General features: G+C 39.0%; 2 protein-coding genes and 1 non-coding gene across 5 annotated transcripts; all 3 read left to right on the top strand.

Moving 5' to 3' along the window:
* The first annotated feature begins 1395 nt into the window (after window positions 1-1395).
* LOC105048835 (4-coumarate--CoA ligase-like 5) lies at window positions 1396-8633 on the top strand. Of its 2 annotated transcripts, none has more exons than XM_010928298.4 (6): window positions 1396-2518; window positions 2620-2809; window positions 5455-5600; window positions 5687-5754; window positions 7758-7860; window positions 8278-8633. In XM_010928298.4, the coding sequence occupies exons 1-6, from the start codon at window positions 1493-1495 to the stop codon at window positions 8407-8409; spliced, it is 1665 nt and encodes a 554-aa protein (XP_010926600.3). In that variant the 5' UTR covers window positions 1396-1492; the 3' UTR covers window positions 8410-8633. The 2 variants fall into 2 exon arrangements, with proteins under 2 accessions (XP_010926600.3, XP_010926601.1); XM_010928299.4 differs by having other exon boundaries at window positions 8291-8633.
* Window positions 8634-12173: 3540 nt separating this feature from the next.
* On the top strand, window positions 12174-49730 carry LOC105048834 (uncharacterized). 2 transcript variants are annotated; one of them, XM_073261250.1, is made up of 4 exons: window positions 12174-12772; window positions 26395-26826; window positions 26927-27230; window positions 49197-49730. In XM_073261250.1, the coding sequence occupies exons 1-4, from the start codon at window positions 12230-12232 to the stop codon at window positions 49271-49273; spliced, it is 1356 nt and encodes a 451-aa protein (XP_073117351.1). In that variant the 5' UTR covers window positions 12174-12229; the 3' UTR covers window positions 49274-49730. The 2 variants fall into 2 exon arrangements, with proteins under 2 accessions (XP_073117351.1, XP_010926596.2); XM_010928294.4 differs by having other exon boundaries at window positions 12193-12772; window positions 48987-49730.
* LOC114914398 (small nucleolar RNA R71) lies at window positions 37160-37265 on the top strand. Its single transcript, XR_003801447.1, has one exon. It is a non-coding gene; the product is annotated as a small nucleolar RNA R71 (small nucleolar RNA).
* Window positions 49731-72089: the final 22359 nt, after the last annotated feature.

Consider the following 72089-nt stretch of genomic DNA (forward strand, 5'->3'; position numbering starts at 1 on the left):
ACTTTTCAAGATAGATAAGTTACTTTTCATAGATAATATTAATTCATAAAATGAGAAAAAAGTTTATCCACCTAGGGGATGGCTAAATTATTTTTTCATTAACCAGTAAAGTAGGTATTTAATGTTATTTGTATAATGTCCAATCCTTATTTTCAATACCTATATCCACTTTCTCCAAACCTAAAAAGTATAAAGAATATTATAAAAAATATGGATAAAATTTAGCAACTTAGCAAAAAAGTAGTAATATAAAAGAACATGAGTATTAGATTTCAAAACCAATTTTTCATACATAAAAAAATATAAATAAATTATTTTTTATCTAAATATTATCTAAAAAATATTTATCAAAAAAAAATATAGATTTTTAGGTAAATTTTTTACCTACAAAAGAATAGACCTTTAATTCTAAATATGCCATATGATCATCATATGATGATATTTTTTGAGCTCAAATAAATGAAAATAGATATTGAGGCTGTACTTAACTAGCTTCAAAAATTAATTTAAAATTTTTGAAACTTAAAAGTATCAAGAAGAAAATCTTAATGGATATTGCAAAATTTTTTCTGACATAAATGAAAAGTGGTGGTACCTGATTCTTCCTGTTCTCTCTCTCCTTTCTCTTTTAGATAAAAAAGAGCAAAAATTATATTACAAGCAACTCTATAACTATTTATATGATATTTATTTTATATATTTTTTTAGATATTATTATTTTTTGTTCGACCATAAGCCTTTGTTCATCAAAAGACAAAAAAAAAAAAAATCAATCTGCATGATACAGATGTGGACGCATAAAAAGAATTTATGATTCTTCCTCTTATTTAATACTTCCACACTTAGAATTGGTATCAGATTGGACATGATTATATATATATATATATTAAATATAAAAATTTATATTTATATTTATTTTAAATAAATATATATAAAATAAATATTAAAAAATATATATAATTATAGATATAATTTGAATAATTAAATTTTATGATCACATAATTAAAAATATTATCAAATAAATGATGGATCAAATTAATAATATATTAATATAATTATATATTTTTAAAAAATTTATAAATAATATATTAAATTAAATAAGCTCACGGATAAAATTGAATATTCGGTCAGATTCATATCTAAATTCATTTTGCTTTGATGGATATAAATATAAATTAAATATTTAAATTTTTATTTATATGTGTATAGATTTAGATACTTCATCCTTTCCGCTTTACCCCTTCTGTGTCCACAGGAAAATTTCCATTAACAATTACTTCCGTACAAAGACGTCCTGATTTATTACCTAAAAAAAAAAACGTCCTGATCACAATATTCAACCGCGGATCCTAGTTCCCGCATATAAAATTTCAAAACTAAAATGACAACGTTCGTGCTCCTCTTGTCTCTATTCAGACCGCCCGATCCCCCACTTATTCTCTGTCGCCGCAAACTTCTCTCGCGCTACGCTAGCCCTCATCTCCTAATTCCGATGGCGGTGGAAACCTCTCTACCTCCGCCGTCGCCGTCGGTCGACCCGAGGAGTGGCTTCTGCCACGAGACCAAGACCTTCCACAGCCTCCGCTCGGCGGCGCCTCTTCCGGACGAAAACCTCCCCCTCTCCGCCGCCGCCTACGCCCTCTCCCTTATCCCCTCTCCCCTCCCCTCCAACTCCGCCCTTATCGACGCCGCCACCGGCGCCGCCATCTCGTACCCGGAGTTGGTCTCCCGTGTCCACACCCTCGCTGCCTCTCTCCGCTCCCGCGCCGGCCTTTCCAAGGGCGACGTGGCCTTCGTCCTCTCACCCACCCGCCTTGACGTTCCCCTACTCTACTTCGCCCTCCTCTCCCTCGGCGTCGTCGTCTCTCCAGCGAATCCCCTCAGCACCGCCGGCGAGATCTCCCACCAGATCCGCCTCTCCAATCCCTCAGTCGCCTTCGCCACCGCAGCCACCGCCGACAAGCTCCCCCGCGACCTACCGATCATCCTCCTCGACTCGCCTCGCTTCCGATCCTTCCTCTCCCCCGCGGCACCGGCGGCGGCGCCGCCACCGGAGGTCTCGCAGTCGGACACGGCGGCGATCCTCTACTCGTCGGGGACGACGGGGCGGGTGAAGGGGGTGGTTCTGACCCACCGGAACTTCGTCGCCCTGATCGCGGGGTACCATGCCGCCAAGGAGGCGGTGGAGGCGCCGCCAGATGGACCGGCGGTGGCGCTATTCACGATCCCGCTGTTCCACGTGTTCGGTTTCTTCATGGTGCTCAGGACGGCGGCACTGGCGGAGACGACGGTGCTGATGGAGCGGTTCGACTTCGGGGCGATGCTCCGAGCGGTGGAACGGTACCGGGCGACCTACATCCCCATGTCGCCGCCGCTGGTGGTGGCGATGGCCAAGTCTGACGAGGTCGCCCACTACGACCTCTCCTCGCTCCGCCTTGTGGCGTGCGGCGGCGGGCCGCTCGGCCGGGAGGTGGCGGAGCGTTTCACGGCGCGCTTCCCCAACATCGAGATCATCCAGGTGGGGAGAGTAATTAATAATTTAATATTTCACGAATTAGTAACGGGACGTAGTTGAGGTGGATTGAAGTTAATGTACTAACTGACGTTTTTGACTGTTAGGGGTATGGTTTGACGGAGTCGACCGGAGGGGTGTCGGGGACGGCGGGGCCGGACGAGTCACGGAAGTATGGGTCGGCGGGGCGAATAGGCGCGAATTTGGAAGCGAAGATAGTGGACCCCGCCACGGGGGAGGCCTTGCCTCCCGAACGCCAAGGGGAGCTTTGGCTCCGAGGGCCCACCATCATGAAAGGTAATTTAATACTTGAAAACGCCTTGTATGCTCTTGTCATCACTCGTGAATCGTGATTGTTGTTTGTGATCATTATGAAATGAAATATACTAATTTGCAATAGGAAAATAATAGCTGCCCAACAGTTTTTTTAGCAAGTTTAGATTTAAAAATATTTATTTCATAAATACCGTGCAAGTTATCATTTCGATGTCTAATATCTGCTATTCAAAATTTTTGCCATTTATATGATATTTATAATAGTGATTGTAATAATATATTGGCTGCCAGAGCATTGTAAGTCCTATTGTTTTAAAGCATGGTCAGACTTTTCTTTTCTTTGGTTAAAAAAAAACCTGTTCAGACTTTAAACGTCTTCCCATCGCGTTGCCTCAAATATGTCGTGCCGTCACTGGGAGTTCCAATGAATAACGTATCTTGTCGATGGATCTCCGTGACTCTCTTGATCGGGCAATTTCGTCTGTAGATGGGTTAGAACGTTGGAGGCATTCTCCGTTGTGAAAAGAAAACCAAGTAAAACACCTCTATGCATGACTTTTTCTTCTCCGAAAGCGTGAGGCCGCCCCCCTCGGTGGATTGGATATGGGCGCAGGATCCACTTGATGACTATTTGTGGTTCTGTCACGTTAGTCCAACCAAAAATGCTGTCCAGAAGTTGATAGGTGAGCCGTGCCTCTACCACGGTGGTCCTCGATAGGTGAGTGAGATGGACGTGGCAGCGAGAGGAAAACGAATTTTATATGAAATGCATTAAGTTGATGATATATCATATATTTGTGGTCGGTGTTGGTTTTTCTGTTTGTTTTGGTCGCGTGGAACAGCCATGGCCTGATTTGATTGGTAACTTTTGTTTTATAGATGGCCGAAAGTGGGCACCATTTACTGTTTGACTTCTGCCTGCATCATCATCTCTGCCTGCAGGTACCGTAGGGTACTGTGCATGCTTCAGAAACGTCCATCAAAAGATGGATGACTGCATGCATTTACACGCGCATTAAAATACTAAGAAAAAAAGTGAACAATTTAGATAAACATCACATAACTGTCTCTTTTTTGATGGATGTCCCAATATATGCACAGCACCCTACGGTATTTTTTGAATACCACAGAGAATCCCATTCCGGTATATGAGTGGGTCACAGCAATAACACATGGAAGAAACATGCCAAATCAGTTATTAAACTGGCTATCAACAAACTTGCCACGAGGGGATTGGTGTGCCACATGGTGGCATCGTGATTTAATTGGGCCATTCATACGACATCATGCTGAATAGGGTCACCAGTGGTTACTTGGTTGGACCTCATCTTTTTTTTGGTGGATAGCACGTCATTGCATGTGTCACGTAGCACAGTATTATCCAACAAAATTGTCAGCATGGGTAGGCATGGATCATCTGTTTCTAATCTCAGTTGATGGGTTAAAATAGGTTATAATGTCATGGTTGTCAAGGCTTCCGCTGCATTATATATGCGTGAAGTGGGATTTAAAAATTGACTGTTATTTAGCAATTACCCTGTCATAGCGCTCTTTGTATTTTATTGGAAAGTTTGTGACCTTTCAACTTTTCACTGTTTATCCTACTATGTTATATTTTGGAGTTCAAATCTCCATTTGATGAACCACACTAAAATGGAGAGAATCTAATGACATAGACAATTTGCTGTCGAAGTGTTTTTTAAAATAAATAAATAATTAAGTATTGAGGTTCTGTCTCTGATAACAATGGCTGATAATGGCTGTTATAACAGTCATTGCTATATTTCAAGTACATCACATTTTACTAGGCAAATAAGAGCCTTTATTTTTTCTTTTTCTTTTTCTTTTCCTTTTTTGGGTTTTGTTGCCGCCGCGGGGGGGGGGGGTGTTGTTGTATCAATCTGGATGCCGGTATTCAGGGAACCCCTAATTGTTTTGGGTTTTGTTGTGGGGTTAGTCCCTGCGGTGGGGGGGGGGGGGGCGGGGGAGGTGTAGGGTGCGGGGGGTTGTATCAATCTGGATATTGGTATTCAGGGAACCCCTAATTGTCAAAATGATCAGCTGGCCAGGAGTAGATAGCTGCACTGCACAAGTAACGTGTGCTCTATGATAAGGAATTAAAAATAACATTGGAGCAGGGATCATTTGTCTTGTCAGCTTAGTGACCATCACATGAAGGTGAGTTATTTTCCTTCTTAAAAGTCTATCAAACTGCAGCCCACTTTATCTTATCTAAGAATTTGACTGTTCCCTGATTCTCAGTGGATTAGTTGGGATAATAGAAGATTTGGTTTATGTAATTGTGGAAGTGCAGCTTCTCTCCTGACTTGATGCCCTTGAGGAGAGAAAAGCAAGTAGTTGGTGATGGGGCATCCATCTCATTTGAACAAAATGCTGCTAAAGGGATCACACCTAACCCACTTCAAGTATTATAAAATGTGAAGCTTATGTGTCAGTGGACATGCCACGTGTCATGTAAAGATTGATTCTTGTGTTTGGAGCAGCTGAAGAATGCAGATGCGCTAGTAATGCCTAATATGAAGAGACAAATTTTAGTTGGAGTGCAATTTTACATGCATGACAACCTTCTAAAACATCACATTATGCTGTTGTATTTTGTGAATCCTGTAGAGTTCTGCTTGACATCTTTGATGTAATTAGTTCAGGTTACATAGGTGATGCTGAGGCAACTGCATCTACCTTGGACTCAGAAGGTTGGTTAAAGACAGGTGATCTTTGCTACTTTGACCAGGATGGCTTTGTCTTTGTCGTGGATAGATTAAAAGAGTTGATTAAGTACAAGGCATACCAGGTGCTTAAAACTAGTTTCTGCAAATTCTATTATTCTGTAACCTTTTTTTAACTTCATTTTTATGTAATTTTGTATGTATTTTCCAGGTCCCCCCAGCTGAATTGGAGCATGTGCTTCATTCTCATCCGGAAATTGCTGATGCTGCTGTAATTCCGTATGTAACTACTGCGACTATATGATACAGATTTAAAAGAAATTTCTACCTTCTATATAAAACAAGAGAAAAGAGGACAGTTCTTAAACTCGTCATTGCATGACTTTCATAATTTACAAGAGTTGCATTACGTTTTATCTATGACCTTCTATAAGTATAAGCTTGTAATTTCAGATGACAAGTTTACAAAATCAAAAATTGCATACTTTAAAGACATTTTTTTTTAAAAAAAGTTGGAGAACATTTTGGCAGTTGAGATTACTATGGCTAAAAATATCAGCAACGAAATGATGGTTAAATTGAAAGCTTTGTCTAAGTGCTACTGATTGATACAATTTTGCTGGTTAAAGCTGCAGCCTAAAGTCAGGCTTTTAGTTTCCTGATTAACCATCAGGGTAAGTCCATATCTTGTTGATATGCTTGCATAAAATAAAAATGTGACTGGCTGGAAAAAGAACTAGATCCTAGCTTTGGGTATTACAAGAATTAGTGAGTTCGTTATCCGTCTGTAGCCACCAAAAGGTACTCAGGTTGAATACAGATATAGACCAGTAATGCCCAAACACCTACATAGGGCTTGGAACACTGTGTGCTAAAGAACAGCTTACTTTGATTTGGTGTGAGAAGCTCCAACACCTCAAACAAGACTGTAGATCAGTTCAACAATCAAAAGTTTTGCAGCTGATTAGATTCTGAGTATCTAACAAATTTAAAATGATAAAGGAATTCGGTAGTAGGCAACAGTACATAATTAAAGAACAATTAAGATGTCGACCCAACACTAGCACATGGAGGGAACAAAGCATGAGAATGGCAAACCAAATGCAGAAAAGGGAGAGCAAATTTTTGGAAATATTTGTTTAGGTGTCATATAATAGCTATTGACAGAATTTTATGGGAATTGTATTGAATAAATTAAAATCCTTGTGCAGTCAACTTAGACGTGTATACACTCAGGTTAAGAGTTCCAAGACGTAGAAGAGATGAATTCTTATTTTGTACTTCGTGCATAGGTTTCTTATAGAACAGTATGCAGGGTCGGAAATTTGCATTATTAGCTATACAAAAGTTGATAACAGTAATGCTAGATGTCCTGTTTGGATTGCTTGGATAATAGAGTAAGTGAATTATGTTGGAGAGAATCCAAAGAGGAAAACTCAAAATTTTCCTAAAATTCTCCTCCAAGCATTTTAATATTATTTTTTAATTTTATCATTTAAATATTTTAATCTATTTATTATTATGATTTTAATTTCTGACCATTGGGCTCCTAATTACCAACGGTCATGTATATTTAATCTCGTTTTTATTTTATGACCGTTGAACTCTGTATTAAAGATTTTGATCATTGGGCTCCTTATTAAAGACCTTAACAAGTCAATAAAAATCTGAACCGTCATAAACGGTCATATTGGTTGGCTATAAAAGGGTCTCTTTGGGATCTAATCCAGTAAGCCATCCAAGAGGCTTCTTTTCTTCTTCTTTATAAGTTTTCTCTTTTCTACTACGATATTTTTTTTCTTTTTTTGGGTGCTGAAAGAGTCTTTATCAACCTCTTCTATGATCGTGCTCGTTGGTGGAGGATCCCAGTCGTATCTTGGGGTGGTTTTCTCAGATTTTTCTACACGAGGGACGGGAATACGTCTTAGAATAGTATCCAACATGCTTTTGGGTTTGATCAATTTTGTTTCTTGTTGTTCTATAAGTCATTTATAATTTTTCCACCATAAAATTTTATTAGTTTTGTTTAGTTTTTAAATTATATCAGTAATTTTTAAAGCCACGTTCCAACAAATTAGTGATGTTCTAACAAATTAGTGGTGTTTTGTGGCAAAACAATGAAATGTAATCAGAAAATCTTAGTTTTGAGGAAGCATCCATAGAGATGGCTGCTATCACTGGAGTACACCAAGCTATGTGCATGCTTGTGCCCTTTTATCTGCTTGCTAGCTGAATGCTAGTTATTGCCGTGACAGATTTCTGTATGTTTTCCATCGTGACAGGTTCCCAGATGAAGAAGCAGGACAGATACCCATGGCTTTCATTGTTAGACAACCTGGGAGCTCTGTCAGTGAGCAACAAGTAATGGATTTTGTTGCAAAACAGGTATTTGTAATTCCTTCGGTGTTATCTCATTGTGTTAGCCCTGAAAAGTATAATTTCAAATTTACCTTGTTATGAGTTAGGATATCTCTGATCAAATTGAAAAAAACTAAAGATTATGCTTTACTTATATAGAACCAAGTTGATATTTCATCCTTTTTCTAGTGAAAGGTTGCCATCTCTAGAAAATTATATTTTACCTTAAAACAAAATGCCTGCCTCCTGGAATGTATATCCCCGATGTCTTGAGTCTCCATGGGAACTATCTCGGTCCTTTGTGTTAGTTTTTACTTGCAACAGCATCCCCATCCAAGTCTGTCTAATCAGTTCCATCTAATTCTTACTCAGCATTTAGCATTATGTATCAGTAACGCTTGGAAATCTTTTATTAAATTTCTTGAAAATTTTATATCATCTTAGATTCTTGTTGCAGGTTGCACCATACAAGAAAGTTCGCCGGGTTGCTTTTGTCAGCTCAATACCAAAATCAGCTGCTGGAAAGATATTGAGAAGGGAGCTCATAAATCATGTTTCAACTATTCCTGCATCTAAGCTATGAACGTCACATCTTTGCTTTTTCAAGTGAAGTAAACATGCATGCTTTTTTAGATGTTATCAGTGACTTCCCCGGCTGCAGGACCCGGTGATACAGGAGGGCGTGCCTTTGGGGCAACGGGAGTCTAATTTAAGCCATTATTGCCATTTATCATGTGGGTGATGTGAAAAAGATCATGACAATAATTATCTCCAAGTATCGGTTGCTTTTCTCCAATCAATCAGAGGGTTATATTGATGTTAGATAGATGAAATGCCAAGGAAAAGTAGTAATTCCTGATCAGTGTCTGTTTATATAGAAGCTTGGGGCTTAGACCAATAGAGGTGCTATTGAGCACGCAAAATGTCATATCTAATCATGGAAAGTGAAAACCCATGGATCATAAACATTATTGATGGAAGATAGCTAATCCCTTCAGATAATTGGATGAACTGTTGAAGATGTCAACCGTTATCCTAATTGTTAGGTTAGCAACTAGTGGCCTAGACTGGGTCAATAATGGTAGGGTAATGTGTGTTGCTCACGGCCGTCGATGTTGAATTATTGGAGAATCTTGTTACGTGATTTATGATTGAAGGAGAGAAGAGTTGAAACACATGCATTATCATTTATTTATGTCAGCCTTGCAAGCAAAGTTCTTTCCACTCATATTCCTAGTTGTGGTATTCCTGATAAGCTTGCTTGGGGTTTATCTTTATCACTTGAGCAGGAGATCTTTATGAGGTGAGAAATTCTTTGTGCATGGCAGGCGGTGCAGAACCGCATGCACCGCATCACGCACAGCATCAGCATGCGATGTGTGAAAATTTTTTTTCTTCGTCGGCTCCGTACGGAAATCAATCATTGTGGATGGTGCGTATGATTTTACACCGTTTGCGGTGTACAAAAAATTTCATGTATAAGGTATATAGAGTAGGTCTACTAGAACTAAGGGGTTGTTTGGTTGGGAGGAGTGGGGATTTAGAATCAGAATGGGTGACTCTCATTCCAACCATTTAGTTGGGAGTTTCATTCTGATTCCGATTTTGGGGTGGAATGAGAATGGCTCAATCTATATAGAACTCAATCTTTACTTTCCTTTAAGGATTCAATTTTTTATTCCAATTTTGATTTCGATCACGAACCAAATGTTTCAGGAGATTTGATCATTTCGATTTCGATTCTAAGTCATTTCGATTTTCATTCCTATTTTGATTTCGATTGCGAATCAAATACCTCCTAAGAGATGATGAGTTCGTGTGAAATTTGTGGATTCATCCTAGAGTTGTCTTATTTTGTTGGAAGATGACTTGGCATCGGATTTCTTATTGAAGCATTTTAGCAAGGAGTGGGTTGAGTTTACCCCCAATCTGTGGTATCCATTCGGAGATGGAGGAGACAATTCCAACATGCTCTTCCAATGCCCTAAAGCATCAAAAGTATGATGGTTGTCAGATATTCCTTCTACTTTCGTTATATCTCCCTATCTCGTGGATGGCTTTAGGGGGTGTTTGGAATTGGAATCGGAATAACCAAATCTCCCGAAGCGTTTGGTTCGTGATCGGAATTAGAATGAAAATTTGAATTCATAGAGATGGGTAGGGATTGAGTTTTATATAAATTGAGTCATTCTTATTTCACCCCGAAATCGGAATCGGAATAGGACTCTTTCCAACCAAACGGTTGGAAAGGAAATCATCCATTCTGATTCTGATTTCAGACTCTCACTTTCTCCAATCAAATATCCCTTTAAAATTGCTGAAGGGTGGCCTTAATAGGAACTACTCCAAGTGATTGAGCCAGCTTATATTGCTTACCGCAGTTGATTGAATCAGAATAATTATATCTTTGAAGGTAAAATTTGTCATCAAGACTTTGAAGGTAAAAATATGTCATCAAGCTTCAGGGACCATATGCACCGTGGTCAGTGGAGGATCCATGGTTATTAAGGACTAACATTAATTACATAATTATAAAGGATGGGAACGAAATTGACCATACATCAAATACAACGCATGGTGACTAAGTAAGAGAATAAAACATACTTATTAAGCACTCACGAAAATTGAATTGGTTAAAGTTTTGGGTCATTACTTTGACTATATTTATATTAAATACTAAAAATTAAAAAATATATTTTAATAATTTTTAATCAAATGCAGCCATTATGTTTAATTGTAATATAAATAATGATAATCATAAATTATCTATTTTTAGAGAGCTTGTAAGAAAATTTGTATAAATGAGGGAAAACAAAAAAGTTATTAATATTCTTAAATACTTTAATAACAAAGTTCCAAAATATCATAAAGAATAGTATAAACTATTTTCATTTTTCATTTTTTATAAAAGAGAAAGCATTTTATTTTTAAAAAATAAATGGTTGAAATATGACATATTAAGATATCCATCTTTTCATATGAAAATATCACATTACATATCAAATGATGGTTTAATGATGTGAATAGATTATAAATAAGTAAAATAAAATATCTCAATAAAATAGGATTGAATGTTCTAGCTTGGAGGTATCCAAGTGAAATATCATTGGTTCAATTCTGGGTTTAAGAGTTTATTTGAGGAATTCATTTTATTAGAATTTGAATTTCCATAATTCATACATTTATGCGATAAAAGATCATATGCACAATGGTTCTAAATTTTTCTTCTTCACTCATCAATGAATCCATTGCATTTCATTAGTAATGAATTAATTTGTCATTTTCTTTTTCTATATAAATCCTGTTTAATTGTTTTTGTTTTTTTATTTGGAAATGCAGAGTGTTTGTTGATCCTATTTTGCCATTATGCTGGTTATGATTGAGACCATTTTGTGTATGTCATTGTATTGATGATGACTCTTTAACCGGTTTCTCCATTCATCAATCATTCTAGAGTTATAATTTTTATTTTGCTTTGATTTGGATTCGAATATTCCTTATATATATTAGTGGATATTTAGGTTTTGATTCAAATATGATTATGCTAAATCCAACCCAAGTTGAAGTTGAGCTAATATTTCTTAATTTGGAGTTATAAACTAAACCCATGTTGGTAGATTGGGTTTTGAGGTGCCCAGGTGGCACATTTTTGAAAATGAACGTACATGTATTGCTATGTCTTGGCAATGCAATGCAAGCAAGTGTAAAGGTACACCCTTTTGTCGTACCTTCTAACAGAAGGCGAGCAGAAGTGGAGCAATGATTAAGAGGGATGAAGTGGATTTCTACCATAAAAAAACAAAAATGAGGAATGAAGTGGCCAAATAACTTGCCAGCACGTCCTTCACTTTCGCGTTACACCTTCGCATGTGACCTCACGCTGTCTTTGGTGGAATAAAAGCCAATCGGCAATCACTCAACCCAACTACAAAAAGCTAAACCCGTCAAACAAACGTGTCATGCCTAGGTGAACGAAAAATCGTAGCAAGTAGTTTATTCTACCGCCACGTTTGCAGTAGGGCCCACAATAAAGACGTCAAAACGACTGCACGTCCTCCATCCTTTCCTCGACTTGGCTGTCTATGTCATGACCTGGACAGCCGATAAACAAGAGGAACCAACCGTCGCGATCCCCTCCACGTGCCGCACGACCTTTTGCACTTTCGCTGCCTCCTTCGATGCTTCGCTTTTCTTGCAACTCGTCTGACCACCATTCCAATGCCCAACCCGTCGTTTGGATATTGTCAGCCAATGGGAAGCCGCCACAAGGGGCGTTGCAAGGAGGCGATGCAAAGAAAAGATGAAAACTTCCAGCGGAGTCCGCTCTCCAGCTGCCGCCCCTTTTCCGGGCTCCGTCTCAGCTTTAAAAAATTATAAAAAGCATCGGCTTGTCCGAATGTCTGCTTTCCTCTGCTCCCGGATTTCCGATTCCCCTTCTCTCTCCTCCATGGGCGATAATGCCGAAACCCCAACCCTAGCGGAGGACCGATCGCCACCGCCACCGCCACCGCCACCGCTGCCGGCGTCGCGGCCGCGGTCGCGGTCGCCGTCGCCGTCGCGAGTGCCGCTCCTCCAGCCGGAGGAGACGCTCCTCGGCTGCGGTCTCCACCGCCTCCGGTCTTTCCTGGCCGTCGTCGGATTTTACCATCACTCCTCCCTGCTGGCCCTTGTCGTCTCCGGCTTCGCCTTCGCCCTTTTCGGCATTGCCGGCCCCGTCGCCTCGATCTGCCTCTCCCGCTGCTCCGACGGGAGCTGCGAGGAGTACCAGGTCGAGCGGTTCGAGATATGCGTCTTTGTGTCCGACGTGTCTGTGGCCGCCGTCTCCCTCATTTGTATCTCCAGGAATCTGTCCAAGTATGGCATACGGAGGTTTCTCTTCGTGGATCAGCATCACGGCCGGGCCGAGAGGTTCCAGATACAGTACTTCCACAAGATCCAGGTCGGGAGATGTTCATTCTCTTTAGAGTCTTCTTCTTCTTAAAACTCTAATTATGGAGTGGTTTGATTGAGATGAATTGAGAAAGAATTGAGAAAATTATGCTTAGGTGTTTGAATTTGTAGTTACCTGCATAATATGGAAAAAAATTAATCCGTCAAGATCCGATTCTGAGATTTTACTTTGTGGATTTGATTGAAAAGGTTAATAATCTTTGTAGTGGTTGGAAAATTATCTGCACTCGCAATGTTTCTTTGAAAAAGTTGATATTGTTTCTGCTGTATGGAGAAGGACTTGATGTTTGAGATAGGAAGCACAAATATGATTTCCGTTGTTTGCTTTTATGAAGTGATGTCCGTTGGATTAAGAGGAAACTTTGAGAAGTTATTATTGCTGCAGGACTCGAAATTTATAGTAGAGTGGATCGACTTGGGTGAGATTGGACTGGAGTGATCCTTGTGACCTGACGAAAATTCCTCTAATCTACAAAATCAATCAAGAAATCGGATGGGAATCCTTCGATTCTTGACCCTCCGATGCTTAAATCAGTTCGAGCTTGGAGAATAGGGATGAAAAAGAATGGAAGAGCAAGAGAGATTGAGTAGAACTGAAGGAGAACTAGATGGAAGCCAAGAGTCTGACCTAATTTCCTACCGGCAGAATATCTTCTAATTTCAGAGAGCAGAACTTATCGATGAAAGATTCTTAACCCTTTATTTATAGAGGAGTTGAGGAGGTAAATTCAGAGTTTGTTAGATCATTAGAGGAGTGTTAGACGGTTAGAGAGCCACCTGCAAGTGAGTTGACTTACAGCTGTGCATTTGAGCTTGACATGAGATCGTGGCCAACTGTGATCTGGTTGAAGAAACCACCGCGAGCGTTCGTAGAATGATTAAGTTCATCAGTATAATAGTTCATCTCGATAGATGATCGGGGTGAAATAGAGATATTCTAATTCTTTCCGGATAAGAAGGCTTGGGGTTCAGGTCGATAGATATCCAATCTGAATATTTTTTTTATTAGCTAAAATGTCATCTGGTTAGAACACAAGGGTGTTCTTTATTCAGGTCGGCGAAATATCGAGCTGAATCTACTAATCGGCAAATTAGTCTGCTGGGATCCGGTGCTTTCAGATTGACATCTCTTTGATCTCGTATGATGATGCCACATGTTTTGAGGCTGGTTTAATGCACCAATATTTTGCCTCCCACTTCTTATGTTCGAGGTGATAATCCTTTGATTGGATTAGGAGGTAGAAGTATTTTCATAAGGTTGGGTTCTCGTCAATTTGGGAGGCGTTTGTCATAGAGATCAGATTTTACCGATCAGAAGATCTTATCTCCATACTTGAATTTTAGCTCGGTTGTTCATTGACTAGGAGATCTTATCTTCGTGTTTGAATTTTCGATCTGATTTTCACTGATCAAGAGATCTTATCTCTATATTTGAATTTTGGCTCGGTCGTTCACCGATCAGAAGATCTTATCTCCGTGCTTGAATTTTTGATTCAGTTTTCACCAATCAAGAGATCTTATCTTCATACTTGAATTTTGGCTCGGTCGTTCACCGACCAAGAGATCTCATCTTTGTGTTTGAATTTTTGATTCGATTTTCATCGATCAGGAGATTTTATCTCTGCATTCAAATTTTGTCTCGATCATTCACCGACTAGGAGATCTTATCTCCGTGTTTTACTTTGAGACTTTTCGGACTGGTGTTGTCGCCGTCTGGAATAAATGCGCCACACCTCGAGAGCATAAAAATTAATTACTTGGTTGAAAACGAAGAGACTTGATCTTTCAAAAAATGATCCGCCTGATCTTCTATCATCATTGCTTGGATGGACGATTTGAAAATATCAAATAAGAGTGTGACATCTGTCAATGTCTGATTGGTTTATTAGCTTGGGCATGGATCGGTCCGTCATGGCAGAATCTGGAGAAAGTTGTACCTAACTGCCGTCTGATCGAGCATTGGATTAACGCCAGGTGTCACAAATCGGCAAGAAGATCAGTTAATCCAGGCCGTCGGTTTGCCTATAAAACGCTTTTGCCCCCCAATCACTGTTTATTTCTGCTGTTACTGTGTGAAGGTGCTGCCAAATTATTTTCTGAAGCTTTCCTGCATTGAACGGCCATCGGAGATAGTGAGAACCTTCGTTGGAGCGGGAGGAAAAAGAGTTCATTCTCCATCTTTTGGGAGGATTTCATTTGTCTCTTAGGTATCAGTCCTCTCTCATTTGTTCTCTTTCAGTCATAGAGTAGCCCTTCTTTCTCTTTCGATTCTTTTCATTTTTTCATCACATTTTTCTCTGAGAAATATGTCCAAGTGAGGTAGAGAGGGGAAAAAGACCGTAGGTGATTCACAGGTTATGTCGATCCGGCCCTTATTGGCCATTGAGGTAGGAAATCCATCCCGAAAGAACCCTGAAATCGGTCCCATATGTGAGGGGAGTTCGGATCACAGCACAGAATTTTCTGTGCATGGTCTCACGGACTACCTTAGTCCAGAGACAGAAGAATCCATTTTGATCGAGGAGAACTTCCTAACCTTTAGGAAAAAATATAATATATCCGATGAGTATGAAATGATATTATCGGATCTGGAAGGTCGGGTATCTGAGCCTCTCGAGGGTTGCATAGTTTTCTACAACGAGTCCCTTCGATCTGGCCTGCAGTTCTCACTGCACCCCTTTTTCAGCAACATCTTTGATTTTATAGAGCCCATTCCACTTAAATAACTCCAAACGTAATTAAGATGATTATAGTATTCATAATCATGTGTAATTTTCTTCACATAGATCTTAGGATCTCCCTATTTAGATCCTTGGTCCTCTTGAAATGACATCCGAATGAGAAGAGTTGATGGTATTTCTCATCTCGAAAAAATCATAAATTTGGACCTAGCCTTCCCTCTTCGATTCACGGCTGGAAATGCCATTTTTTCTTCATTCGGGCTCCTATTCCATGGGGTTTTAGGACTTCCTAGGAATGTCCGGACACCAAACACAACTCTAATGATGAAATTCTCTCCGGAGAAGAGGTGGCTCATTCCACCCTGATTACTACCAAAATACCCAAGTTATCTTTTCTGATAAATGATCAGGCATTGTATGGTGCCGGTATCAGCCTGTATTCTCCTTGGAGTAAGATCGAAATATTTTATTTTTCAACTTTATCATTTTTTTACTGTCTTTATTATTCTGAAATGCCTGTCTAATGCAGAAATGAGATTCAATCCGACGAAGGTAGAGGAGAGGAAGAGGAAGGATCAACCAAAGCCATCTGCTACTGATCCTGCATCGAAAAGAGTTAAAGGTGCAGTGCCTCCCCCCGCCTAAGCGGCATCCTGATTTTCTTCGGCGACCCCTTCTCCAGCTAACTCGGGGAGGAGTGAAGCCTCCCGGGGACCACAAAATCTCTCCGAGCCTTATCATTGGAACCCCCACCTTGCTAACCCGCTGTGGTGAGGATAAAGAATGACACTGCCCGACTTGCACCGCCTTCCAAAGAGATCGGACGCAATCAACTGCAACTTCCACGGCCCCATCGAGTTCATTTGAAAGAGATGTCGTGACTAGGATGTCACTCATGGAGCGACCCCGATTGGGCCGCGATCTTCTCGAGTCAGTGATGCCGACCGTCGATCTGAAGGTGCGTCGAAAGAATAAGCTAGAGTAGATTGTCAACCACGGATTGGAACAGCTCATGCATGTGAGTTCTTCTTTCTTTCTTTTTTCTTCTCCTTTTTTTTTTCACTTTGGTGATTGACCGACCTGAACCTTTGTCATGCAGGTCACCATCGACTTCAAGGTTATGTATAAGAACATGATCCACTTGTTGAAGAATAAAGAGGCCATGGATGCCAATCTGATCATTCTTTAGGAGGAGAAAAAAGAGCCCGAACTCAGTCCAGAACTCAAACATCAACTCGAAGAAAAGCTGAAGGCACTGAAGGAGAAGAATCAAAATCTATTGGATCTTCGGCGAAAGGTTAATGAACAGGTGAAAAATATTTTTGATCTACATACTATCGCTGAGAAGAACAAGGAACTGGAGTCAAGGCTTAGAGAGGCGGAGAAGGCCAATGAGGCTCATGAGAAGGTCATAGAGGCCTTGAAGAGGCAAATCAAGGAGCAGGACAAGGCGGCTAAGGCAGTTGAGCTATACAAAGCCTTCGAGGAGTTCGAGGATGAAGTATCCGAGAGCTCCGAGGGCGTATATGATTACGCCTTTAGTTAGTACCGCAATCTGATCAAAAAATTGTATCCCTAGGTAGATATCTCCAAGGTCACTCCAAAGGTAGCCGTTGAGATGGACGTAAAGGGGGATCTTGAGTCACCCCCTAAGTGGCAGAGGAGCTAGCAAAGGAATCTGGTCGGTCTCCTACTGGGGTGAACATAATTGAAGCCATCACCGTGGAGCCTATATTTTGTGGTGCCTCTAGTAAAGATCGAAGTCCTCGAGGCTGGCAAGAAGTCAGAGTCCACCCCAGCCGCAGAGCCTACTACCATCGATACTATTGGGAAGCCAGAGCAAACCAAAAAAGAACCAAGGAGAGCTTCGATGCGTCGGTGATCATCCAGTAGAAATTTTTCTTGCTTCTTGGGATGTACTGACCTGATACAGGTCTTCTTCTTTTCTTCTTTTTTTTTTCTTTTTGGAATATGTAAATCCAATGCGGTTCCCACTTTTGTACTTTCTTTTCATATTAATGCAAGAAATATTTTTTCAAACGTCATGATTTAATCCGTATGTTCTAATAAATTCTATTGCTTGCCAGGATAAAATAACTATACATATCTTTATAATTCGACAGAACCGAAAACTGATGACTTTAAATTCATTCATCATCAATTAATTGAAAATCAAAGTTTGGATGTATCTTTATTTTTACGACCTTGAACGGATCAAGTTTGAGATTCGAAGATCGATATTTTTAAGAGAATCCAAAGACAGTCTTGCTCTAGAGATCAATATAGTATCACATCGGTTCGAAACTGACATAAGATCCTCTCGGTCTTGTATTCGGAATAAGATTTGTCGGTTGATGGGGGAATCAAGCCCTTCGGGACTTTATCGGATTGGGATTCGAATTAACATGTATGCCCTTAGGGGTTTTACCGGACTGGAATTTGGATTAATATGTATGCCCTTCGAGGTTTCATCGGATTGGAATTCGGATTAATATGTATGCCCTTTGGGATTTTATTGGACTGAAATCCGGATTAACATGTATGTCCTTCAGAGTTTTATCAGACTGAAATCCGAATTAATATGTATGCCTTTCGGGGCTTTACCGGACTGGAATCCAGATTAACATGTATGCCCTTCGAGACTTTACCAGACTGAAATCCGGATTAACATGTATGCCCTATGGGGCTTCATCGGATTGAAATCTGGATTAATATGTATGTCCTTCGGAGCGTTATCGATTGAAATCCGGAGTAATATGTATGCCCTTCAGGGTTTAATCGGACTGAAATCTAGATTAACATATATGCCTTACGGGGCTTCACCAGATTGGAATTCGGATTAATATGTATGCCCTTCGGGGTTTTACCAGACTGAAATTTGGATTAACATGTATGCCCTTCGGGGCTTTATCGGACTGAAATCCAGATTAACATGTATGCCTTTCAAGGCTTCACCGGATTGAAATCCAGATTTTGATAAAAGAAAAAACATGACATATGAGAAAGAGCTCGTTAGAACATTTTCATTGATAATATTTTTTGAGATTTTCAGAATTTCAAGTGTGGAGAATAACAGATCCGTCTAAATTCTCAATTCTATAAGCCTCTGGGTGAACTACATCGGTGATCCGATAGGGTCCTTCCCAATTGGGAGTTGTTTACCTTATTTAGTAGATTTTGAGACTTCAGCCATCTCAGGATGAGGTGATCCTTTTGAAATGACTTCGGTATTACACGGGCATTGTAATATTTAGCAGTTCTCTGCTTATAGGTCGCCATTCTAGCATGGGCTTGTTTTCTCATTTCATCAAAAAGATCTAGATCGGTCCTCAATCAGTCAGAATTGGTTATCTTATGAAAATTTTTGACTCTATCAGATAATAGGCCAATCTCAACGGGAATCATTGCTTCAGTCCTATAAGTGAGCCCGAAAGGAGTCTCTCCTATCGGAATCCGATACGTGGTTCGGTATGCCCACAGTATACTCTGTAGCTCTTCAGCCCACAATCTTTTTGCATCAGTGGGCCTTATTTTCAAAACTTGAAGGATAGTTCTATTAGTTACTTCAACCTCGCCATTTGACTGTGGATGTGCAATAAAAGTGAGTCGGTGATTAATATGAAATTTAGAGTAGAATTCATTGAATTTGGGGTTATCAAACTGCCGACCTTTATTAGTGATGATGATCTGAGGTAAATCAAATCGGCATGTTATAGATTTTTAGACAAAATCTTGCATCTTTTTCTTTGTGATCTGGGCTAAAGGTTTTGTCTCTACCCATTTTGTGAAATAATCAATGGCTACTATAAAAAATTTTGTTTGGCCTGCCGCTATTGGGAAAGGTCTTAATATATCCATCCCCCAAATTGTAAAGGAGCAAAGAGCGGTAATAGAAATAAGCTCAGTAGTAGGTTGATATTGGATATTAGCGTACCTCTGGCATTGGTCGTACTTGTTGACGAGATCAACTGCATCTTTTTGAATAATTGGCCAGTAATAACCTTATCGGATTACTTTATAAGCAAGTGACCTGCTTTCCAGATGGTTTCCACATATTTCCTCATGTACTTCTCGAAGTGCGTAGTCAGCTTCATATGGTGTCAAACATCGAAGTAGAGGAAAAGAATAAGACTTTTTATATAAGCGGCTGTTTTGAAGAACATACTATGGAGCTTGTCTTCTAATGCTTCTGGCCTTGACTGGATCATTGGGCAGAACTCCTTTAGATATATAATCTATGAGGGGATCAATCCAACGTGGCTCATGATCGACCTGAAATACAGAGAGTATCTCAATATTAGGCCTGTCCAACTGTTCAATCAGTACCTTCTGATTTAGTTCGGAAAAATCCGAAGTTGCGAGGTGGGACAGAGCGTCAGTCCGGACATTTTTCGATCTAGAAATCTGAAGCACTTCAAGCTCTTCAAAATTTTCGGATAGTTTTTTGACATTTTGCAAGTAACGGGCCATCGTGGAATCTTTGGCTTCAAATTGACTTCGGACTTGGCCGACAACGAGTTGTGAATCTATAAAAACCTTTAATTTTCTGACTCCAAGCTCTTTTGCCATTTTGAGATCCGCCGTTAAGGCTTCATATTCAGCACTATTATTGAAAGTGTTGAAATTGAACCTCAGGGCCTGTTCAGTCATGAACCTTTCAAGACTAGCCAAAGTCAAACCGATGCTATTTTTTTAAGAACTTGAGGCTCCATCCACATGTAGAATCCAGAATGAATCATCATTTTTAGGACTTACCGGGATGATCCATCATCTGGGATAGTGCATTCTGCAACAAAACCAGTTAGTACTTGGCCTTTAACTGTAGTTCGAGGTCGGTAGTATACATCAAATTTACTGAGTTCAATAGTCCATTTGGCGATCCTACCTGAAATATCAACTCTTTGTAATATCAATCCGAGCAGCTGATCTGTTAATACTGTAATAGTATGAGCTTGGAAGTAAGGCTTGAGTCTCCGGACTGCCATGATCAAAGCATATATCATCTTTTCGGCCTTCTTATATCGGGTTTCTGTGTCTCGCAGCAATTTCCTGCTGTAGTAGAGAGGTCTTTGAATGCCCATTTCTTTCCGGATAAGAACTGAGCTGACTGCATAAGGTGAAACGGAAATATAGACGTACAGTTCTTTATCTTCGAGTGGTCTAGAAAGAAGAGATGGAGAGCCAAGATACTTCTTAAGATTCTCAAAAGCAGTCTGACATTTTTCTGTCCAGCTGAAATTTTTGATATTTTTTAATATTTTAAAGGGAAGGTATTTTTCAGCTAAACTGAAAACAAATCGACTGAGGGCTGCCACTCGACTGGTGAGCTGCTGGATTTTTTTGATAGAGGTCAGGCACTTCATTTCCAATAATGCTCTAATCTTTTCAGGGTCAGCTTCTATTTCTCTTTGATTAATGAGAAAGTCAAGGAACTTATCGGAGCCAACTTCGAAGGCACATTTGTTAGGATTGAGCTTCATCTGGTGCCTTTTAAGTTCTCCAAATGCTTCCTTCAGGTTGATAATATGCCGATCTTTCTTGATGCTTTTTACTATCATGTGATCAATATAGATCTCTATATTTTGATCAATTTGTTGCTTGAAAATTTTGTTGACGAGGCATTGGAATGTAGTACTTGTATTTTTAAGATCAAAAGACATTATTTTGTAACAATACAAACCTCTTTCAGTAATAAAGGCAGCATTTTCTTCATCTTTTGGAGCCATTGGATCTGATTATAGCATGAGAAAGCATCCACAAAGTTGAGGAGCTTGCGATCGGAGGTAGCATCTATGAGCTGATTGATTCTCGACAGAAAAAACTGTCTTTTGGACAAGTTTTATTAAGATCTTTATAGTCGATGCATATCCTCCATTTGTCGTTGACCTTGACCATAACTACATTGGCTGTCCATTTCAGATAATGAGCTTCCCTGATGAATCTTGCTTTTAAAAGCTTGTCAACTTCCTCATCGATTGCTTTTTGCCTTTGTGGAACGAAACTTCTTTTCTTCTGCTGAACCAGCTTGAAATTTGGATCTACATTGAGTTTATGAATAATCACATCAGCAGGGATGCCAGGCAAATTACAAGCCAATCAAGTAAAGGCGTCAGCATTTGCTCGTAAAAAATTGATCATTCTCTCTCTTAAACTAGACTTGAGGTTTACACCGATCTAGACCCTTTTTTCCAGATCATCTCCTAAAGGAATGGCTTCAAACTTTTCTATCAGTTCACCTCAGATTCTTCCGACCTCATCTAATGCATCCGGTTATCAATTGGTATAGTTTCCGTCGGTTGGTTTATTTTAGCCAAAATCATAAAATACTGTTAAGTCACCATTTGGTCGCCACGCATCTCAACAACTCTTTTTTTAGTCGGAAAATGCATCAATAGATGATAAGTAGAGACAATGGTCTTGAGGACATTGAGACCAGATCAGTCCAGGATAGCATTATAAGCAGATGGGACTTTGACTACTAGAAAGGTGAGCTGTACCGTTGACTGCCTTGGTTTTTATCCCGCTGTAATTGGTAGAGTAATTTCTCTCTCGACTGTCATAAGATTTTTTGAGAACCCGACGAGGGGAGTATCGATCCGCCTGAGTTGTCCGATCAGGTTCATTTTTGAGAAAGCATCATGGAACAATATACGTTAGCAGAGCTTCCATTATCAACAAGAACTCTTTTTACATCATATTTTGCTATCGCCATAGAGACGATGACAGCACCGTTATGAGAGGTTTGGATCCCTTGTACATCATTTTCAGAACAAGAAATACCATCTTCAGTTCTCTGTCTCTTGGGGAGCAGGTCATCAGTGCCAGGTAAGACGTCAGATATCATATTGATAACACCGACAGTTGGTCGGTTGTGATCATTAGAAGTTCCTTTTGCTGGAGGCCTATACTCTCTGATTTTGGCCGATCTAACATATTTGTCGAGGTAACCCTGACGTACCAAGGTTTCTATCTCATCCCGCAGTTGCCTGCATTCCTCGATGTCATGGCCATGATCTCTGTGGAAGCGGCAAACTTTCGTTTCTCTCTTCTCTGGAGGGGCCTTCAGGGGGTCAGGCCTTCGAAGATATCTCTCCCTTCAATTTTCATTAGAATCTGAGCTCGAAGAGTGGACAGAGGGGCATAAGAATTAAAGCGCCGAGGTAGGCTCCTTGACCTCGAATTTTTTCGGAGTCGATTTGAATTTTCAGTTTGCTCATTATTCTCCCTCGGTCGTTTTTTTCTATTTTTATCCTTCTTCGCCTGCTTTAAGATAGCCTCCGCCTCCTCGGCCTGGGCGTACTTACGCACCCGATTAAGCATCTCGTCGTAGGTATCCGAAAAGTTCTTATTCAGAGAAAAAATCAAACGATTGCTTCGGAGTCCTCTCTTCAAAGCAGACGTGGCAACTAATTCATTAAAATTCTTTACTTTCAGGGTGGCCGTGTTGAAATGAGCCACGTACTTTCGGAGATCTTCTCTTTCCTGCTGCTAAACAGAGAAAAGACTATCCACATATCTCAAATGAAGTTTGTTAGCACCAAAATAAGTGACAAAGAGTCTCCCAAGTTGCTCAAAAGAAGAGATGGACCTTTATGTGAGTTCGAAAAATCAAACCCTCGCTGCCTTCTTGAGGATTGCAGGAAAAGCAATATATAATAGGGCATCAGAAGCCTCTTATAAAGCCATAAGGGCCTTATAACCCTCGATTTGTTCCATCGGTTTAGCAGAGCCATCAAAAGATTTGATGGCGGACATCTTGAATCGGTTCGAAACTGTTCACTCAAGATCTTATGAGAGAATGGAGATTGAAGATTGAAGCTATCTTTATTCTAAGGTCGACCTCCTATCTGGAGCTCCATCAGATGCCTTTCAAGATTCAGAACCTTGTGCTTTAGGTCGTCCCTTCTTTGAACTTTCAAAGTACTGGGGGCAAATTCGCTGTTAGCCTCATCAATATGGTATTCATCTTGATGGGCTGGTTGAGGGCTGTGTTGGGATGAAGCATTTGGGGGAGCAGCTTCTTTTGATGGTTGCTTCTCCTTCTTTTGAAGCTATTGAATAGCTGCTGTCAGGGCTTGGACTTGCTGAACAAAGAGATTGAATTGTTAAGGATCAACAGTAATTGATTGCTGTGGTGGCGTCTTAGGTGCTCCTTTAGGAGCGGAGGGAGAGGGATGATGAGCTTGTGCTTTAACCATCTTTTTCACAAAAGAAATCAGAGCCCTTCCTCTAGCGCCAATCTGTTGCCGTAGGGCTCAAAATTTGGAGTAGAGTGGATCGACTTGGGTGAGATTGGGCTGGAGCGATCCTTGTGACCTAATGAAAACTCCTCCAATCTGCAAAATCAGTCAAGAAATTGGATGTGGATCCTTCAATTCTTGACCCTCCGATGCTTAAGTCAGTTCGAGCCTTGAGAACAGGGATGAAAAAGAATGGAAGAGCAAAAGATTGAGTGGAACTGGAGGAGAACTGGGTGGAAGCCAATAGTCTGGCCTAATTTCCTACCGACAGAATCTTCCTTAGTTTCAGAGAGCAGAACTTACCGATGGAGGATCCCTAACCCTCTATTTATAGAGGGATTGAGGAGGTCGTTTCAGAGTTTGGTAGGCCGTTAGAGGAGTCTGTTAGACGGTTAGAGAGCCACCTGCAAGTTAGTTGGCTTATAACTATGCATATAAGCTAGACATGAGATTGTGGCCAGCTGTGGCCTGGTTGAAGAAACCACCACGAGCGTTCACAGAACGATCAAGTCCGTCAGTATAATAGTTCACCTTGGTAGATAATCGGGGTGAAATAAAGATGTCCTAATTCCTTCCGGATAAGAAGGCATCAGGGTTCCGGTCAGTAGATACCCGATTTGAACATTTCGTTGTTAGCTAAAATGTCATCCGCTCAGAACACAACAAGGATGTTCTTTATTCAGGTCGATGAAATACAAAGCTGAATCCACTAACCGGCAAATTAGTTTGCTGGGATCCGGTGCTTTCAGATTGTCATCTCTTTGATCTCGTATGATGATGCCACGTATCTTGAGGCTGGTTTAATGCACCAACATTTTGAGAAATTTTGCTATTATTAGGAATTTGTTAGAATCCATTGATTATGTTGCAGGTTATAACTTTGGTGGATATGTTTCCAGTGCTTGATCCATGAAACCAACTAGGATCTGCAAGAAGACATAAGACAAGCTTTCCTGCTACCCATGTGGGTGTGATTTCAATCCTTGTTCCAACATGCATTCTCCACCTAAACATGTTACTGGATAATAGTGAAATGAACTTTTTCCATCTACCTCTTTAATAGGCCACATTTGTTGCTAGTAATCCTACTCCCTTTTCATAGAGTCTGCAATCCGTCTTCGCACTTGGTGGCCTTTCTGCACCAACAAACACCTTAAGACTAGATCATTTCTATCACCTGTTTAGTTATTTATTTGGAAATATCCAAGGTATTTAACCTTTAACAGTATCAGCAATTCTCCATTCTTTCTTTCTATCCTTGTTGTTCTAAGAGTCTTGTGATATTTTAAACTCACTCAATTACCCTTGCTTTTTAAACTTTGAAAGTTTGGCATTTGTTGCTTTGTAAAACATATGCAGCTTTGAGATTGCTTATTGCTAATGCATCATCATCTTGCATCTTTTTTTTTTTTGACTTGCAATCTTGTCTCAATTTCTTGCCATGGAACTGTTCCAGCTTTTTGGCCATGTATGGCATCTATTGCTGGTTCAGAACCCAATCAAGGCTTGAAAACTCAGTTTTGGTTATAGTTTCGGCCATCGGGGTGGCTTTGTGTGGGGGAGTTTTGGCACCTGTTGCAGCTGCAATTTTGGAAATATTGATGTTTCAACTTCAATTTCTGCAGAGAATTGATGAGAATGGTTCTTATGTCTTTTAAAATATCTAGATCAAAATCAATAATTAGAATTATGGCTAAGAATACATTTCATCATTAACTCTTAACTATATTGGTACAATCTGTTTCTTATTAGTACGCTGGAAGTTTGATCTGAGGGGCTTTTGCTTTGTGCAATGGTAAAAGGCTTAGGCTAACAAGTGCAATGACACTAGTTCGAGTCTTTGGTTAGCCTCTTTGTGCAGAGAAATGCCAAGGGGTCCCTGGTTTGCTCTCCTAGGGTCTTGGATCATCGGTACCATAACTGGGTAATATGGTTTTATAAGGAGATGTAGCTCAAATGGTAGAACACTCTTTTCACATGTGAGAGGTAAGGGGATTGATACTCTGCATCTCCACTTTTTTAGTGTTGAGCCTTGGTGCAATGGTTAGGCTGCTAGATTATGAGTCTGGTGTCATAGGTTCAAAACATGAAAACAACCTCATCACATATGAGGTTGATTTGGTCATACATACATACATACATACAAACAATCGAATACAGATATTTGCATTGTACGTTTGCATCATGCATCATTATCATATTTACCTTGACTGCTCCTTGTTTTGTGAGGTTTACACAAACACAAAATTATGTTCTTTGAAAGCTGTGAGCATGCCGTGTTTGTGATTTTTCCGTTAATTGGAGGTTTCAGATGCACATTACAGCTTAGATAGTCATTAGAACTATCTAAAATGTTTGAGGAAAGTGAAGAAACTAGTTTAACAGAAAGTTCTTCAAGTTTTTTTTAGGCAAAATTGCATTTGATAGCCAAGAATTTGTAGTTTACTTTGGTTTTAAGGTAAACTGTCCCACAATTCAAAATTACCCACCTTTTGTTAGCGATTACTTATGCGGCATGACCTCTTATATTATCTATATTAGTTAAAAGATTTTTGCTGATGGAATTTCAATGCACATCTGGGTTTTTACAGTTTTATACTATTAAAATAATAAAATTTATTTTCATTAGATGAATGCAGATTTTTTATACTCGCATCTAAAATGAGAATTTCACTTATACCTTATGGCAGGATTTTTTTTGTCTGCTCCTTTGGTGGATACTGCCATGCCTTCTCGTGAAGACTGCCCGTGAAATCTTTCGCTTTCTATACATCTTCCATGAGTCAATATGGAAATCCATTGTGGTTTTGTTAGCTTCAATCATCTCATGGACGTATTTGATCATAATTCTTTTATCTGCTTGTCTTTTGTTCAATTTGGTTTGCAATTTACAAATTATTCACTTTGAGGACTTTAGTAAACTCTTCGAAAGAGATGTGGATCCTTTAGTATATTTGGAAGAACACGTACACCTTCATTATAATCTCTCCAAGATCAGCCATAGATTCCGCATATTTCTTCTATTACTCTTCGTCTTTGTCACGGCAAGTCAGGTTCTGATTCTTTTTCAGACAACAGGATCTGGTGGGAAAGTCAATTTCACTAATGCTGGGGGATTAGCTGTAAGTTTCTTTTTGTCAATCATACAAGTGACTCATAGATTTCTTTTGTTTTTTAAATAATATTAGGAGCTACCCTTAAACTTGTTCTTGAAACTGGCAGGCATCTTCAGTTGTTCAGGTTGTTGGTGTGGTCCTTTCTTTACATGCAGCTGCTAAAATTTCACATCGGGCTCAAGGCATTGCATCAGTAGCCAGTAAATGGCATGCATTGACAACATGCATTTCCTGTGATTCTTCTCAAACGAGAACTACAAACAGTTCTGCTAATTTGGAGGTCATTCCAGCAAATTTATCATTGGCAGTTTATTCAGAAAGCGATTTGGAGTCATTAGACAGTGCTGCGGTTCAAAACAATTCTCAGTTGGTTTCTTACATGTCCTCGTACCACAATAGGCAAGCCCTTGGTATGTAAACCTTCCAGAACTAAAATTTTTTTGATGCATCTCATTTTGGATGTTGTTAGTAGTTAGAAAAACCAATAAAAGTCATCCAACAAGTTTCACTTACCTGTGGTTTATTTGGTTTTTCCCCTCTTAATATCAGCACAACTGTTACATAATTCTAGTAGATTGTCGCATTTGGCTTTTAGTTAGTTCTGTTTAACTAAACCTGGCGTTAATTTTTTGAGTTCCACTACTGATTTGTGGGAACTTATTCTGACAAGACAAGAAGCATGGTGCTCTTGATGGACATGAGCTGCTAAGCCCTTATGCTACTAATAGCATAATCTGAATATCTTATTGACTTAAAATGCTCATTGCCTGCTCTTATGATTACATCACTGCAAGTAAATAATTGCATAAGGTTAGAAAGGAACCATTGAAGTTATTTTCCTTCTTTCAGAATTCAGACATTATTTTTTTGAGACAATTTCATGATATCATCCTCACGTGTCATTTTTTTTCTTTTTCTTTTTTGTGTTTTACCTAGAGTCCAATCATCATCTTGATGGTGCATTAAATTCATGGAATTTAAGCGATGAGCTTCTTAGACATAAATAGATCAAGTGAATCTATATGATATTATGTGCTGACCTTAGCTGTATTAAATTCGTACATGATTTATTCCTTCTTAATATCATGCTATTTAGGTGATGGAAAGTATAGGCTACAGAGATACTAAAAACCACATGGTATTTGAGAGGATGACATGTTCAATTTTTTATAGCTGTAGTTGTCATCTTCTGCAGTAATTCGCAAATTCTTTCAGTGCCCACTTGGTCATTCTCCACTGATCATGCATCACCAGCCTTAGAGTCATCATGGAGAAATTGCTTTGCCCTTCTCCCCAACTTCCATTTGGCTGGCTACAAGTCCCATCCTTCTAGAATGTTCTGGAACTTGTATAAGCTTCATCGGTAGAAAAGCAGTTCTTTCAACTTTTGCTAACAATTTTTCTAGAGGACATTTCTTAATAAATTATATAAGGCAGAACTGAGAACATGAGAATCAATTTATGTTGACCTTGATAAAACAAGTTAATTTGAGCATCCGTGCAGGCTTCGCTTGGGCTTATTTAACACGAATGAGCAATTCCCTGATTTCTGTCCTATGTTGTATAAAATTTTGAAAAAAAAACATGATAGAAATTTTTAAAAAATACTAGATAATTCTAGTTTAAAACATTCTGCAAGTATTATAACATGCTTAGGCATTTTAGTGTTTCGCAAATGACTGTACAACCTTCATTTCTGAAAACTTTGATGATCCAAATCATGTTAAGAGTTGATATATGATCGCTTGTCGCGAGGCGATCAAAAATAAATCACTAACTTATTACTATATAGATAGTGCAAATCAGGTTCGTATCCATAGGGACCGTGGACTGAGTTACGTTCGAATACTAGAATTAAAGAAGAACTAAAATTGATCGATCTACTAAAATAATGTTAACAAAAGTAAAGTAAATCAAATGCTAATAGAAAAGTATATCTAGAATTAGGGAAATATCTCAGAATTTCGCCTGGTTGGCAAACAGTTAATACCTTCCTATTATGCAATTAATCTATATGCCACCTATCAAGATATAACCTGTCTGGTGAGAGCATGGCCCGTATTCGTTGGATCACGATCTGTTCTTCTGGAGTATAGACTAGTCAAGATGAGATGCATATAAGGTGAGAAGGAATCGTATTTAAAAATCATTTATTTAAAAATCATTTATCTCAAGAGTACGAACCGTATCCGTAGATCACGGCTCGTCCCAAGAGTACCAACTATTCTAAATATGATTTCAGATAAAAAAATAAAAAATTAAAAGCAAATCTTTTATTGCATAGAAAGGAGAGATACAAAAGATAAATAAAAAAAAACCATTGCTTGTTACAAGCACTTCAGGGATTTTTTGAGATAGAAAAGCTTAGCCGGCCATGAAACTCTTGCTAGCTGACATCCTGGGGCTGAGGAGACTCCTGGGCAGCAGTTGGAAGATGGTTGACACTTGCAGAAGGAGGGAGGATGGCGCTAGGGAGAAAGGGGTTTTGGTGTAGAGAAGGATGGTGGAGGCATGGAAAAAGGTGGTGGCCGGCTTGTGGCGTGGAGAGTTTTTTTTTTTTTTTTTTTGCTTTTTCTCCCCGCTGATGTCTTCTACGATCTTTTTTTTTATAGATTGCATTTTACGCGTTCAGGTCATGTTTGTTTCGCATCCCAACAGCCCCTTCTTATCCTCTTTTCCATATTTCTTTGTAAAACCGTGCGTCCACATAGGTTTCCGTGTTTGTTCCACAAATTTCATCTTCTGTTTTGCCATTTCGCTTTCTGCATTCGCCCCTACTCGCCAGCTTTCATGGATAAATTTAAACCATGCTCGCTACGTGACTTGCTCAGATGAACACCTGCTTTTGCCCGGTCCCACATTTAAATCCCGTGTGAAGACCGGTTCTTGCCTCACTGTTCGCGTGCCCACTTGTCAAGGATTGCGTCAGTGCACACCCGAACCTGAAGCCCACGTGCCCATCTCCATGCATTCAAATCATTGGGTCCCGCATACCCTTTGAATGCTTTAGTGACCACACGTGACACGCCAAGCCCCACACATCAGCCAACGTCTTTCTTCTTTTGATTTTCCCACGTGGGTCCCTGTGTTTAAACTTTAAATCACCCATTCAGATATTACGTGAAGACTTGTTGACCTTTTAAATCATTCCCTTCTTGACCACTCAAACTTCATGTGCTGTGGACTCTTTCTCCTATGTAGACCATGCAACCAACTCTCATACACCAAAGCTTCTGTGCATTGTGTGGGCCGCGTGAAGGGACTTTGGGCCTTCTATCATTTTGGGCTTCTTTCTGAATTTTATTTTGAACTTGAGTTAGGCTTGATTTTGGGCATTACTTGGGTTTGGACTCAATCTTCTAATTACCTGCAAAAGAGATTAGGAAGCATTAAATTCCAACTAATAAAGATTAAATAATATAATATTTAATACTTCTAACATTATAATTCATGTATTGATCATACTTTTCAATTTGAATTTTTGCTCGTCCTCGAGTAAAATAGATAAATTGGCACTGTGTACCGACTCGTCCATGAATTAAAAGTTATCCTAGGCAATTCTAAAGTCAATTGATACTCGACTAGACCATCAAAGAGGTACTTCATCGGATTATCAATTTTACCCATTCAATGGTCGAGTGAAGTCCATAAAAATTTCTTGAGTTTTTTTCTTTGCCAACTTTCCACCTCACTCTTTAAGTCCTCTAACTTGCTAGGAGCTTGATGTAGTGTCTTCTTGTAGTTTAGTCTCGTTATTCTCTCTTTCTGTCTCTTTTTTTAAAGTCAGTACAATGTTCTAATCCTTTAAGATTTCTAGTTGACCCTTGTAATGAGTTTTAAACCAATGACTCCCAAGTCAGTTGGTTTTAGGACATTAGGTGTAGAACACCCCTTAGACTTACTGACTCGAGTCAAAAAGACTACGACTTAAGACTGACTTTATAACAGGTCTCTTGGCATCTTCACCTTTTGATGCAAACCACAACGCTTACTTAAGCGAAGGGGTCCAGTTACTCAGTGAGACAATGCTGAACCTTTTATATATATATATCAATATTAAGGAAATTTTTTTGCATACCTCGATCTTTCCATCCAAACCCATGAAGCAGATTCTTTATTGAGATCGGTAGGAAGAGGATTCTGGAATTACTCTTAAAATTTGGTCTAGTCTAAACCCCACCATTCATTGGATTTTCTTAATAATTATCTCTCAATATCTCTAAAATTATCTAAACCGTTAATCATTCATCAATTAGAATGTTTGATTAACTTCAAATCCAGACAAAATCTGGTACACGAAACTGATCATGTTCTGATCATGGTCATACTTGAGGATTTAATTAAATTAGTTTTTCTCCCCTCCAACTTAATTTTCATTGTCCTTAATGGAAGAAGAGAATAACAAAGTATAATAAAATAGAGAAAGAAAATGCAAGGAAGGATACCACCTGGATTCAATGTTCTCCTTCATTGTTGGGTGGTTTGTCCGTATTTTGGGGGTGTGATTTGTTCGTGATTCCATTGAGCCGTAGATGGGGTGCTCCTCCCAACTTGGATGATTGTCCTTCTTGGATTTTCTAATAAAATGAAAAGAAGCTAGATAATTGAAAGAAATGTATAAATTGGGTTGCCTCCCAGTAGCGCTAAGTTTAAAGTCTTCAGCCAGATTGTACTGAGTATCATGGCAGTATTGGATCCATTATATCAATCGATTCAATTAATTTCATCGTTAATTCCATCTATGTAAGGCTTCAATCGTTGACCGTTCACCTTAAAGATGTTCCCCTATTTAGGATCTCTGAGTTCTATAGCCCCATGGGGAAATACCTGAGTCACAACGAAGGGTCCGTCCCAGCATGAACGAAGTTTATCAGGAAAAAGATGCAATCTAGAATTGAAAAGCCACACTTTTTGATTGGGCTCGAATGTTTTTCGTATAATGAATTTGTCGTGATATACTTTAGTCGAGCCTTATAAATTCTAGCATTCTCATACATTTCATTGCGTAGCTCTTCAAGTTTATTTAGCTGAAGTCTCCTATTGAAACCTGCTTTTTTCATGTCAAAGTTAAATTGCCGTATGATCCAAAATGCGCGATGTTCCAATTCAACCGGCAGATGACCAGTTTTGCCAAATACAAATCAATAAGGAGACATTCCTATGGGTGTTTTAAAAGTAGTACGGTAAGCCTAAAGTGCATCGTCTAATTGCACGGACCAATCCTTCCTATCGGGCCTAACCATCTTCTCTAAAATATGTTTGATCTCCTTATTGGAGATCTCTACTTGGCCACTTGTTTGGAGGTGATAAGGTGTGGCAACTTTGTGGGTTATCCTATATTTTTTCATTAAATTTTCAAAGTGCCTATTTGTGAAGTGTTTACCCCCATCACTTATGATGGATCTTGGGCATCCAAACCAACTAAAGATGTTATGTTGAATGAACTTGATCACGATTTTGTGATCATTGGTTCGGGTTGCCATGGCCTCTACCCATTTAGAGACGTAATCTATTGCCACTAGAATGTATTCGAACCCATGAGAAACTGGGAATGGTCCCATGAAATCCACCCCAAACGTCAAAAATTTCTACTATTAAAATTGAGGTTAGGGGCATCATATCCTTCCTAGATTTGTTTCCTATCTGTTGGCACCTTGGGCAGCTACGACAAAAGTTGTGTGCATCTTTGAATAATGTTGGCTAGTAGAACCCGCTTTGCAGCACTTTTGCTGCAGTCTTCTTTCCACTAAAATGTCCCCCACATGCTAGAGAGTGGCAGAATATGAGAATACTTTGAAACTCACTCTCGGGAACACACCTACGGATCACCTGGTCGGGGCAGTGTTTGAATAGTTCAGGTTCCTCCCAAAAGTAGTGTTTAACTTGTGAGAAGAATCGATCTTTCTCTTGTTTTGACCAAGGGGAGGGGGTTTGTCCTGTGGCCAGGTAATTGACAATGTAGGCAAACCACGGAGGTTGATTAGAGGAGATTATGAAAAGTTGTTCGTTAGAAAATTTTTCCTTGACCTCATCGCTGCCTTTTGTGTGTTCGACTAAAATTCTAGAAATGTGATCTGGTACCACATTTTCGGAACACTTGTCTCTAATTTCTAGTCAAATTTTTGAAGGATCCATCTGATCAACCTAGGCTTCGTATCTTTCTTAGAGAGCAAGTATTTTAATGCCGCATGATCAGAGTAGACTAGGACCTTAGACCCTAAAAGATATGATCGAAATTTATCTAGGGCGAACACCATAGCTAGTAACTCCTTTTTAGTAGTAGTGTAATTCAATTGGGCATCTGAAAGGGTTTTACTGGCATAATAGATTACGTGTGGTTCTTTATTAATTCTTTGTCCGAGCACTGCACCAATTGCGAAATCAGAAGCATCACACAATCTCAAAGGGAAAGGACCAATCAGGGGGCTTAATAATTGGTGTCGTCATGAGAACTGTGTGAAGTGTATGGAAAGATTTAAGATAGTCGTCATCAAAGACAACAAGGATTTCGTTGGCAAGCAAATTGCACAAAGGTCTAGAGATTTTGCTAAAATCTTTGATGAATCTTCTATAAAACCTAGCATGGCCGAGAAAGGATTGTATTTGTTTGATTGAAGTTGGGGGTGGGAGTTTTGAGATTACTTCTACTTTAGCTTTGTCTACTTCAATCCCTTTTTTAGAAACTATGTGGCCTAGCCAAGGTTTGCTGAACCGGTACCATCAGCCATTTCGACCGGCTGGTGGTACGGTTCGGTATGGTTTCATACCGTACCGAACCGACGACCCGAACTGGAAAAAAAAAAGAGAGAAATTGAGAGAAATAGAGAGAGAGAAAGAGGAAGAAAAAAAAGAGGGAGGGGAAGGAGTCGGCGGGGCCGTCGGACGGCCTCTGACTGGCCGCCGTGGCCGTCGGAGGGCACCGTCCACGCGCGTGGCGCCGCAGGCGTGAAATAGGGGCATCGCCCTTGTTTCGCAATTTTTTTTAAAAATATGGTTTTAAGTGAAGTAGGCAAACGATTTACCGGCTTCACGATTTTTGTTTTTTTTTAAAAAATTCTTAAGTCGGCAACCCAGTTGTCGACTTCATAAGTTTAAAAAAAAAAAAAAAAATCGAAACAGACATTGTCTGTTTCGAAAAAGAAGGCTCCACCCGCTCGACCGTCCTCAGGCCATCGGCGTCGGCTCGTCGGCCATCGGGAGCCTCGCAACGGAGGCACTGTCTGTCTGGTAGGTTCTCCGCCCCCCCTTCGAGCGCTCTCTCTCTCTTTTTTGCTCTCTTGAAAGTCCTATCGGACAATACGGGGCTCGAAAGTCCTCCGACGACTGCAGCCGACCACCGCCGGCCTCCGGCGGCTCCCACCTCCCTTCCTTCCCTCCCCTCTCTCTCTTTCTCATTTTCATTTTTTATTTTTCGATACCGCTGGTGTACCGATTTTATCGACCGAATCGTGCCGGTTCTCCGTCGGTCCGGTACGAGATGGGGTGTACCGGCCGGTTCGGCACGGTATTGCAAACCTTGGGCCTAGCACAATCCCTTCTCGGACCATAAAATGACTCTTTTTCCAACTTAGCACTAAATTCATTTCTACACATCTTTTAAGTACTTTGGTTAAATTTTGGAGACAATCATCAAAGATAAGACCAAAAACAGAAAAATCATCTATGAAAACTTTTAAGAATTTATCGATCATATCAGAAAAAATAGCCATCATGCATCGTTGAAAAGTGGTCGGTGCATTGCATAGTCCAAAAGGCATTCTTTGGAAGGTGAAAGTACCATAAGGGGAGGTAAAGGTGGTTTTCTCTTGATCAGCAGGGAATATCGGGATCTGGTTATATCCTGAATATCCATCCAGTAAACAGAAAAAACTGTCCTGCTAGCCGTTCTAAGATTTGATCAATAAAAGGCAAAGAAAAATGATCTTTCTTAGTAACGGTATTCAGCTTTTGGTAGTCCACACATACTCGCTAACCATTTATTGTACGAGTGGGAATTAACTCACCCTCGTCGTTCTCTACTACGGTAATACCTGACTTCTTAAATACTATCTGGGTTGGACTAACCCATTGGCTATCTGAAATCGGATAGATAATACGAGCATCTAGCCATTTTACAACTTTCTTTTGCACTACTTGTATATTCGGATTCAATCTTCATTGCATGTCCCTATGTGGTTTGGCCTCAGCCTCACAGTGAATGTGATGCATGCAAACAGAAGGATCAATGCCCTTCAAATTGGCAATCGTCCATCCTATGCCCTCTTTGTGCTCTTTGAGCATCCTTATAAGTTTGTCTTCCTGGTTAGTGGTTGGGCTAGATGTAATGATCACTGGGAGGGTATCATTGGGTTCGAGAAATGAATATTTCAGTGTGGCAGGAAGAGGCTTTAGCTCCAGGATAGGTGGTGCTTCTAAGGATGGTACTAGAGGGCTCAATTGAGTCGGTAATTGCTCATACTTTACAGTCTAAGAGAAAGTGGTACTAAAATTGGGTGGTTCTAGCAAAGCATGTACTTTAGTGTATCCATCGATATCAAAATTATCCACTCCAAAATGTGTTAGGCATGCCTGTAAAGGATCTGAGTTGAGCAAGGCAGGGGCTTTATCTTCTACAACTTCCTCTAGCATGTTGATCTCGTTATGGTCATATGTAGGTGGTCCCTGAGATGCGTTGAAAATATTCAACCTCAGCTTCTTATTCCCGAAAGATACATCCATAATCTCGATCCTACAATTTATACCGGCATTAGCGGTTGCTAAGAAGGGTCTACCTAGGATGATTGGTTTTTGGCTGGGATTGCTACCAGATTCCATATCCAGCACAAGAAAATCAACAGAAAAGTAAAATTCATCTACTTTCACCAACACGTCTTCCAGCATTCCACGGGATATCTTAATGGATCGGTCTGCTACTTGTAAGGTCACTGTCGTGGGTTTTAACTCTCCAAATCCAAATAGATCATATACAGAGCTCGAGAGAAGGTTGACACTTGCACCCAAATCCAATAATGTTTTCTTAATCGTGAGGTCCCCTATGATACAGGATATAATTGGGGTATCTGGATCTTTAAGTTTGGGTGGGGCAGTTTGCCAAAAAATTGAGCTGGCCTGCTCAGTCAGGTGGACTTTTCTTGGTATCTGTGCCTTAGATTTTCGTTTCTGTGTGCACAGGTCCTTTAGAAATTTGGCATAGGTCAGGACTTGTTTAATGGCATCAAGAAGGGATAAGTTTATTTGTACCTGTTTAAATAGTTCCAGCATTTCATTCATTTTTATACCCTTGTTGTCAAGAGACAGAGGGGATTCTAAAGCACTGGAGAATGGAGCCTTAGGTGTGGGTGCTGAGTCAGTAGGTTCTTCCCTCTTTACAGATTTCTTCTTTTCTGGCTTGGTCGGTTTTGATGGTTCTAGTTTTCGAGTTATCTCAGGATGATCTATGGTTTTTCCACTTCTAAGGGTCATGACAGATTTGGCATGTTTGGAAAAAGTTCCTGGGCCAGTGGAGCTCTCAGCCATGTACTGACCTTTTGGGTTACTGATGGACTGACTGGGTAATTTTCCTTCCTCTCTCCTACTGAAAGCTGTTGCTAGCTGACCTATCTGGCTCTTTAGCTTTGCTATTGATTGCATATGGGAGTGAAGGAGTTGGGTGTTTATTTCTAGTCCTTTAAGTGCTTGCAGCATCTTTTCTTCGAAAGTCGAGCTATGGGTACTCAAGGTGGGTTGAGAAAGGTTCTGGTATTGTGGCTGGGATGGATGCCCATAAGTCATGTCCGGATAACCTGATCTTTGTTGCATCGGGTGAACCACTGGTTGTAGTTTCCACGAGAAATTCGGATGGTTCCTCCATCCTGGATTGTATGTACTAGAATAGGGGTTGTTCGTGCTAGAATAAAGGTTGTTCCCTGGTCTATGAGTAGTTTGGGCTTGATGGACTTGCTCTTGTACATATTCGGGAAACTGTGGTGCAGCTGGACACTCATTCACAAAGTGAGTAGGGCTTGAACATAATGCACATATATCTTGCAGTTGACTAGATGGAGAAGAGGAATATCCTGCACTTAATAATCGATCTAACTTTTGGGATAATTCATCTACCTTATGATGGATATCTATAGAGTTTCCTATTTCATAGATTCCACCCCTCTGAGTTTAACATGGGTTTATCTTTAGTAGAGGCAGACATATGATGTAATGAATTTTCATTTAAAATTTTAAATAGTTGCATGCTTATTTTCACTTTTGAGCATGAATGTCCCATCGCATGATGCATCGACCATTTATTGATGTCTTTCAGATAGTCCATTATAAAAACATTGGACTCACTGCCACTTGGGTACAGCATGATGGGGACATTTTCTAATAAGGTCCTTTAACCTCTCTCATGTTTCATGAAATATTTCTCCATCTAATTGGAAAAAATTAGTTATGCCTTTTCTTATTTGATTAGTTTTTCCTATGAAAAAATGTTTCTTAAGAAACTCTCCTTGGAGCTGATCCCAGGTTGATATAGTCATAGAATCCAAAGTATGTAGCCAGTATTTGGCTTTGTCTTTAAATGAGAAAGGAAATAATTTCCACCTAAGGGCATCATTGGAGAAGTTGTGAATCTTGACAGTTGAGCATATCTTAAGAAATTCGTCAAGATGTTTATAAGGATCTTCGTTACTAAGTCCATAAAATGAGGGTAATATTTGGATTATACTGGACTTAATTTCATGTTGGGTGGCCTCTACGGGAGGTGACTGTATACAGGGAGAGTAGGTATACGTTGAAGGAGTAAAGTACTCCTTCAATTGCCTAGGTGGATCATTCTCCTGATTTTGGTTCATTTGTCTTTGTCTGTTGGCTCTAAAAGTTCTTTCTATTTCTGGATCAAAAGGTTGAATTTCTGATCGTAATGATCTACGACTAAGCATACAAAATATTTTAGTTTTTACAGGATTTTTTTTTGAAAATGAGAGAAGAATGAAAGAAATCTACAGAGAAGAGCCTAAGAGTCCTTAATCTAAGAAGAGAGAAGAATTATTATTATTATTTTTAATTATATATATATTTTTGTCAAATACTTAATCAAATTTCTATCCTAGGTCACCTTAAATCTAGACAGCTCCTAACTGCCAAGACTGTCTTGAAATTCTCCAAGTCAGAAACCAACTAGCTAACTAGCCAGGTAAGGGTAAGATCAGTGGGAAGTTTTCCGTGCTTTCGCAACGGACCTAATTAAGTAACCATCTTTCTTCAGGACGTAATCCCTGAACCCCTTTCCTAGACACTAGTCAACTAGCCAATCCTGACTCGGTCCAATTCTTTCGGATGCCTTATCCTAGTGAGCTCGAACACCTTAGTGGTCAACGTCTAATTAATTTTAAATTAGAGGTCTAGGTTATGTAAGATGAAAGATGTGGTTTTTGGGCTAAGGGTGATCAAATCCCCACCTTATCTGATTAATGGGTTAAGTGCCCTTAAAATTAATTATGGAGATGAGATGCAACAAACCAAGATGTCCAAGCTTTGTGATTAGCATGCAGTCAAGACTAAATTAAATTGTTTTTCTTTTTAGATTTTATGGTTGTCTCTAATTTCCTAAATAATTTATAAGATATCAGTGTAAAATTTTTTATTTTGCGGGAATGTAAATTTGACTAAGTAAACTAAGCAAGTTAGAAAGCACTAAAACTAAAAATATACTAAGAAGTAAAGAAGCAAATACAGTAAATTTTTTTTTTTTTTGAATTCAAAAGCAACTATGCCATGATCTCCGGCAACGGCGCCAAAATTTGATCGCTTGTCGTGAGGTGATCAAAAATAAATTACTTACTACTATATAGATAGTGCAAGTCAGGTTCATATCTACAGGGATCATAGACTGAGTTACGTTTGAGTACTAGAATTAAAGAAGAACTAAAATTGATCGATCTACTAAAATAATGTTAACAAAAGTAAATCAAATGCTGACAGAAAAGTATATCAAGAATTAGAAAAATATCTCGGAATTTCGCCTGGTTACCTGGCAAACAGTTAATACCCTTCTATTATGCAATTAATCTATATGCCACCTATCAAGATATAACCTGTCTGGTGAGAGCATGGCCGTATCCGTTGGATCACGACCTGTTCTTCTGGAGTATAGACTAGTTAAGATGAGATGCATATAAGGTGAGAAGGAATTATATTTAAAAATAATTTATCCCGAGAGTACGAACCATATCCGTAGATCACGGCTCATCTCAAGAGTATCAACTATTCTAAATATGATTTTAGATAAAAAAAATAAAAAATTAAAAGCAGATATTTTATTGCATAGAAAGGAGAAAGACAAAAGATAAATAAAAAAAAAACCACTGCTTGTTACAAGCACTTCAGGGATTTTCTGAGATAGGAAAGCTTAGCCGGCCATGGAACTCTTGCTAGCTGACATCCTGGGGTTGTGGAGACTCCTGGGCAGCAGCTGGAAGATGGTTGACATTTGTAGGAGGGATGATGGCGCTAGGGAGAAAGGGGTTTTGGTGTAGAGAAGGATGGTGGAGGCGTGAAAAAAGGTGGTGGCCGGCTTGTGGCGTGGAGAGGTCTTTTTTTTTCTTTTTCTCCCCCCTGATGTCTTCTGTGATCTTCTTTTTATAGACTTCATTTTACGCATTCAGATCGTGTTTGTTTCGCATCCCAACAGCCCCTTCTTATCCTCTTTTCCGTATTTCTTCGTATAATCGTGCGTCCACATAGGTTTCCATGTCTGTAGGCCTGCAAATGGGTCGGGTCGGACTGGGTCCTGAGTGATCCCGACCTGATCTGATTTCTTGATCGGGTCTTGATATTTGGACTTATACCCATCCTGATAAAAAATCGGATCGGGTCGGGTCGGATCCATGGCCAAATTTATTGACCCATTGGATCATTCGGGTCGGATCGGGTCTATATATAATCCGGTCCCAATCCATGAAATGCGGGTCCGGTTCGGATCCAGTTCGGATCAGATCGGATCACGGGTTTAATTTATTTGAAACCTATCATCAGTGAATACTAATGCTAGATGATAACTAAGAAAGGTCTCTTTTCTTTTTTTTCTCTAATTCTCAAACTGTAACTTCTAATAACTAATTATATTAGATAGCAGAGGGAAACAAGCGGTTTTTGAGAAGAGTCAAGATTCTAGAAGTCCGCACAAAAGAAGAAAAGTAAAAAAAAAATAAATTTTATATAGTGATATAATTGTCCTAATCTAAAACATCATATAAGGGGAATACTTGTACATGATTAAAAATGAGACTGTATATACTGTGGATGACACAACATCTGTGCACGTTAGAGCATGCTCTGAAATTTTTTAAAGTCAACAAAACGAATTGAAATTCAAGAAGCCCTCTTACTTTTGTACCTCATGGCACAGTAAACATAAACTAAAAGGTTTAGAAAACTAAACCTAGCAAGAAGCCAGAAGAAGTAATCGAGATGCCCTTCATTTAAATTATTAGGAATCCATCCAATCTTTCTTCCTTGGATTGTTATATATGTTACAACAGTCAGAATAAAAGAACCGAAGGATTTGAAAAATTTTTAGTTTTGAAGATTTTTAGTTTGAGAATTGGATGGGGAAGATCGAAGAGTTTGAAAAAGTTTGGCCCAAGCCCAAACCCCTATTTGGGTGAGTCACTCTAACTGGGTTTGGGTCCTATGTTTGGATTCGGATCGAGTCGGGTTGGGTCGGGTCGGGTCATGTATCTTAAGATCCAAATTAACCCAAAAGTCCAGGGTCGGGTCGGATCGGATCGGATCCAAATTCAAAAAGTTCAGACTCGACCCAAAAAAAGGAACGGGTCCAATTTTTGAACCCGAGCCGGCTCCATGGGTCTTTTAAATGGGTCCGGATCGGGTCTAACCGGGTCGGGTCGGATCACGGATCAATCCGACCCATTTGCAGCCTTACGTGTTTGTTCCACAGATTTCATCTTCTGTTTAGCCGTTCCGCTTTCTGCGTTCGCCCCTGCTCGCCAGCTAACACAGATAAATTTTAACCATGCTCGCTGTGTGACTTGCTCGGACGAACACCTGCTTTTGCCCAGTCCCATATTTGAATCCCGTTGAAGATCAGTTTCCGCATCGCTGTTCGCGTGCCTGCTTGTCAAGGATTGCGCCAATGCACACCCGAACCTAAAGCCCATGTGCCCATCTCCATGCATTCAAATCACTGGGTCCCGCATACCCTTTGAATGTTGTAGTGACCACACGCCAAGCCCCACACATCAGCCAACGTCTTTCTTCTTTTGATGTTCCCACGTGGGTCTGTGTTTAAACTTTAAATCATCCATTCAGATATTACGTGAAGACTTGTTGACCTTTTAAATCATTCCCTTCTTGACCACTCAAACTTCATGTGCTGTGGACTCTTTCTCCTATGTAGACCATGCAACCAACTCTCATACACCAAAGCTTCTGTGCATTGTGTGGGCTGCGTGAAGAGGCTTTGGGCCTTCTATCATTTTGGGCTTCTTTCTGAATTTTATTTTGAACTTGAGTTAGGCTTGATTTTGGGCATTACTTGGGTTTGGATTCAATCTCTTAATTACCTGTAAAAGAGATTAGGAAGCATTAAATTCTAACTAATAAAGATTAAATAATATAATATTTAATACTTCTAACATTATAGTTCATGTATTGATCAATATACATGTTAAAAAAATAAAATCAAGTAGTTCATATTTTATAATCAAATCATAATGTTTATTGCTTAAATTAATTTTATGTCTTTGGCAGAAGATTTAATTTCCACTTGTATTTTTTAGGAAATTTATAATTTTGAACATGCTATAGGCTATAAATAGATATGTTTAAACTAATTCATTGTTTCGACTTTAGAGGTAAAAGCTCTATTTTTTTAATCTTTATATTTTATAAAATATTTGGACAAACCGATATAAGCATAGTAATAAAGTTTGTAATATTTATATTCTAGTCTTTAAAAATTGTAGAGCATAGATATCCCTGAAAATTGTAGAGCATAGGGGTAACGCCTCCAATTTTTCTTTAATTTTGAAGAAAAATCTTTAAAATGTTTATGAACTTTAAGTTCAATAAATCCAATCTTCCCATTTCTTTATGGTTGTTTGAGAATAATCCAGTGCCAAAATAAACTCATTGAAACAATGTAACAAATTGAAGCGGAGTTGGAAGAAGAATTAATAGAGAAACAGGAGATGTGCATAAATGCGTGTTGCAATCGTAACGTGAATCAAGGAATGAGAACTTCCGGCTCCACGAGGATTTTGTGCTACACAAAAACAATGCAGCAACATAATACTTGGTTAATAGGATACAACAGTTGAGATAATTTGTCACGCCCCGAATCCAGCATCCAGATCGGGCATGTGATAGCTGCACACTCCTTAGGACAATGCCCTAAAAAATATGCCAGCCCTGCTATGCACCTCACTGTTCGATCCCAAATCTCATAGAATTCTTCTGGATCTAAAAAAAAAAGATAAAGATATAAGCTTTACGAGTTCAGTAAGCTACCAACATGTTTGAGAGATCAAGCATAACTAATTTTCAAAAAGATAATTATATAACAATAATATATAACAAAATAACTTTTCTTTGAAACATGCCATGCAATTTAATAAATATCCAAAAATCTTCTCTCAGTTTTTGATGACTACGGCCACGATTAGCCCCGTGATAAGGCCTGAGAGAGACTAGTCCCTGAATAATAAACACGTGACGTATCACCGTGTACCAGTGATCAGCCCCGACTAGCTAGATTCGAAAGGAACTAGCTCTGATTCACATGGCCACGATTAACCCCATGAAAAGATAAAGAGATTAGTTCTGAAATATACATGCGACGTATTAGCATGTGCCAGTGATCAGTCTCAACTGGCTAGGCCCGAAAGAACTAGCTTTGTTAGTGATCAGCCCCGATTGGTTAGGTCCGAAAGAAATTAGCTCTGATTCACACGATCACGATTAACCCCGTGACAAGGCTAAAAGACTAATTCTGAAATATGCACGCGTCGCATCAACGTGTGCCAATGATCAGCCCCATTGGCTAGGCCCGAAAGAACTAGCTCTACCAGCAATCAGCCTCGACTGGCTAGGTCCGAAAGAAATGCATTTCTGCAAATCGGAGGAAATTAAGATGAAATAGAAAAATGCTCTCAATCTAGCCCGTGTCCAAGTCTAGATTTAGGTTAAATTTCTGAATCGAATCTATACAATTCGAGTTGATCCAGACTCAACTGAGTTGGGTCCCAACAAAAAGACCCAATTAACCCATCCCTCTCTCTCTCTTCTCTGTTACTTTCTTTCCTTTCTTTATCTCTCTCTCTCTTTACCGAAATCAGGACCTTTGGGGTTTTCATGGAGGTCGACTGGAGATGGGGGTTTCGGTATTGAAGCAATCGGACCGACTGAGGGTGGTAGTGCGACGATGGCCGGAGGTGACAGTCAGCCAAAGATGTCTGGGGACTGCACCAAAAAAAAAGAAGAGGCTCTACCATAGTGTCAGAAAGGAAAAAGGAGGGAAGAGAGAACTTATCGGAGACGGCAATGGTGATAGTAGCAGCTGATGAGGTGGACTTTCGGAGGTTCTCCTACCCAAAGTCTCTCGGCACATATATGTTAGGGCTTGGGAAGAAGGGTTAGGGTTTCTAGAGGAGGTGGCAGCACTCGGCACGATCACATGGTGGCCGCCGGAGATGGAGAAGAAGAAGAAGAAAGAGGGTGATAGGGGTTTCGATGAGGGTTCTATTAAGAGGTATGGGGTTTAAATAAAGGAGGGATGGGACGAGATTGACCCAATCTCCCTCGACTAAGGTCGGGCCTCGCCGACATGTCTCATCCCAATTCTTTCCCCTTCACCGGCCATGGATCGACTCGGAACAAGGTTTTTCTGTTCTAGTCGAATACGGCTTCATCTCCCCCCTTCTCCGTGATTTTTTTTCGGTTTTCGATGAAGTCGGCATGGGATGTCGGCTTAAGTGCGAACCGGTTCCAAAGGGACCGGTTCTCTTTGGAACCGGTTGTCACATTCTCCCCTCTTAAAAAAATTTCGTCCGAAACCGGTTCTCTTTGGAACCGGTTGTCACATTCTCCCCTCTTAAAAAAATTTCGTCCTCAAAATTTAATAAATCTAGATCTTCCTAAGTTAAAGGTGCTCAATCGCAAAAGTTACATATACAATTTTGTCCGGCTTTGGTATTTCTGTCTACCAGACACATGATCACATTACTAAAATGCTTGCAAGCAGTCTGACCCCTCGGGTCAAGCACAATGCTCACGCACACTTCTATACCAAAGCAAAGACTCTTTTCAAGAATACTTCTTAGTTCGGCACCTTCACGTTAATTATGAAATTTTGTCCTTTTGATATACAATCAAGGATCTCATTTCTCCTCGATTGAAATCAGTGCAATCAAAAGTTTTCTATCGCATTTAAGACTAAGATTAGACTAATAGGATTAGCACTCATTAAGTGATCAAGACTCTGCACGTTCATTTGAGATTGAGTTGGGATCAATTTGGATGCAAAAACTTTTCTGCAAGATCAATTAATATCAATTGTGTTGCAATAAAGCTTGAAATGAATTTGGTACTAGTACAATGAAGTTTTGATTTCACAAAAGATAATGGCCCATCTTGATTAAAATCAAATCATTAGATGACAATGAGAGTGATCATGATTATGTAGTAATGGCTATAGGCAACAATGATCCATCATAATGATCTCAAAATTAAATCACAAAAATAAATCCAAGAAGATAAAGTATTGATATCATGATTCCTATGTCTGAGTTGAGATCATAAAGAGGGAACGGGCCGCACCGATTATTCAGATACTTGACAAATAGACCAAATTTAATTAATAATCAACTAATCTTAGATATAAGATGGTCAAAACTTTCCTTAGCACGGTCAATATAGTCATATCGTAACTAGCTTAAGAATCTATCGTACTCACATTTCCTTTATGATTAAAAGCCTATTTTATCATAACACATTTCAAAACCATAATTAATACATTCGATCAATTTTAAATGACTCAACCACCACACTTTCACTGCACAACTCTAACATTCTCCAAAATTTTTTAATGATCCTATAAATTACTAGCACATCATAATTAGAGAAATGAATCAATTTAGAAGATCCTCTCACAATATTAGGTAAATAAAATATTCTTCTTAGCCAAATTTTTATCATGATTGTAGAAGTCTTTCTTATTCATATTATCCTTAAGTGATCATTCGATTACCTTATATTCTTTTTATCAATCAAAACAACTATAGTCCACTAACTCAAAATGGCTTTCAATAGATTCAAGATTGCTATCACATCAAATTAAATGTCTAAAATAAATCTATAGTACAACCAATCTATATTACTCAATATATATTTCCTCCTATATCAGTTATTGAACCTCGTTGACTTCCTCTTTTAATTTATATCCATGAAGGGAACTTATATATCATGTAACAATTTAATTGATTTTAAACATCCAAAATCAATCAAGATCCTAATTCTACCCCACTCTCACTAATCTAAGTTCTTATGATTTTTAACCTAAGCTCTGATACTGCTGTGTCACGCCCTAAATCCAGCATCCAGATTGGACACGTGATGGCAGCACACTCCTTACGGCAAGGTCCTAAAAAATATGTCAGACTTGCTATGCACCTCATTGTTTGATCCCAAGGCCCATAGAATTCTTTTGGATCTGAAAAAAATAGAAAAAAGTATGAGCTTATCGGGCTCAATAAGTTACCAACATCTCTGAGGGATCAAACATAACTAATTTTCAGAAAGATAACTATGTAACAATAATATGTAATAAGATAATTTTTCTTTGAAACATGCCATGCAATTTAATAAATATCCAAAAATCTCCTCTCAATCTTTGGTGACTACGATCATGATCAACCCCGTGACATGGCCCGAGAGATACTAGTCCTTGAATAATAAACACGTGACGCATCACCATGTGCCAGCGATCAGCTCCGACTGACTAGGTCTGAAAGGAACTAGCTCTGATTCACACGGTCACGATTAATCTCGTGATAAGGCAAAGAGACTAGTTCTGAAATATACACGCGATACATCAGCGTGTGCCAGTGATCAGCCCCAAGTAGCTAGGTCTGAAAGAACTAGCTCTGCCAGCGATCAGCCCCAACTGACTAGGTCCGAAAGAAATTAGCTCTGATTCACACGACCAGGATTAACCCCGTGACAAGGCAAAGAGACTAGTTCTGAAATATACATGCGATGCATTAGCGTGTGCCAGTGATCAGCTTCAACTAGTTAGACCCAAAAGAGCTAGTTCTGCCAGCGATCAGCTCTGATTGGCTAGGTCCGAAAGAAATACATTTCTAGCATGTGGCCAACGATCAGTCCCGTTGGCTAGACCTGAATCATAGTCGACTAGAGAGTTTTTCTCATAATTTTTATAGTAATCAATTTCTCATACATCATCTTATCAGTTTTTTATAATAATGTCAAACCAAGCTTTTCACAGCTCATTTTTAGAAATAGAAGAATAATTTTATTCAAGAGTTGTACAAGAAACATGTATAATTTAAAGATCGTGCAATTATTAAAACCAAGAACTCATCTCTTTTCAAGTTTGAAACCATGCAAAAATGATGCCATAGTTGATCTAACATTTTAAATTATTTTTCATGCATAAATATGTACTTTCAAATCTTTCTAAATTTTTAAATATTTAAATAATTTTTATTTACAAAATCTAATTTTAAACACATGAATATGCACAAAATAACTCCGAGATAAAAGAAAACTTACAGTTGATCAGATCTAAAATTCTATAATATTTTTAATCCGATCTCTAAATCTGTTGTTCTTCCAATGACGAAGGCTCTAGCATAAATAAATAATAGGTTTAATTAATCTTCAAATCGGAGGAAATTGTGATGAAATGGAAAGATACTCTCAATCTGGCCCAGGTCTAAGTCTAGATTTAGATTAAATTTCTGAATCGAATCTATACAATTTGAGTTGATCCAGACTCAACTGAGTTGGGTCCAAACAAAAAGACCCGATTAAACCCATCCCTCCTCTCTCTCTCTTTCTCTTTTTCTCTTCTCTGTTTCTTTCTTTCCTTTCTCTGTTTCTCTCTCTTTATTGAAATCGGGACCTCTGGGGTTTTCATGGAGGTTGACTGGAGATGGAGATTTTGGCATTGAAGCAATCAGAGTGGCTGAGGGTGGCAGCGCGACGATGGCCGGAGGCGGCAGTCGGCCAATGATGACCGGGGACTGCACTGAAAAAAAAGAAGAGGCTCTACCATAGTGTTGGAAAGAAAAAAGGAGGGAAGAGAACTTACCGGAGACGGTGATGGTGATAGTAGTAGCCGATGAGGTGGACTTTCAGTGGTTCTCCTACCCAAAGTCCCTCGGCACATGTATGTTAGGGCTTGGGAAGAAGGGTTAGGGTTGCTAGAGGAGGTGGCAGCACTCGGCACGATCACATGGTGGCCGTCGGAGATGGGGAAGAAGAAGAAGAAAGAGGATGATAGGGGTTTTGATGAGGGTTCTATTGAGATGTATGGGGTTTAAATAAAGGAGGGATGGGGCAAGATTGACCCAATCTCCCTCGGCTAAGGCCGGGCCTCGCTGGTGTGTCTCATCCCAATTCTTCCCCCTTCACCGGCCATGGATCGACTCGGAACAAGGTTCCATTGTTCTAGCCGAATACGGCTTCATCTCCCCCCTTTCCTATGTTTTTTTTTCGATTTCTGATGAAGTCGGTGAGGGATGCCGGCTTCCGTGCGAACCGGGTCCAAAGGGACCGGTTCTCACATAATTTTCAAAAGGCAATATAAATACCCTTTCCCTTTTTCTTCTCTCTGTATATTAATATTAGGACAAATTATCAAAACATCTCCTCAACTTATGGTTATGTTTACTTAGTATTCCTCAAGTTTAAAAGTTTCAATGTGGTCCCTGAAGTTAGTTAAGCGGTTCAATGTGACCCAAGCCCACTTGGTGCCCAATGCCGTTGAGATGTCATCTAAAAGGATATAATTACCCCCCTCTCTGTTCCTTCTTTTCTTTGTTTCTTCCCAAGATGCACTCCCCCACTTGGTGGCCAATGCCGTTAAGATCTTTTCCCTAGGTTGGCTTCTAGTTTTGTTTCTTAAGATTGGCTGGCATTCTCCTCCTCCTCCTTCTTGATGTTCTGGCTTTTGTTATCTTTTTCTTTCTTGGATTTTTGGGGGTTTTAATAGAGGCCATCTTGTGATGTACTCCTCCTCCTCCTCTTTCGCTTCCAAGTGGGAATTAGTTTCCTTATTTCATTGCATTTTATTGATTCCTCGAATCTCATAGGAAGGCTTCAGGCTCTTGAACCTCTAATTTATGCAGGGAGAGAGGAAATCAGAATTCCTTTATCCATGGCTTAGGCTGATGGTATCTTCTTTTTCTTCGTGTTATAACATCGAGATTATTTAGTAATGGAAGGAGATCTTTCTTCACAAAAAGGGCTAGTAGCTTGAGTTTCTTCCCCTTTCATTTTTTTCCTTATAATAGTTTGATTAAGTGAAAACTGAAATGTCTGTTTATGCCTTAGGTGATAGCACTCTTATCTTTGTAGTTTCAACTATAAGGGCAGCCAAGCATCAAGCGGCTGTTATTCTTGGAACATTGGCTTATTGCAAAATCAGAATGTGCTGAAGGGCCATGTTAGAGGGAGTGGAATGGCACAAAATGTGGTATTTTTAGTTAATACCTGGTGGCAGTTCACATATATCACCATTCTACTGTAGTTTTTGAGAGAGGAGTTCGCAGTCATCTAGGACAGGACACCTCAAGGTCCCTCTCATATTGCTGTAACTTTTATTCTTTTCTTGTGCTTGCAATGGACCAAGGACAATAACACTAAAATCTAATTATAGCAATGCATTAAGGGAGTCAAGTTCCTTTTTTATGTTATTTTCTCCTCTTTTCTTTATCATTGTACATGCCTCTTGATAGATTATTTTGCCTTTACATAAGAAGTCTATAGACATCCCTGACAACTGGTTCCCCATTTCTTCTATTTAGTTCATTTTTTTGTAAAATTTTCTATATACACAATTCACTTGTATGACTGCTAATTGGCTCATATTTTAGTCTTATTTTTTTCCCCTTCATTCTCTCCTTGTTGTATTGGCCCAGCAGTTATGTATTTGCAATCCAACCCTGGCGGACTCACCATTTATGGATGGACGGTTGACCGTGGATTGATGAGTACAATCTTCTTGCTTGAGCTGACGTTGGTTTTATTTGTGCTCAGCAAAACCATCGTTTTTCCTGCCAAGTGATTTTTGACCATTGACAAGTTTCATCATACTATTGATGCTAGCTATCAATTCACATATACATTTTCAGAAAGAAGAACCATGAGAGAGAGGATATACATCACACCTTCTGGAGGGGACTTATGTTGCAGGCTGAAACAGTCATAACAGCAAGCACAAGGCCAACTGGTTCTGTTTTTGGTTATAAGAGAATTGTTCACTTGCAGTCTTGCATAAAAAGTTTCACAGCTCATGTATACTCCTATCGCATGCCTCCCTGACAACCCCTACCATATGAAGTACCGGTGGCCGCTGTGAGTAGTAATCGTACCAGCTGTGCAGCATTTTTACGCGAAATTTGTGTTACACTAGCACTTCTTGTGTAATAGTCTAGCTGTGGGGTATGTCTACAACCATAATGCTCAGTACAGGAACAGAGTATTTTTGGCAGCCATAGACTTGTAATTCAGGCCTCTTCCTCATGTGCATGCATGCAAAACCGCTGGTCCATTCTGTAAATACATGATTTGTAGACCAATTAACACTCCTTAAAATTCATGAAAAAAGTACTCAATTGTCTTTGCACTCAATATATGATTAACAAACACATGGACATTTCTTTTCCCTTGCAACGTCAACAGTGCTTTTATTTTTTTCAGATAGATCATGTTGGCTAACCATGATATATGTGTTAATTAATTTTCCTTTACTCATCAAATACATAAGCTCATTTGACAATGTTGCAAGGCTGAAAGCGGGGTCGGTTGAAAATTTTTTGTACATCATATGGCAGTGTTGCTGGGCATGCTGAGAGCTTAAGAGACCAAACCTTTGTTTCTGGAAGTAGATCATGCCAATGGAGCTAGAGTACAGCACTGTTTTCGGGATTACTATTGGCAACAAAGCTTTTGAAAATAGAGTTTTAAGAGGTAGAGTTGGAAAGTAAAATTTTTACAAAAAAATATTTGTTGTTTAGTAACTATATTTATAAAATATTTTGAAATTTTTTATATAATAAAATATTTAAAATTTTATTATATTTAAAATTTTAATATATATTTGATAACTAAAATAAAAAAAAATATTTTTGATATAATAAAATGATAATAAAAAATATTGCATAGTATTATATAATAAATAATAATATAATATAATATTATATAATAAAATAATATTATACTATATAATATAACATAATATTATAATATAATGTATTATATTATTAAAATATAATTATATTATATTATTATTAAAATATTATTATGTTATATTGTATTATTATAATATAATAATATTATAATAGATTATATTATAATGTCTATAACATAAATATTATTATATTTTAAAATACTATTTTATTATATAATATTATTATCATATAATATAATATAATATATACTATAATATAATATTATTATAATTATGATGTAATATGTTGGGTATAAAATACCCACAGCTGAAACCCTCAGCGGAATCGACTACAGCACAGCTCCGCCCGGACTCCTACGGGAGCCGGGCTCCGCCTCCGACATCAACTACAGCACAGCTCCGCCTGGACTCCTACGGGAGCCGGGCTCCGCCTCCGACATCAACTACAGAATAGCTCCGCCCGGACTCCTACGGGAGCCGGGCTCCGCCGCCGACATCAACTACAGCATAGCTCCGCCCGGACTCCTACGGGAGCCGGACTCCGCCTCCGACATCAACTACAGAACAGCTCCGTCCGGACTCCTACGGGAGCCGGGCTCCACCTCCGACATCAACTACAGAACAGCTCCGCCCGAACTCCTACGGGAGCCGGGCTCCGCCGCCGACATCAACTACAGCACAGCTCCGCCCGGACTCCTACGGGAGCCGGGCTCCGCCTCCGACATCAACTACAGAACAGCTCCGCCCGGACTCCTACGGGAGCCGGGCTCCGCCTCTGACATCAACTACAGAACAGCTCCGTCCGGACTCCTACGGGAGCCGGGCTCCGCCTCCGATATCAACTACAGAACAGCTCCGCCCGGACTCCTACGGGAGCCGGACTTCACCTTTAACTTTGATTGCAGAGGACTCCGCCCGGACTCCTACGGGAGTCGGGCTCCGCTCTCGGTGTCAACTGCTGGTAAGCTCCGTCCGGACTCCTACGGGAGCCGGACTTCACCTTTAACTTTGATTGCAGAGGGCTCCGCCCGGACTCCTACAGGAGCCAGGCTCCGCTCTCAGTATCAACTGCTGGTAAGCTCCATCCGGACTCCTACGGGAGCCGGACTTCACCTTTAACTTTGATTGCAGAGGACTCCGCCCGGACTCCTACGGGAGCCGGGTTCTGCCCGCAACTTCAGCTCCGAGAGGATTCCGCCCGAACTCCCACGGAAGTCGGGCTCCACCCACGACCCCAACCGCCAGGAGGACCTCTCCCGGACCTCTACAGAGGCCGGGCTCCGACCGCTGCCGAGCTTCAATCAACAGATCCGCGCCCCCTGGCAGGCCACCATAACGGCCACGATCCTGCTCCACTTCCTGTGGCGGATTCTGCGCAGCTCCATCATTTCTTGACAGGCCGCAGTAACCATCGCAGCTCTGCTCCACTTCCTGTGGTGGATTCCGCACAGCTCCACTACCCCCTGGCAGGCCACAATAACGGCCACGAACCTGCTCCACCTCCTGCGACGGATACCGGGCGATTCTCCCATCCGCTGGCAAGTCACGACAACGGACGCTGCTCCACTCTTTGCAACTGCTTCCACGTGGCGAGCTGCGGTGATGGCCACGATTCCGCTCCACTACCTCTCGCAATAAATTCTCCCTGACTACGGGCGGCCCACGACCAGACGGTTACAGACGTCGCCATCGATCCGTTATCTCCTCCGCCTATAAAAAGGGGGATCCAGATACGTTATTCTCTAAGCTCATTTCTTATCTCAAAACTCTGCTAAATTCTCCGTTCGAGCACTCCATTCTTGTTGAGGCAGAGAACTGACTTGAGCGTCGGAGGGTCTTGCCGGAGCAACCCCACCTCCGGTCTAGACTTCCTTTGCAGGTCCCGGCGGCGACCGCGGCTTCTCCGACTCCAGCTTCTCCGGCGCAGGCAGATTTTTGCACCAACATAATATATAATGTAATGTAATATAATATAATGGATTATAATCTAATCTAATAAATTGTAATACAACAGATTATATTATATTATTTTAATATAATAATATCATATTATTAATAAATATTATTATATCAAATTATATTTTAATAATATAATAATACTATAATAGATTATATTATATATTTATAATATATCATAGTATTAATTTATTATTATATTATATTATATTTATAATATAATAATATAATATGATATAATTATGAAATTTGTTAGTGTTTATTTTTGTCATGAAAAAAATTTCATTCAAATCAAAATAGCTTTTCGATATTAGTCAGAAATCACTTTTGGAGAAAGTTTCAAAGTAGAGTTTTTTTCAAATAGATTTTTTCAGCTTTCTGATAAAGTCAAAACAACTTCTCGAGTTTTTATCAAACATCACTGTACTATCCTAAAATACTTTCTAAGCGTCAGAAAGTACTTTCTGACATTCTAAAAGCTTAGCCAAAGAGGATCTAAATCTGGCACTTGGAAGCTTTTTTTTTTTTCCTTTTTGGTAGAATTGGACCATTGGACAGTGATAATGTGATGTTGCAGGTGAAAGTGACATGGCGGCAAAAATTTTAAATAATTTTTTTACAAAAAAAATGGTTGATTAAAAACCCTCCAATAGAATATCAGAATGCAACCAACCTTTTCTTCAGTAAAATTAGCTGAACCAGGATATGGAAGCAATCAATATTTCTTCTTTACATGTGGAAGAATCAAGGTGAGAGTTCATTCTTGTTGCGTCCAATCTCCTGTTGCGCCTGTTGTCAGAAAAGAGCACATGCAAAATAAAGTCCACACTGACCGAAATTATGTCCGACGGAGATCTTCTGATGCTTAAGTCAGTGAGGAGTGGTGAACAGCAGATGAATATTCAAAGAAGCAGAGTTTCAGCTTTCAAGAGTCCTTACCAAATGATGTTCATTTATCTTTTTTTATAGATGAATTGTTGGTAACCGCTTGTAATGGTTAGATACATGAGTCCCACTTGTTTCGGCATTATGTGATTGTGAGATAGATGGTTATACCCACTGATCATGTTCTAACCATTATGCACTTTCTGTGCTGGCAGTTTCAGATAAGCTGACTCTATATCGGTAATCAAAATATGTCGATCGTATATCGATAGTTGTGGAAGTCTGAATGACCATCGATCGGCAACTCTAATATGTCGATGGTCATCGGTCTGAAATCAATCGGGTTGTCATAGTTAGAGTTTGTTGATGGCTGAGGATAGCCGACTGTTGGTCGGCAAACCGATTGATAGTCGGCAATTTGTGCTTATGAGGTTGATTGAAAATCGAAATCGGAGAGTCGGCTGAATTGCCCCAATAGTTGCCCCCCACTCCCAAGTTGAAGGTAGTCCGACATGTGGATTGTCACGTGGTCTGACACGTTGGATGAAGAGAGTTACCATGTGTTGTCTCTAGCCTTGATTCGGCTATGGACATTAATGATTTTTCAGAATATGAAGGGTCTCTAGCCGTTTTGTCATTTCAATAACTGTGAAATCATCATTGGGGTGTCGCTTCGAGAAGATAGTCCGATGTCCGATGAATCCGAACGATTCAATTCTAATTAGTTAATTTCAGCTACGTGTCCAGATGTCATTGGCTCTATGCCGTTCATGCGGATAGTGGTGAGGTGGTGTGATCTGAAGATAGGTGCGTCGAACCATCCGATCAATAGTCAGTTTTGATATAGCCATGTGTTGAAATCTAGGAGAGCCCTGATTTGAATAACTTCATCCAGATCGTTGAGGGATCCTATATATATAGTGTCCCTTTCATTTGGACTTTTCGCTTTTGCATTCGTCATTTTTCTCTGCAATAGAAGGTTCTGCTCCCGGTGCTGAGAACTTTCCTCGTTCGTGTCATTTCTTTGTTTCAGGTCGAGTTCTCATTTCTTCCTCCTAGGTCTTTCTTTCCTTCTTCTTTTCAATGGCAAGTAGGGGAAGAAAGCGAAAGCCTCATCTTCTTGAGATAGTCGGTCGGAGAATCCGACCGACGATTCTCCTTCGGGTCCGGAGATGGAGATTTCTTCCTTGTTCGGACCCAATCTCTGGGAACAGTATCGGATCCTGGAACAATTTTAGCTTTTTGCTTTTGATCTAGATGGTCGGATGAACTCTCCTCCTCTAGATCAAGTTGCATTCTATGTAGAGGACCTTCGGATTGGTCTTTGATTTTCAATTCTGAAGTTCGTCTGGAATCTTCTTGATTATTACCGACTTTCTCCTGCTTAATTAGCTCTGAATTTCATTCGGCTAATTATCAATTTTATTCTGTTGTATCGTCTTATCCCGACCAACCCCCATCCTTCTCTTTTTCGAGCTTTCTTCATCCTCCGTCCTCACCAAAAAGCCAAAGATTGATGATTTTTCAATCCGAGGAATGGTCTATCTTTTATTTTCGATCTTCTATCATCCATTCATGGATGAAAGAATCAATTTTTTTTCATTTCTTCTTCATCTCCTTGGGGCTTTCCTTCATCCTGTGGCAATCTAAGAACCGACCCCAATAAGCATAGTCGGATTGACATCATCGATCGGAAAGATTTTCTCTAACTTAAAGATATGAAAGTCCCAGCGCAATGAGAGCTGATGACAGAGCAGGCTCTCTATGATGCCGGATTTAGTTTGATAACTTATTTAGGTATAGCATAATCAGTCGCTTTATTTTTTGTTTGCTTTTGAACTTTGTACTGAAGTTTGTCTTTTGATTGCAGCTATGCGGTCGACAGCATGCGTCTCAGCTTCCGACATCCATCTACATGCTGCTAAGAAGAGAGCAGCGACCGACGTCGGGCCATCCCGACCGTCGAAGAAAAGTCGAGGTGACACTGAGTCGGTACCGGTGAGGGTGTCCGACATCCCATCGATGATAGCTCCAGGCACCGAACTGGTTATAGTGTTGTCGGCTCTGACAATGCTTCCTCCAATTGAAGTACCATCGATCGAAGTTGAGATGGCAAAAGGTGAAGATGCTGCACCAGAACCATCAGCGGCACCATCTGTGAGGGTTCGGGCCGAATCTGCGGTCGAACCAGAATCGCTGCTCAAGTCATTCGGCAAGTAGCGTGGTCTCGAGCGCAGTCGAGCATTGATTTTATAGCTATTTCAAGTGAATGATCGCCGACCGAAGAGAAGGAAAAGGCGTTGGCTACTTCTACAGATAATGGATCATTGGTGGGTCTTCCCACTCTCTTTGACATCTAAATTTCTGTCAGTGAGTCGGCCTTGGCCAATTCATCATTGACCAAATAACTCATCGAAGCTACACTTCTCCCGACTGATAGGGAGAATAGAAAATATCAGACAATGTCTGAAATATTCTTTTCTTTTTATCCGATGATACTTGGGGTAAGTTTTCTTCTTTTTACTTGACTCATTTCTTCTTTTTCTTTTTTTTTTGACTTGTTCTTTCCTTTCAGTGGGCACACGATATGTACACTCTAGAGAGCGGATATCAAAAATTCATCGAGCTTCGTCGGGCATGGATGGACAAGGTTACAGTCACCAACGCTGAGAAATCTACTGCCGTTGAACAACTTTAAGCGACAGTCGAATGGGAGAAGATGTTTCAGGAAAAGATCTCCCGCATGATAATTGAACTACAATCCTCTAGAGTCGAATTAGGGTTAGCTTAATAGAGCATCGCATCTCTTGAATTCTGGATCAAAAGCAAGAAGCATTCCATCAATCGGCTCCAGAGAGAGAGACGGATGCATAGAAGAGTTTGAGATAGAGCACGGAAGGCATCAGGCCACAATGGAGAGGTTGGCACTGGCCGATGCAGAGTCGGCCTCCGCCAAGGAAGAAGCTGAATCGACGAAAAGTGCTCTAAGTTTGGCCATCGAGAATTTTAAAGAATCACAAGAATTCAAGGATAAAATTCTCGAGGGCGAATTTGCCTCCTACTATGTCAGGTACGAGGACGACAGAGATGCAGTCAAAAAATTGTATCCAAACTTGGACCTGAGCAGCATTGTCCCCCCTAGTTTGAGAGAAGAGGTTGCTGAGGAGACCATCATGCTGAATGAAGGAGATGCACCGACTGCACTAGAACCTACTCCAACCATCGAAGTTATACTGGAGCAAGGTGAAGAAGAAGCTGACTGGTGACCGGTATAATATTTTTTTTTTCTTTTTGTAATCGGACAATAAGTCTAATTTTATAATCGGATCTTGGGTCCAATTTTATAATCTCTTCTTCGATGAATGAAAATTTTTTTTTCAAGTATGGAATCTCTTTTTACACTTGTACTGTCAATATCGTTGAATAACAGTCGGACAATTGATCATCCATCAGTGATTGAATGTCGAGCAATAATTATAGTAGAGTTTGTCCGCTAGTCGGGTGTTAGCCGACTTAGCTTATATACTTTTTAGATATTTAATAGACAGTGTTAAGCTGAATATCTTTTGACTGACCGTAATCTAGTCGGTGTATTTTCTACTCGATCGGGATCGAGTCAGTATAATATTCTGCTTAGCTAAAACTAAGTCGGCATGAGTAGTCATTCGTCTTAAGTCAGTTTTTACAATAAAAAATCGAAATATAGTTGATAAGTCAATTTTTACAATGAAAAATTGAGATATAGTCGGTAAAAATTGATCGATTATTTATTGATCTAATACCATTTTGTAGATAACTTGTAGATGATTGAAGCTTTCATGATTCTGAATCCTAACATTTTGTTTTGAATGTCATATGTGTGAATAACTTTATTGATAGTACATCTTCAAATTATCGACATTTCAAGTTTGAGGAATAGTCATCCCATCGAGGGTTTTTAGTCGATATGCGTCCGAACGAAGTGTCTCGATTACTCTGTAGGGTTCTTCCCAGTTTGGAGATAATTTTATTTGGTTCAGAGGTTTTGAAACTTCTGCTTTTCTCAGGACCAGATCTCCTGGATGAAAGATTTTTGGTTTGACTTTTGTATTGTAATATCGGACTACTCTCTGTCGATATGCTGCCATTTGAACTTAAGCTTGCTGTCAGACTTTCAAGAGTAAGTCTAGGTCAGCTCTCCGACATTCAAAATTGTGCAACTCATTATACTGTTTCACTCTTACTAGTAGTAATCCGATCTCAAGTGGAATCATCGCCTCCATTCCATAGGCTAAGTTAAATGGCGATTCTCCTGCCAGTATATGAGGAGTTATCTGATATGTCCATAAGATCAGATATAATTCTTCCATCCAGAGACCTTTAGCTTCATTCAGTCTAGTTTTGAGACCATATAGGATTGTTCGATTTGTTACCTCCACTTCACTATTGGACTGTGGATGACCGACTGAGGTGAGTTTATGCATAATACAAAATTTTGCATAAAATTCTTTGAAGTTCTGATTGTCGAATTGTCGATCATTATCGGTGATGATGGTATGTAGTAGACCGAACCTATATATGATTGATTTCTGAATGAAGTCTTTCATTTTACTTTCGGTGATTTGTGTTAAGGGTTCAGCTTCCACCCAATTGGTGAAGTAATCAATGACAACCACTATAATTTTTTTTTGACTGGATGCCAGAGGGAAAGGACCAAGTATATCAATTTTTCATTATGCGAAGGGTCATGGTGTAATAATTGATATCAGTTGGCTAGCCGGTTGATGTTATATGTTAGCATACTTTTGACATAGTTCATATATTCGGACAAGTTCAGCTGTATCTTTCTTTATGGTGGGCTAATAATATCCTTGTCATAAGACTTTATAAGCCAATGATTTACACCCCAAAGTGATTTTTACAAATTCCTTCATTAACTTCTCGGAGTGCATAGTCAGCATCTGTTGGTCTCAAGCACTTTAGTAGGAGAAGAGAGAATGACCTTTTATAAAGTTGTCCATTCATTAAAATATATTGTGAGGCTATCCATTGTTGTTGTTTGGCTTTTGAGGGATTTGCAGGTAGAGTTTCATCAGTCAAATACTAGATGATCGGATCCATCCAGCTTGGCTCGTCATTGATTTGTAGCACTTCTTCGACTTTATCAATACTTGATTGTTCAGGATATTCAATGAACGTCCGATCCAGTGAGCTGAATGAAATGGTTGCGAGTCGAAAAAGTGTATCAGCTCGAGCATTCTCTGCTCTTGAAATATGAGAGATCTTAAAATATTTCAAGATCGATATAAGATCTTTCACTTTCTGAAGGTACTTCATTATAATACGATCTCGAGCTTCAAACTCGCTCTTAACTTGTCTGGTAATCAATTATGAGTCAGTGAAGACCTTTAAGTTGTTGATGTCAAATTTTTTGGCAATCTTTAAGTTGGCTAGAAGAGCTTCATACTCGGCTTGATTATTCGAGGTTTTAAAATTAAACCAAAAGACATATTTGATTACAATCCCTTCAAAATTGGTGAGGATGAGACCGGCTCCACTGTCTTATGTGTTGGATGCTCTATCAATATATAGCACCCACACCAATGCTAAGTTGGCCTTAAGAGTTTTAATTTGCTTTGATTTATCATTGAGTTCATCTTCAGGATTATTATCGGATATGGTGCACTCGACAATAAAGTCGGCTGAAACTTGTGCCTTCATTAATGATCGTGGAAGATATTGAATATCAAACATACTGAGTTTTATTGTCCATTTTGTCTATCGACTTGAAGTATCAGGTCGACATAGAATTGCCTTCAACGGCTGATCTGTCAAGATGACTATTGGATGTGCTTGGAAGTACGGACGAAGTCATTATGATGATATGATCAGAGTATAAATCATCTTTTTCATTCTTGAATATTTTATTTCAGCATTATGAAGCACCTTGCTGGTGTAATAAATCGACCGTTGAATTTAGTTTTCTTTTTTCTGGATGAGTACTGAACTAACTGCCTATGTCTATTGGATGTATGCCCTAGAAGCCAATCTTGACTAACACATATTATATTTCTAGGATATGATTTTATACTTATTGGGCATTTATATTACCATTCATGTTCATGTGTCCATGAATCATCCAAGGGATTAACAAGATGATGACACATTCTCAAAGAGTTGAGAATTTGAGACGTGTCATTGATGGTTAATTTCTAAATTGCTCCTGATCATAGAATCATCATGGAGATGGTGATTGATCCAGATAGATTAGTGCATGGATCGCTTCCTTCAGACAGATGAGTCTCGAGTCTGCGGTGTAGTGGCACTGGAGCGAGAGTGCAGGTGATTGTTAGAGCTCAACTAGCACTGAGCGTGACCAACACGAAAAATCACATGGATGTCTGCTCACTCATTAGTGACTTTCTCGATGCTACAGTTGTATGACTGATCTTTTAATCTGAGATGGCACTACTGCTTGCAGTGAGGCTGTTGGAGTTTGACTGACACATTAACATGGATCTCAATGAGCCTTTGTAGTGAATGTTGGTGACAGTTGATCCACTATAAAAATAGTGTGTGCATCAAGATGAGATCTATCGACCCTAGCAGAAGGGAGTAGTTCTATAGGATTTAAGATGCTGAGTCTTTAAATCTATAGCGATAGCAGTGTGATTAATGAAAAAAATTTTTCATAGAATCACATATGGACTCGAGTTAATTGAATCTATCATATGACCGATGATGAAGTTTGACGATTTATCCATGACCTACCATCTGATCGGGACTCATGATAGAGGGACTGTATCATGTGTTAATTGCACCTAGAAGTTCATCATCTTTTATTCTGCTGGATTGCCACTACATAATGCTAGGTGTCATAGGTAGATTGTGAGACCCACGAGCATCATCTTGATGATCGATGATCCTTGATGGGCAGAGTTGAAGTGGTTCCAATTCATTGAAAAGAGTTTCAATGATATTGTGATAAGGATCACAATATATCTCACTACCAGACAGAATAGAATCTATGGGGTCACACACAAAAGAAGCTTTTGATTGATCAGATGGTAGAATTATGATTGTGAATCGTAACAGGATTTGATTATCAATTTGATTGATGATTGATCTGATGCAAAAGTTGCAATCAAATAACTTGCTAAAGAGTTAGTAAGTTAAAGGAGGATTAATTGATAATTAGATTGCTAAATGGCTCAATTTGATTGAGCTATGGGGCTCGCATCAAGTCTAATTAAATTGAATTTAATTTGACTTGACATGGGTTTGATTTGATCAAACCTGATAGGATTATGAGATAACCTAAATTGCATGAGAGAATCATTCCTATTTGAATTAGAATTTGGGTTTGACTTAATTTCTAATTAGACTAAGATGTATGAGTTTCTATTTGGATAAAGAATTCTCATTTTCATGGGTGCACCAAATCTTAATTGGATTAGGATTAAATTAAGTTTGACTCAAGCACCAAGAGTGAGTCTAAAAGAACTAGGACTCTTTCTCCAATTAAGTGATATCTAATCTAAATAGTTTGGACTCCAAATTTGATTTGATTTTTTATTTATTTGGATTTAATTTGGTCCTAATATGATTAGGATTGATTAGAGTTTTATTCAGTTTAAAATAGTCACCTAAAGGAGAGTCGCATGTTGTTTAAATTCTTCCTTCCATGCACCACAAAGGAGGTCCCACGTTAAACCAGTTTGGACGTCACCTCTCCACTTCTTTTTAGCATGTAAGAGCCTTAGGAAATCCCCTTAATTCCTGTGAGAAACCTGGGCGAAAAGGATGTGGGGTGGGCGGCATCAAAATTGCAAGAGTCCTAATATCTTTGGGCTCTTACCTCCTAATCAATATCTAGCTCCCTTTTGCCTATTTAAACCAAGCACTTATGGGATGGTTTGAGAGACTTGATATGGATCAGGTTTGACACCCAAAAGAGAGGAGTGTGTGCATGAAAAATCAAGGGAGAAAAAGAGGGACGGCGTGAAGATATTGGCATGAGGTATGAATCTCTATATCCCTTCTTTCTTAGAACAACCAAGGGTTGATTGTTAGGACCATCTCTTCGCTCTCTTTTATCCATGTTTAGACATGGATTTCTCCTCTCCCCTTTGTTCAAAAGTTGGACAAAATTTTTACATCTCTATTGTAGAGATTTGGTGCATAGGTTTTAGGAAAAAAAGAGAAGAAAGAGTTCTTCTCATGATCTCTAGTGTAGAGATCAAGATCCTCCTGTCATCTTCTTCTTCTCTAAGAATGTCTTGAGAGAAAAAAAAAATTTCAACCATCAAGATGCGATCTCTACAAGGAAGCTAGCACCCCAGTGAGATAAAAAAGTTTCTGATCAGATCAGAGTCTCGTGTGGATACCCTTAGAGGTCGGACACTTGTGCGGCTACAAGGAACTTTCAGAAGACATCCATGATTATCAGTTCGCAGTGAAGATTGATCCATGCCAAGGTATGTTCTTTATTTATTTTTTCTATTTAATTTTTATATCTGAATCCTATCTCACATATGATGATCCTGTTTATGGTTTGAAGATTTGATCTTATGTATATTTAGATTAAAGTAGATTTAATCTGAAAATTTTTAAAATTCTGCTGCATACTCATTTTGAAAAATCTTACATGCATGAAACTATGAAACTCCAACAGTGGTATAAGAGCCATGTCATATGCATGAGATTAGGATTTAGATTTAAAATCTATAGAGAAAAATTTTAGATCTGAAAGATTTTGATATTGTTCTGACATAAGGTTACCCCGGCATAACTTGTTATGCTGAATGGTTGTCCTAGAACGATGTTAAAATTTTTAATTAAATTAAACTTTTAGGTCTAATTTTTTTAGCATATATGTAATATATATTTTATTATTTAGATCTGAAAAAAATTTCAAGATCTATTTGGATTCATATATATGATATATGAAAGCATATTTAGGACTGAAATTTATTTCTATGACCTGAACTTGTTCATGTATATGATACATATTTGTATGTATGATCTAAAATTATTTTGAGATCAAAATTTATTCTTCATACAAAAAATTTAGATAAAAAAATTTAGATTTAAGATATGAAATTAGTGTTTGTGCATGAGAGATTGATCATGGGTAGATCAAATTAGGTCATGTAATTTGATTATATTGAAAGTTTCTGATTTGATCATATTGGGTCTAAATCGATTTAGTAGTTGATCAAACTGAGTTAAGTGTTGATTAGAATAAGATCAATAGAGCTAAAGATCATACAATTATTGTTGATCTAATCGATTGACATCTATATGTAAAATTGATTAATCTAAAGACCTAATTTGACTCTATGGCTCGAATCTGATTCACCTAAGCTAACCTATTTAGATCAATTGTCAAATTGATGTCTTAGGCAAGTAATTGAAAGATGATTATTTAATTAGTTTCGTTCACTGACCTAGCCAATTTGTTGGTGTCTAAGGAAAGCAATGGGGGGACCCCCACCAATCTCTGCTTATCTGATCAATTTGGAAGATTGAGTCTCAAATAAGGTTGCTTAGCGATTTGATTTAGTCCATACCAGTTAGATCAGTTATATGATGATTGATTAGATGAGATCTAAACTCAAATCTCTCCATAAATATTAAGTCCAAGATCTTCTACCGTTGTAGATGTGTGGGCGTGCTACTGATGTTGATTGTTCTCAACTGGTCACAGTGGTTTAGTTGCATCGAAAATACATAACCACTTTATTAGCAAAGAGTTGCTCCAAGGTAAAGATGGGGTTGGGCCCAATAACTGTTAGATGAGGGACCCAATGACGGCTTTGCACCTGCTTGTGAACGGTGGGTCTGACTTAACTAAGGAGTGCAGACAATAACTATTAGGTGAGCCTACATGACTTAGAGGCCAAGTGACTGCAACATGCTTAGAAAAGCATCTGGACAAAGAGTTATCCATGCATCGGTGTTTGTTCGTATTATCAATAACTGTTAGGTGAGGTGCATGGCATTGGTGGGACCGCAGCATCCATTAGAAACTCAATTATCGTGTTAGGATTTTCGTTTCTCCACCCAAAGAGTGTGGGAGATCTGATAAAATAGTAGGAGTCTTTTTTTTGCATCTAAAAGTTTTTAGAGTAAATTATGAAATAAGTATAAATATTCAATTAGAATCTTCGCTCTCTACTGTTTATTGTGTCAGCTTCCAACCCTCTAGCTTGAATCTTAGATATCTATCAATTAATCGAAATCGACTACATAGACTGGCTCACAAATCTAAGAATTATTCTTAAGTTTTAAAAAATTAAGCAATATTCTCTATCAAGTTATTCTGATGTTAACAACTCGTCCAATCCATAGTCAACGAACTATACTTGATGAGTGGATGGACAATGACAATAAAGATAGGTGCTACATGTTGAAGTTCATATTAGATAAACCTTAATATATTCACTGCCAACGACATATTGATTTATCTGTAAGTGTTGTGAGATGATCAGAGTCACACAATGCATCTGATGCATGATGGGTAGTCAGTCTACGATCATTATTTGATAATAATCGAGGAGATTAAGGAGCCTAAAAGGCTCGACATAACCATGCACAAAGAATTACTTATAGATTTGATCCTGCGATCTCTGATTAGTTTATATGGATAGTTTATCATGAACTACCATGTGAAAGACCATCATGGCACCTTATCTGAATTGATCAAAGTATTGATAACAAAGAAACTTTAAAAAAGTTCAGAGATAAATACCTGGAGAGCCTAAAGAAACAATAACATGCCTAGAGTAGGCATGTCAAAATTGCTCAATACAATCCTTATGATTTTCTCTTCTCCCAGTTGAGCTGTAGACTCTAATGATTTTACATAGAGTCGATGAAAAAGTAGAGGGCTGAGGAAGTAACCCTTAAATTGGCTATAGGGCAACAGTTGTTACTGTGACCATGGATATCTGTCCTTTGTGATTATCATTTGGATTTAGTTCTTAGAGACAGTCTCTATCATTTGCATGGTAATACATCTGTGAACTTAATTGAGCAAGTAGTGAATGTCATTAGATCTGAGAGATCCAGAATTGAGATGAACCTTAAAGTATATGTGGGGCTTTAGGCTAGATCGTATTGATGAATAAATGATTAACAAACTGGAGAAATATGACCTTTGGGCTCATTGACTGTTGAGTCATATCTAGTTTGTGCATCATCTCTTTGAGAAAATATGACCAAGCTACTCTTGTGGGATAAGAGAAAAATGACCACTGAGATACTTATCCTTGTACACATTTGATGTGTGTAGCCCATATGATGTGCTAACCAAGGAGTTGTCTCTACTTTGTTACCTTTATCGATGGTCAGTCATGGTATGGATAAGTATATGAGATATAAATATGAAATTATTGAAAGGTTCAAAAAATTTAGATGTAAAGTAGAGAAGTAAATCGATAAATTCTTAAAGGTACTTCGATCATATCGAGGATGCAATACCAAAGAAAATTTTTTTTTGATTATCTCATAAAATGGCATAGTTTCATATTGGACCGCTCTTAGTATATCTCAGCTCAACGAGATAAGAAGAGTCATGAAATTATATGAGATATGGTCCGGTCTATGATGAAATTTACTAATTTATTTTATTTCTTTAAGGACATACTTTATTTCTACGAAATTGAATTCTCTCCAAATCTGTTCCTACCACACCGTACGAGATATGGCATGGTGAGAACTGAATCTTAATTATTTCAAGATCCAAGGATGTCCAGTCTGTGTTAAGGACAGCAGGTAGATATGTTAGAGGATAGGTCTATAAAGCTTATCATAAAAGAATTTGGGATACTACTTTCTGAAAGGATTATAATGTGATTGTGATCCAATATGCTATCTTCTTGAAAAATTATTTAATCAAGATGAAGCAGTGGGAGAAAAGTTAAGCTCAAAGAGAGTGTCTCTGAAGAGCAACAAGCCGTAGGACCTAAAGAACCTATTCATCATGAGCCAGTAGACGTATATTTCTCCTCCACCTCATACACAAAATAGGATCTCCAATCCTCTCGAAAGATACTTGAGTATACTTAACAGAGGATGTAGAGAAAATTATTTCTCATGGGAGATGGAGAGCATAGAGATGATCCCAGAACCTACAATGAGATGATGTTTGACATTGACTTCAAGAAAAGATGTGAATTAGCTTTCCTGACTGGATATCTTTTGAAGATTTCTGTATGGAATAGCTTATGGATTTCGCTTCTTGTGATAGAAGATCACAAAGTCTACAATACTCTTGGAGTTGGAATATTCATTTTGATGATATGATCAAATTGTTTGATAAAAAATGAAAAAAATTTGTGTTTTCAAAATGGTCAATGGGAGTGTCCAATACTGACATCGGTTAAAATATTATTGGATATAGATTTCTCCATAAAAGACATAAAGCGAGCATCCTAAAGATCTATAGAGATAGATGCAATTGGATGCTTGTGTTTTCATAGATAAAGTATAGAGATTGGATGCTGAAAGGGTTCAGCATAGAAATCTCGAAGAGGAGTCTGCTATCTTCTTGGGCATAAATATATGTCATATAATGTACTTGAACTGATATAGTTAGTACTGTGAATGTCACGAGTAGATATCAGTTGTATCCAGGCTGTGAGTGCTGGATTGCTGTGAAAACATCCTTAAGTGCTTAAGAAGAACTAAAGATATGTTCTTAATTCAAAAAAAGATCAAAGTTAGGAGTGGGAAGATACACCAATTCAGATTATATATCTGATATTGATGGTAGAATATCTACATCATAGGGTGTGTTCTTTATGTCGATATCTTGAAAGAGTTTCAAGCAATCGATCGATTGAAGCTGGGTACACTGTAGATGTGTAGGATGCATTCTGATTCTAATGTTAGTTGTAGAATTGGATGTCACGCCATCAGATGCCATGATACTATACTGCAAAGATAATGGCACCATAGCCCTTGTTAAGGAGCCTAGGTCTCATCAGATATCCAAGCACATAGAGTAGCAGAACATGTGACTACCTCAAATAGAAATATATTGAGGTGCAGAGAGCAAACTCTACATGAGATGTGGATGATCCACTGGTAAGTCACTTAGCTAGCCTAAGATTAAAGCATGTCTTGTGAAGATGGGGCTTGGTACATGACAGATTGACTTTAGTGCAAGTGGAAGATTATTGGATGTATGTCCTAGAAGCCAATCTTGATTGACACATATTATATTTCTAGGACATAATTTTATACTTATTGGGCATTTATATTACCATTCATATTCATGTGTCCATGAATCATCCAAGAGATTAACAAGATGATGACACATATTCTCAAAAAATTGAGAATTTGACACATGGATCATAGATGGTTAATTCTTAAATTGCTCCTGGTCATAGGATCATCATGGGGATGGTGATTGATCCGGATAGACTAATGCACGGATCGCTTTCTTCGGATAGATGGATCTCGAGTCTGCGGTGTAGTGACACTGGAGCGAGAGTGCAGGTGGTTGTTAGAGAACAACTAGCACTGAGCGTGACCAATATGAGAAGTCACATGGATGTCTGCTCACTCATTAGTGACTTTCTCGATGCTGCAGTTGTATGATTGGTCTTTTGATCGGAGATGGCACTACTGCTCGTAGTGATGCTGCTGGAGTTTGACTGACTATTAACATAGGTCTCAATGAGCCATTGTAGTAGATGTTGGCGATAGTTGGTCCATTATAGGAGTGGGATATACATCAAGATGAGATCTATCGATCCTAGCAGAAGGGAGTAGTCCTATAGGATTTAAGAAGTTGAGTCTTTAAGTCTATGGCTATAGCAGTGTGATTGATGAAAAAAAAAATTTATAGAATCACATATGGACTCGAGCTAATTGAATCTATCATATGATCGATGATGAGGTTTGACGATTTATCCATGACCTGCCATCTGATCGGGACTCACGATAGAGGGACTGTATCATGCGTTAACTGCACCTAGAGGTTCATCATCTTTTATTCTGCTGGATTGTCATTACACACCGTTAGGTATCATCAATGGATTGTGAGACCCACGAGCATCATCTTGATGATCGATGATCCATGATGGGTAGAGTTGGAACAGTTTCAATCCATTGAAAAGAGTTTCAATGATGTTGTGATGGGGATCACAATATATCTCACTACTAGACATAATAAAATCTATGGGGTCATACACAAAAGTGACTTTTCACTGATCAAATGATTGAATTACGATTGTGAATCATAACAGGATTTGATTATCAATTTGATTGATGATTGATCAAATGCAAAAGTTGCAATCAAATAACTCGCTAAAGAGTTAGTGAGTTAAAGGAAGATTAATTGGTAATTGGATTGCTAAATGGCTCAATTTGATTGAGCTATGGGACTTGCATTAAGTCTAATTAAATTGAATTTAATTTGACTTGATATAGATTTGATTTGATCAAACCTGATTGGATTATGAGATAACCTAAATTGCATGAGAGAATCATTCCTATTTGAATTAGAATTTGGGTTCGACTCAATTTCTAATTAGACTAGGATGTATGAGTTTCTATTTAGACTAAAAATTCTCATTTTTATGGATGCACCAAATTCTAATTGGATTAGGATTAAATTGAGTTTGACTCAAGCACCAAGAGAGAGTCTAAAAAGACTCGGACTCCTCCAATTAGGCGACATATAATCTAAATAGTGTGGGCTCCAAATTAGATTTGATTTTTTATCTATTTGGATCTAATCTGGTCCTAATATGACTAAGATTGATTGAAGTTTTATTGGACTTAAAACAATCACCTAAAGGAGAGTCCCATGTTGTTTAAATTCTTCCTTCCATGCACCACAAAGGAGGTCCCACGTTAAACCAGTTTGGATGTCACCTCTCCACTTCTTTTTAGCATGAAAGAGCCTTAGGAAATCCCCTTAATTCCTATGAGAAACCTGGGTGAAAAGGATGTGGGGTGGGCGTTATCAAAATTGCAAGAGTCCTAGTATCTTTGGACTCTTATCTCCTAATCAATATTTAACTCTCTTTTGCCTATTTAAATCAAGGACTTATGGGATGGTTTGAGAGACTTGATATGGATCAGGTTTGATGCCCAAAAGAGAGGAGTGTGTGTGTGAAAAATCAAGGGAGAAAAAGAGGGACAGCGTGAAGATGTTGGCACGAGGTATGAATCTCCATATCCCTTCTTTCTTACAACAACCAAAGGTTGATTGTTTGGACCATTTCTTCTCTCTCTTTTGTCCATGTTTAGATATGGGTTTCTCCTCTCTCTTTTGTCCAAAAGTTGGACAAAATTTTTATATCTCTATTGTAGAGATTTAGTACATAGATTTTAGAAAAAAAAAAGAAGAAAGAGTTCTTCTCATGATCTCTAGCGTAGAGATCAAGATTCTCCTATCATCTATTTTTTCTCTAAGAGTGTCTTGAGAGAAAAGAAGATTTTCAACCATCAAGATACGATCTCTACAAGAGAGTTAGTACTCCGATGAGATTAAAAGGCTTTTGATCAGATCAGAGTCTCGTGTGGATACCTATAGAGGTCGGATACATGTGCGGCTACGAAGGACCTTCAAAAGATATCTATGATCATTAGTTCGTGGTGAAGATTGATCCATGCCAAGGTATGTTCTTTATTTATTTTTTTCTATTTGATTTTTATATCTAAATCCTATTTCACATATGATGATCCTGTTTATGGTTTGAAGATTTGATCTTATGCATGCTTAGATTAAATTAGATTTAATCTAAAAATTTTTAAAATTCTGCTGCATACTCATTTTAAAAAATCTTACATGCATAAAACTATGAAACTCCAATAATGTTGAAGTTGCCAGATAGAGATATAAAATTTCTTCCATCTTTAGTTTTGTAAGTAATGATGAAGATATCAAATATTTTTTTAGATCCTTGAAGGATTATCGGCACTTATCTGACCATAAAAATTTTTTTGCTTGTCTTAAAGTCTTGAAGAAGGGTAAACATCTTTCTGTCGACCTTGAAATGAATCGGCTGTATGCTGCGATCCTTCTATTGAGTTGTTGTATCTCTTTCTTGGAGCTTGGATGCTTCATATTGATGATAGCCTTTATTTTCTCGGGATTAGCTTTAATTCCTCGTTGTGACATAAAAAATTCAAAAAAATTTTTGAAAGTTACTCCAAATGGATACTTAGTTGGATTCAATTTCATCTGATATCGTCGAAGTGTGTCGAAGGCTTCTTCCAAGTTCTGAATATGATCCGAAGTTTAGGAGCTTTTCACCAGTATATCATCAACGTAGACTTTTATATTACATCCAATTTGTTCTTTGAACAGTTTATTGACCAGCCATTGATTAGTAGCTCCCACATTCTTTAAACTGAATGGTATTACTTTGTAATAGTAGATGCCTTTATCGATTATGAAAGTAGTGTGTTCTTCATCTTCGGATGCCATCCGAATCTAATTATAGCCTACAAAGGTATCCATAATGCTCAAAAGTCGATGTCCTAAAGTCACATTAACTAGTTGGTCGATTTTTGATAAAGAAAAACTGTCCTTCGGACAAGCTTCATTTAGATTTATGTAGTTAATGAAAATTCTCTATTTTTCAATAGCTTTTCTTACCATCACTACATTGGCGAACTAATTAGGATAATTAGCTTCTTTGATGAAGCATGCCGTATGGAGTTTATCGATTTTTTTTGTCGATGACCTTTTGCTTTTTAGGAGCAAAAGGTCTCTTCTTTTGTCTCACTGGTTTAATTTTAAGATCAATATTCAGCTGATAGGTTATTACTTCTGAAGGAATTTCTGACATATCGGTTGCCGACCAAGCAAAAATATTGGCATTTGCTCTTATAGATTCACTAGTTGTTGTCACTCCGGATCAGACAATTGCAATCCAATTTAGACCATCTTCTCAGGATCTTCTTCTTTTAACGAGATAGAATCAGTTGCTCAGCTGGTTCACCTCTTTCTTTATTTTCTCTTTGATCTAATTTATCGACGGACAAAGAGTCTTCAAATTGATTATTTTTTGTAAAGACTATGAAGCAACGTCGAGCAAGTTGTTAATCTTCATGTATTTCTCCGACTCCATTTCTTATTGAGAATTGGACCAATAAATGATATGTTGAGACTACCGCTCTGAGGGTATTAAGTCCAAATCATTCAAGTATGGCATTATGGGCCGATGGAACTCGAATGACTATGAATATCAGAAGAACAGTACTTTATTGTGAATCTATTCTTGCGATTAGCAGGAGAATAATTTTTTCTTCCATGGTAATTGCATCTCTAGTAAAACCGACTAATGGTGTTGAGACCCTTTTGAGTCGGTCAATTGGTAGTCGCATTCGAAAGATAGTCAAGTAAAAGAGAACATCAGTTGAGCTTTCATTATCGACTAGAATTCTTTTTGTGTTGTAATTTGCTGTCATCACTGAGACGACGACAGCATCATCATGGAGAGTTTGTATTCTCTGAACATCATCTTTCGAAAAAGAGATTGCATTATCGAGTTATGGTTTCTTCACCGACTCTTCTTCGAAAGTTGCCCTCCAGTTCTTCGATCGCTCAGAGATTATATTGATCACTCCCGTCGTTGGCCGATTATTGATCATTTCTTCAGCTCATGGCTGAGACTGTTGGTTGGTGGGAGGTTGAGTCGGATGATCTCATCAAAATTTTTTGAGATAGCCACATTGGATCAAGGCCTCTATTTTATCTCTAAGTGGAATACATTGTTTGGTATTGTGACCATGATCATGATGAAATCGATAATACTTCTTCTTGTCATGATTCCTTGGTGGTGCTTTCATTGGTGGGGGATGTCGAAGATATTTCTCTCCCTTAATCTTCATTCAGATCTACACACAAAGAGCAAAAAAAAGAGTGCAGGAGTCATACCTATTGCCATAGTGGCTCGACCTTGGACTTTGTAGATGTGATGAAGCTCTCTTATTGATCATTGTTCGACTTAATTCGATCGAAGCTCCATTTTTTTTATTTTTTTTTCTGACTTTTTTCTTCTGTCTAGCACGGTCAGAAGCACCTTCATCCACGTGAATATACTTGTATGCACGCTCCAAGAGTTCAGCATATGTCCAGAGGAGAGTCTTATCCAGAGAGTAGGTGAATTTGGATCCCCTCAGATCTCTCTTCATGGTCGAGATGGCCATATCTTCATTGAGGTCCCTGACCTCAAGCGTGGCCGTGTTGTAGCGAGCCACAAAATCTCTCAATATCTTTGTCTTGCTTTGCTTGATGGAGAAGAAACTATCTGATATTCATGGTATCTTTCGACTGGTGCTGAAATGGGCTACGAAGAAATGCTTGAGTTGCTCGAAGAAATTTATGCTCCTCGATTGAAACCCAAAATACCAGGCTCAAGCAGCCTTTCGAATAGTTGTCAGGAAGCCAATATGTAGGAGGGCATCGGTTGCTCCTTGGATCATCATGAGAGCCTTATAGCTCTTCAAATAGTCAATTGGATCGGTGGAGCCATCATCTGGCTCCATCTGTGGTATCTTGAACTGAGACGGGATCGGCTCATCTAGGATACACTGAGAGAGAGGTTGGGTAGTGTGAAAGTCATAGTCGTTGAAGGACTTTCGTCCTTCCACTTGAAGTCGGATAAGTTGGCGGTCGATCTCATTGAACTTGTGCTCGTAGTCATCGAGCCATCGGTGTTGAAAAAATTTAGAGGTAGAATCTCCTGAAGAACTCGAGGATGGAGAAGTAGAAGGTACATGCGATCTCTTCCCCTTCTTGATACTATATACATGAGAAGGAGATGGAGATCATCGCAAAAGATGAGCAGCATGATGAGAATGTCAAGAATGTGGTTGCTTGACTCGATGAGAATGCCGACATGATCGATGTTCTGAAGATGAAGAGGGCGAGCACTGTGGAGGATGGCGGCTATGCCTGGATGGCACTGAATGAGCCATCGGCTCTTCCATCGGTGGTTGCTGCTGTTGTAGTGTTTATTATTTTTGGAGGCTGTAGACTGTCTCT

This window comes from Elaeis guineensis, chromosome 7 (assembly GCF_000442705.2).
Source record: "Elaeis guineensis isolate ETL-2024a chromosome 7, EG11, whole genome shotgun sequence".
In the NCBI taxonomy this organism is placed as follows: Eukaryota; Viridiplantae; Streptophyta; class Magnoliopsida; order Arecales; family Arecaceae; genus Elaeis; species Elaeis guineensis.

Bases quoted from the DNA above. Each gene is read 5' to 3' on its own strand.
- LOC105048835 (XM_010928298.4), top strand. From the start codon at position 1,493: ATGGCGGTGGAAACCTCTCTACCTCCGCCGTCGCCGTCGGTCGACCCG. The intron at 2,810-5,454 runs GTAATTTAATAC...TAATTAGTTCAG, and splicing joins AGGGCCCACCATCATGAAAG to GTTACATAGGTGATGCTGAG. The intron at 5,601-5,686 runs GTGCTTAAAACT...TGTATTTTCCAG, and splicing joins TTAAGTACAAGGCATACCAG to GTCCCCCCAGCTGAATTGGA.
- LOC105048834 (XM_010928294.4), top strand. From the start codon at position 12,230: ATGTCTGCTTTCCTCTGCTCCCGGATTTCCGATTCCCCTTCTCTCTCC. The intron at 12,773-26,394 runs GTCGGGAGATGT...ACCTTATGGCAG, and splicing joins AGTACTTCCACAAGATCCAG to GATTTTTTTTGTCTGCTCCT. The intron at 26,827-26,926 runs GTAAGTTTCTTT...TGAAACTGGCAG, and splicing joins CTAATGCTGGGGGATTAGCT to GCATCTTCAGTTGTTCAGGT.